We start from the raw sequence: 64,440 nt of genomic DNA on the forward strand, positions 1-64,440 counted from the left end.
CTCCCAGCACCCCTGGGTGGGCATCACCAGTGGCTCTGGGGGGCCTGAGTTTGGCTGCTCTTCAGCCTCCTTTAATGGACCACCCCTCTCTGCAGCACGAGGTCCCCTCCTCTCTAGGCCCCCAGTGTCCAAGGAACCCCTCCGCACCTCTCCTCAGTAGCCCAGGCACCCCAGGTTCCTCAGAGCCTAACTTACGATCCTCAGGCCAAACCCTGCTCTTCCTCCTGTATCCCAGGTAGAAAAGGCCCCCGCCCGAGTGGCTGCAGAAAGAAACCTGATAGTCCTTGAGGGTTCCCTCTCTCTCAGCCCACGTCCAGTTGGCCGCCAGCGCTCCTGAGTCAGTGCAAGCCCTACCACTGCTCCCCAGGCCTCCTGCCCGGCCTCACCGAGCCGTCGTGCCCTGAAAGCACATCTGTGCCCCCAAACAAGCACAGACTGAGCGCCAGTGTCATGGCCCCATGCAGCACAAGCCAGCCTCAGAGACCCTGCACAGCCTCACCTGACTCTGCTCCCACCGCCCCTTCCCCCACCCCTCACGGCAGCAAGTGCATGCCAGCCACAGCTCCTATCCCCACCCCCTGGTCTATCCTGTGAAGTAGCCCACAGCAGGGCAGACGGTCTCCATCAGAGAGATAAGAAGAGACTGCACAGACAAGGGTGGAACCTGCCCAGAATCACACAAGATACAGGCTGTCCCCGGGCATGACCAGCACCTGCTGGCTTGGGCCCTGTACCACTCCACCCACCTTCATCCCATCAGCACCCCCAGTCCTGCCCTGGCAGACGCACGGTCTCTAGGCCCTCCCTTCACTGCTCAGTGTGGGGAAGGCAGGCGGATGGATGGGAAGGTGGCCACAGCGCCCTAGACAGAGGCTGGGACAGACACAGATGTTCCCTTTTATTATTTTTTTTAATAAATTTAAGAACAGCTCTCCTCCCCCCAGAACAACTAAAATCAACTAAAAGGGGGTGTGGCCTGGGGGGCAGGGGGCGCTAGGAGTCATAGTCCTCTTCATCCTCTGCATCTGGTGCCGAGGGGCCCGGGGGTGCTGGGGGCAGAGGCAGAGTCGAGGTGAAGGGCATGAAAGGTGTTGGGGGGCTGCAGGGCAGAAAGCAGGAGAGGAAGGTCAGGTTACCCTCCAATGCCCACTGAGCCCCACCCCGCCCTCCACACATGCAGCGTAAAGCCCATACCCTCTAATCCAAACAGGGGCCAGGCCCAGCTCCCACAGCCCCCGCCAGGCCCACCCACCACCCTCATCAGGGAGGAAGGGCCCTTCTGAGAACACAGTTTCTTGTCTTTAAGCCCACCTCAGTTCCTCCCTTCCCATTCCCCAGACCTGCCACAATCAACAGAAGCAAGTGACCAAGGAGGTCGGAGGAACAAGTCTGCCGGTCCCCTCCTGGAGCAACTGAGCTGCTTACCTCTGAAAGTGGGCAGGGGGGTGGCTGGACTGGGGTGGGGCCTGTGGTGTCTCCTCTTCCCCATCAGTGTCAGTATCCTCCGACTCATCCTGGGAGCAAGGCAGGGGTCAGAGATGACAAGAAGGGCATGGACCCATCGTTGGAAAGCCTAGACCCCTGGAGTGGCAGGGACAGGAGGGTGACCTCCACAGCCCCCACTTACAAACAAAGCAACTGAGGTAAAAAGAGGTCACGGGTAAGGATGGGATCAGGCCTCCAGCCAGCTTGGAGGGGCAGGACAGAGGGCTGGGGGCCTCACTTACCTCCTGCTCCGAATCCGTCCCCGACAGCTTCTTGTCTTTGCCTTTGCTTCCCATCCCTCCATTCTTCCGGCCGCTGCCACCTGGCTTCCGGCCCCTTTGAGAAGGTAAAGTCCATCTCCCCGTTCCTTCACCACCCCCAGCCACCTCCAACCCCTGTAGTGGCCTTGGCCTTCTTCAACTGGACACTTGGCCCAGGCTGCCCACCTGCGGGCACCCTTGTCCCCGTCCATGTGGTTGTCTTCCCCATCCCCCTGCATGTCAGGCACGGATGCTACCAGGTCCTTTAAGAAGTCAAACTGCTGCTCCAGCTCAATGCACTGCTTCCTGAAAGAGGTGGGGAGGGCATGGCATTTGGCAGCACCCAGATGTCTGGGCTCTCAGCAATGGGCAGCAAGAAGCTTTGGATGTCAGAAGAATGGAGCTTGGAAAACCTCCACCTCCTCTCCACCGTCAGACCTCACCTTTTTGCTATAACGCCCAACCCTTTCTCTCCAAGATCAAACCCACCAGCCTCTAAGGCCTTGCTGATCTCCCAGTCATCTCCCACCTGCAGCCTCCTGGCCCTGGGGCCCATCTAGGGCACAGCCTCTCTTACGCGTGTGAACTTCTGGGGTAGAGCCCCATAGGGCCCTTTCATCTCCACGCCACTTACAAATGGGATGTGGTCATGGTCTTGGCGTTTCGGGACTGGGTCACCTGGCAGGCCTTCTTCAAAAGTGACTCCAGGAAGAGCTCCAGCGCCCGGGCTCAGGGCCGTCAAGGAGAACGCAGGAATGGGATCCCAGCCCACACCGGGCAGCCCCAGGCTGCCTCCCTCCCCCACACCCCTCAACCCGGCCAGCCCCCGACAGGATACAGATGATGACAGGCACAGCCGCCGCCACCTTTCCAATCTCTTCGTCCGTCTGCATTATCTTCTTGATCCGCGCCTGGGGAGGACGCAGAGAGCTCGGACCCCGTCACCTCTATCCCAGAGAAGAGTGTTGGGGAAACGAGGGGGTATCCCAGGAAAAAGGGGGCGGGGGGCACCAATGCAGGGAGGGCCGAGAAAGGGGCGGGGCGTCCGGGCCCCCGAACATTGCGATGCGCCCGCCCTCAAGCAGGGCCTGGGCTCCAGACTCCCGAGAGCCGGGCCCTCTCCTCACGGCCCCGACCACGTGCTCACCGGCGGGAACCGCGCGTTGTACTTCTTCTTCTTGCTCGGCATCTCCGGGACTCTCGCCGCGCCGGGCCCAGCGCCGCCGCCAGCAGCCTCCCGGCCCCGGGGCCTATTCGCCGCCTGCCGGCCGAGGTTCCCCCGGGTCCTGGTGCCGCTGGCTCCGCCCCCGCCGCTCCCCACGCGGTCCTAGCGCCGCCGGTGAAGACACTGCTTACAGGGCCAGAGTTCCCTCCCTCGGAGCTTCCCAGGCGGTGCGCGTCAGCCCGTGACAGCACCGACACTCCTGCCGGTTCCCGGGGCCAGAAGAGAGAACGTTAGCCCCGCCCCCCGCGGACGCGCCCCTCCCCGGCTCCCCTGGCCCCGCCCCCGAGGTCAGCACTTCCCCACCGGCCCCGCCTCTTCCCTGGCAGGCCCCGCCCCACCGCGCGGCTGCGGCGGCCCGGTGGTCCCGCCCCGTGCTGAGCTTGTCTATAAAGTTGTTGTTGAGGCGGCGGGACGCTAAGATGGCGGCGGCGGCGGCGGCCGTGGCGGGGGTGGGGCGCGGCGGCGGTGGCGCGGAGCCCCGGCAGGAGCGGAGCCGGGCCCGGAGCTGGGCCGGTGCCGAGCGCAACGAAGGCCGAAGGTGACGGCAGGGCGGCGGGAGGGAGCAGGACCGGGCGGGGACCAAGCTCTGGCCGTGGGAGCTAGTGGCGGGGGCGCGGCCCTCCCGTAGGCTCTAATAAGCCTGAGTTCGAACTCGAGCATCGCCCTCCAGGCCTCGGACCCATCATTGCCTTCTCTGGGCCTCAGTGTCCTCATTTTTAAGTGGGCTGGATAACGCCCACCCTGGAGGCCTGGCCCTGTAGGCCTGCCTCGGTGCTGCGCGAACGAGGGCTCCTTCGCCTCCCTGCATTAAATGCCAGCGTTCAGGATACCTGCCAGTCACTGGCGGGGCCAGGAAGGGTAGCCGGGCCAATTGCTCCCATACCTGAATTAACATTTGTCCCCTATCGCTCACCATAGGTGTGACCTTGGGTAAGACCCTTCTCGGCGAGCTTCATTTTTCTGTAATTCAGAGAGAGTAGTAATAACATTATTGTCTGCAGCACTGTGAGTCAGGAACAGTTGTTATCCACTGTAAACATGAGGCAGCTGAGGCACGGGGACATTTACATTTGGCCTTGCCAAAAGCCACACAGTTTAGTTCGGTGCCTGGTACCCACTAGGGCCCAGCAAGTTGGAGATCTGCTATGAACCCTAATTCGGTTCCCTCATAGCAGGATAGAGCCAGGTGAGGAGCTGGAGGAGGAGGAGTCTCCAGGCGGCCGAGAGGATGGCTTCACTGCTGAGCACCTGGCCGCGGAGGCCATGGCAGCTGACATGGACCCCTGGTTGGTGTTTGATGCACGCACCACACCTGCATCGGAGCTGGATGCCTGGTTGGCCAAGTACCCACCTTCCCAAGTTACCCGCTATGGGGACCCCAACTCGCCCAACTCTGAGCCGGTGGGCTGGATTGCAGCCTATGGGCAGGGCTACATCCCCAACTCTGGTGACGTGCAGGGCCTGCAGGCAGCCTGGGAGGCTCTGCAGACCAGTGGGCGGCCCATCACGCCAGCCACTCTGCGCCAGCTGGCCATCACCCACCATGTGCTCTCAGGCAAGTGGCTGATGCACCTGGCACCTGGCTTCAAGCTGGACCACGCCTGGGCTGGCATTGCTCGGGCTGTGGTCGAGGGCCGGCTTCAGGTGGCCAAGGTGAGCCCACGGGCCAAGGAGGGCGGGCGCCAGGTCATCTGCGTGTACACGGATGACTTCACGGACCGCTTGGGTGTGCTGGAGGCAGACGCCGCCATTCGTGGGGCAGGCATCAAGTGCCTGCTCACCTACAAGCCTGATGTCTACACCTACCTGGGCATCTACCGGGCCAACCGCTGGCACCTCTGCCCCACTCTCTATGAGAGCCGTTTCCAGCTAGGGGGCAGTGCTCGTGGCTCCCGTGTGCTGGACCGTGCCAACAATGTGGAACTGACCTAGTAGGGCCATGCGTGGACGACCACCCTCTGGGCCCCCTGCTAGGGATGGATCCTCTCGCCTTGCTCTTCCCTGTCTCAACAAGGCCAAGTCCCCCAGCTTTGAGGACTAGGTTACTCTGGAACTGCCTGCGTCTTCGATCCCCTTGAACTTCTGCCCTCTGTTCAGGGCTGACTCCTGTCCCCATCATCTGGAGGCTCTGGCTCTCTGAGGGCTGGACCCTCAGCCTCTCTGCTGCTGCTCCCTTCTGGCATCCAGGAACTCAGTCTGGGTGCTGACACCCAGGAGGAGAACCTTCCTTGGCCACCCTCATCCTTGGGTACCCTCCCCCTCCTGCAGTCCTCCCCTTTCTTTCTCCCTTAAAAGAGAGAAAACTAGTGCTTCCAGTCCCTCTCCTTAGAACCTTCACGGTCCAGGGTGCAGAGGCCCTGCAGGCCTGAGCATGTCATTTTTTTTTGGATGGGGCAGTGATTTGTACCCACTCAGCCCCTGGCAAAGAAGGAGGATGCCAGGGCCATGGACATGGAGTCTGCCTGTCCCTGTCACCTCACAGCCTGCACCACCTTCCTGCCTTCCTTTACTACCTTGTCATGTGCCTGCTCTTGGCATTTCAATAAAGCCCAGCTTGGGTCTGTGTCTTGAGTGTTTTTTAAAGTACTGTGTTGGCGATTACCTGCTTTGGTTGCTGGAGAGAGGCAGAGGCAGGGCGAGGAGAGGCGGCCTGTCTGCCCTGACTGGGCCTTCCTAACTGCCCCCAGTAAGAAGGTGCACCTTGCTGCCAAGCCTGGGAACCTCTCTGAGCGCCTCTGCAAAGTCAGCCCTGCTTTCCCTCATTCTAGAGAGCCCTAATTGGTTTCTTGGTGATTTCCTATAAATCCAGGGGCTTGGCCCAGCAAAGTCCAAGGGCCACTGCTAGCCCACGGGGTGTATTTATTATGCCTGTTAGAGAAAGGTGCCCTCTGGTCCTGGCAGTTCTAGCTCAGAGCACATGGTTTGGTGAACAGAGGATGGATGGACTGGACCTGCTTGTGCTGTGGACAGCCTGTACCAGAAGTGGCCCCGGAAGCCCTCCTGTTTATCCTCCTCTCCACTTCCCTGAGTGTCACTGGACAATTTGCAAAGCACTTCCACATGCATTACTTAATTCTCACAACCTGTTTAAAGGAGATGTTGGCGCCCTTCTGTGGTCAAGGAAATTGAAGCCAAGAGGGGAAGGGAGCGCCCTCAGGGGCTCGTAGTGAGCCAGGCCTCTGGAACCAGGGCTTCACCCAGCTCCCTGCCTCCTCTGGCAGAATGAGGGCCCTGGCCTCATCCACAGTGAGCTCTGCACAACCCACCAGGCGTGTTCACTCACATGATCTGCTGGGCCATCCCACTTGGCTGAGGCAATTGTAGCCTTAGAGCCTGGCTCTGCACCCTCCCAACCCCTGGCCTTGGCCTTGGTTGGAGGCCAGGTTGTCTGGCAGGAAGCCCCTTGGGATGCTGCTCTCGTGCGGGAGCTGACTCAGCCTCTAGCAGCCTCACCAAATTGGAATTTGGAGCAGGGGAGCGGAGATGCCACTGGGCTGACTGGGTGGAAGTGGATGAGTCATGCCATCCTGGCTTGGCCCCCTCCCCAGCTTCCTCCCCACCCTTAGCTTCTCCAGGTCTGAGTCCCCCGTCAGCCCAGCCCTGGGAAGTCCCTAGAGCTGGGTGGTCTCCGAATTGGAGTGTGGTGCCCTGCCTATCTCAGACTGTCAGTGCTTTGCACTTGACCACAGTGGGCTAAGGCTTATGAGGATATGGGCCAAGCCCTTGGGGTCCCAGGAAGATGCCCAGGTGGTGCCAACACCACCGGGTTCTCTTTCCATAACTGAGCAGCTCACACACTCATCCCTGCTCCATCCTCTTGGCCCAGCTTTAGCTCATTCCTCACGCTCCCAAACCATTGCAGCGTGCCCCCTCTGCGCGTTTCCCTTCCACTTCCTCCTCTGTCCCCCACCCAGCTCTCCTGCAGAGCTACCCTCTCCTACTCAAAGCCCCTCTGCGGCTCCCCGGCCTGTAACATAGAGTTCATGCTCCTGAGCAAGCCATGACTGCCCCCCACCACCACCAACTGCCCCAGTTTCCTGTCAAGAGCCCCTTTCTGCCCATGCTCACCCCACTGGAGCCAGCTGGTACTTCCTTCACCCCCTGGCACACAGCCCTGAGCCTCGGGCAGTTCCTGCTGCTGGAACACCTGTCGTGCGGCAAGGACAGGGAGGCTGCATATGCTCTCACTTGGGTGATGTCTGTCTCCTGCTGCCCCTAAGCCACGTGCCCAGAAAGTGGGCTCAGTGGAGGCAGGCCCAGTGTCTAGATCTCAGCCTCATCCCCGGAGCCCAGGACAATGGTCAGCTAGAGCAACCTCCCCATAAGTTATTGAACGAATGAATGAGTGTACAGCTCGAACCCAGTCCTGCCGGTCTCACCCCATCTCTCCACTCTCTGCTTCCTCCTCATGTTCCAGAATCATGAGCTGCTGTGGTTTTCTTGCACACTCTGGCCTTTCTCACTGTAGTGCCTCTGCTTATGCCGTCACTTCTGCTTGGTGTACCTGACTTTCTCCTGCTTTCCTGGCTGACTCCGCTTCTCAGGCCCACCACCCACCCGCTCATTTTCTCAAAGGTGTCTCCTCCCCCATCCACCTGCATCCCAGGCTATCGTAACACCCGCCCACCTCTGTCTCTCATCTGTGTGTCTGGAGCCCCTCAAGGACAGCGGCTGCGCTCTACCCCTCAGGGCGGCCTCAGTGTCCAGCATAGGACCTCGGCCCAGCACACATGCCAGATCAACACGATCGAATACGAAAGAGATCGAATGAAAGTTACTCGTGTCTCTGGGCCTGTCTCTTCATTCTGTCATAACCTAAACTGGGCACTGGGCTGAGTGTTTATGTTTGTTATCTCTGAAGCCACTCAGCTCTACTGTTATCACCATTTTGCAGAAGAGAAGACTGAGGCCCGGAGAGGGTCAGTAGTTGGTTCAGTTACGAAGCAGGGCACTGACGCATCCTTGAGCCCCCACTGTAAGAAAGTGCTGTGGGGGCTGCGAAGATAAACGAGACCCAGCAAGGACGGGGGATATGATCTGTACAGCACACGCTGGGTCCTCGGAACTGCCTGGGGGAGAGGCTGGGCCGAGACTTCAAACTCCCATTTACTGGTGGCAAAACTGAGGCCCAGAGACTGCAGTGACCACCTGGCCAGGCAGGAAGGACCTCCCAGGCCCACCGTGGGGATTGTTCACCTGTCAGGCCAAGGGCTCCCCAAGGCCCATCCCCTCAAGCGGACGACATTCTGCCCTGATAATCTGGCCCCTTCCCACGTGGGAGTAAGGAAGTGGCCCAGTCCAGGGTGGGCTAGGCTGGGCAACTCTGGACAAGCCCCTGTGCTCTGCTCCCTTCGATGAAACCACAGGAAGGATGACTGAGGTCAGAGAGGGGAGATGCCCCCGGGCTCCGCCTTCTCTCACATGCACTGTGAACCCCCAAGGCCCAGGGGGAGGCTCACAAGGGGCTGGCCGGGAAATGGAGAGAATCTTTGTCTAACTGCTGATCCCAGCTGGGGCGCTGAATCAGGGAGAACGAGAAACAGCTGAATGGGGACAAAGCTTCAGCCAAAGCTTTGGCAAGGTTTTGGGGATTTTCCCAGCAGGGCAATTTCGCCCCACTCCCGCCTGCTGGGAGGGGCCCTGGCAGAGGCCGAGACTCAGATCACACAGCTGATTCATCCAAGGGGGAAACTCCCCACTTCTCTGCCATGCACCCCCCCGACACTGACGGACACTGAGGGGTAACCTGAGGGCACCTGCCTCGGGACCCATCAAACCCATTTTCCCTTGGTGACTGGCTTCCCAGCAGGGCATGAAAATGCCCCAGGCTGGACAGAGGGACAGAGTTGGAAAGGGTGGCAGGGCATGGGGGGCAGTTTCCCTGGGGACTGGAACCTGAGTGACGGCTAGAGAAGGGACACTTCTGGCATCCTCCCCACATTTTTTTCACTCACTTTTTTTAGAGAGACGGGAAGGGAGGGAGAGAAACGTGAATGCGCCAGAGACGCAGGACGTCGATCAGTTGCACGCCTCTTGCACGTCACCAACTGGGCACCTGGCTGGAGACCCAGGCCTGTGCCTGACTGGGAATCGAACCAGTGACCTTCCAGTTCTCAAGCCAGCACTCAAATCCACTGAGCCACACCAGCCAGAGCCCCCGCACCCATGTTTTTAGATGAGAAAACTGAGACTTAGATAGCAAGAGCAAACACAAACGCAGACCTCTTCTGCGCCTGGTACTGCTCTAAGCGGCTTGTTCCCCTTTGGTCCTCACAGCCCTCCTATTGCTGAGAAGGAAACAAGCACAGAGTAGCTGGGCCACGGGCAAGACTAGAAATCCTCTGGTGGCCTCCAAAACCCCCAAGAGCACTAATACACACCCCTGTGGCAGGGAGCTGCGTCCATGGTCCCTGAGCCGCTCTGGCTCCTGGGAAGCCTAGAAGACAGACCTGCCACCCCCTGGGCCCTGGCTCCTCCCAGGCTAAAGGGAGAAAGCCGGCTCCTTGGGGTGGGAAGCAAATCGGCTGAGCCTCCTACAGAGGCCAGGAGAGGGCAGTGAAGCATTCCCGCCAAAACTCCCTCTCCAGCTCTCGGACTCCGTCCCAAGCCCCAGTCCTTTCCTCCCGGAGTCGGAGACGAGCCTCCCTTTCCTGCCTGCCACTCCCCTCCCCGAAACCACACACACTCGGGCACGCACACCCAGGCTCCAGGTGGATGCGTGAGCCCTGCAGAGACTTGCTGGGTGTTGGAGGGGAACTGAGGTTCCACGAAGGACGGCCAAGGGCCGCACTCAGGCAAACTCTGCCCCATCTGGCTCCCACTCACGGGCTTCATGACTCACTCCCTCGCCCCCCATGACTCAGTTTACACGAGTGCCTGGAGGCCCTCCCAGTGAGGGTGGGGTGGTTTACTGGCCCGGCCCAGCCCGTCAGCCTTTCATCGAGTATGAGTACTTCATCCCCCTCCTGACCCAGAACAGGAGCTGGCACCCTGGAGTCTGGGGGTGGGGGAAAGCCTCAGGTCTGGGAGGTTAGCAAGAGTCCAAGAACTGAGTGACAGGCCCCGACTACTCTGGGCCCAGGCCTGCAGGGAACAGGAGATGCTCCAGGAAACCTGAGGGCCAGGCTGAGTGGGCAGGGCCATCTGGGCACAGACAGAAGAGCCCTCCATGCCCTCCGTTCAGAGGAAACGGTCTACATAGCACAAAACGTAACAACGAGGAAATTCTCACCAACGCGTGTTTGGGTCTCACTGCCCCGGTCCCTTCGGGTTGCCACCCACGCCTGCCCCTGGGCTCCCACGACAACCCTGAATGCAGGCACGGCCATGATCACCGCCTTTTCACGGACGGGGAACCGAGGCACAGAGAAGTTAAAGGGATGGGCCAGGTCGCACAGCCGGGACTGGCGGAACTGGGACTCGCAACCAGGCCATCTAACTCGGACTTCCTGCTGCTGTCCTGTATGCTCTCGAGGGGTGCTGGCTGGAGCAGAGGTGAGGGGCCCACGACCCCACCTGCCCCTCCCCTGGTGGACCGCCACTGAAACTCCGGTTTTAAGGATCACGGTGTGTAAACCACTCATCTGGAAGAAGGGGAAACTGAGGCTCCCAGAGAAAAAGGGACTGACCTGAGATAGTGAAGCAAATCAGAAATGCGCCAGGACTGGGGCCAGGTCTGATGCTCCCCCACTGGTCAGGGAGAGGAGGTAATGCAGGGGAGGTGGTAGCTCACCTCCTGTCCCTCTCTGCGGTCTCAGAGTCCTCACCTCCCTCAAAGGGACAGGACTGCCATGACAGCAGGGTGGCAAGGAGCTCAAAGGACAGCATAGGGACCTGCGTGGTGGCTCAGCTGGCATCCAGGGAATGGGAAGAGTGATAACCAGGCCCTAGAGGCATCAGCCCCCTCTCACTGTCCCCTGCCTTTGCCCAGCCCCCACCAAGGGGCTCCCTGGGAACTCCCTCCTCCCCAGACTACAGCCTCATTGAACTGAGTGCAGACCAGTCCTGTTCACACGCCGCTCAGCGGTTCCCTCGTCCCCCAGCCCAAGTCAAGCTCCTCGGCCTGCCCTTCAAGGGCCCTGGCTGAGGCCTCACTCAGCCCACCCTTCCAGCTCAGGGTCCCAATCGTGTGCCCCTGGACCATAGGGACACTCAGGCCTCCCCTTCCCCCACCCCTGGCCTTTGTGCCCTCAGATTCCAACTCTCGGACTGTCTCCCCGACCTCAAATGCTGCTGTGTCAGGAAGCCTGCTCCCTACCCCCACGCAGGTGGGAGAGTCATTCTTTCCTGGGGGCTGCAAAGAGACTTGAGAGAGCTTTCTGGAGGGTGGAAATATTCTGTATCTTGATTGAAACCTGCTGACACGGGGGTACACAATAGTCAAACGCATGCCAGTACATTTAAAAGGTATAAATTTTGCCCCGACTGATGTTGCTCAGTGGGTTGGGCTTCCTCCTGCAGACTGAAAGGTCGCAGGTTCGATTCCCACTCAGGGCACATACCTGGGTTGCTAGCCAGGTCCCCTGGTTGGGAGCATGAGAGATAATTGATGGACGCTTCTCTCACACATCAGTGTTTCTCTCCCTCTCTTTCTCCCTGCTTTTCCCTCTCTCTAACAAATAAGTAAAATCTTTTTTAAAATAACAGATAAAAATAAAAGGGGCGAATTTTATTGAATGTAAACTATACCTTAACAAAGTAACTGGGTTTTTTGTTTTCTGTTTTGTTTTTTAATGGGGCAGATTGCCCTGGCTGGGCGGCTCAGTTGATTGGAGCATTGTCCCGGCCACCAAAAATGTTGCGAGTTCAATTCCCGGTCAGGGCACATACCTAGGTTTCAGGTTCAATAAGTCAGGACACACACAACCAGGAGGCAACCAACTGATGTCTCTCTCTGTCTCTCTCTCTCTCTCAACACACCCTCACATAAGGATTTAAATAATAATAAAAATAAATAAAATAGGGCAGATTTTCATGTAGTCAGTGGAAGGATTGCCGAGCTATAAGAAAACAGAAAAGCAGGGAACGAAGCAGGATGTAGAGGAGGCCGCCTTCTGGGCAAAAAGAGACTGGAGACACTGGGCAGCAGGAAGGGAGGCTTCTCCCCACACGCCCCCGCGTGGCTTCTGGACCACGAGGTGTGGAAATGGGTTCGAGTTGAAAAAGAAATGCAATGACAAATTTAAAAATATAAGGCAGAGGAAAAAAGTAAGAATCAGGTTTTAAAATAGATTCTTCTCTTCCACAATATATATGTAATTTCCTCAAAATGCAAAATCTCTAAAAATTATTCTAAGCAGGTGAAAAAGTAAAGTAATAGCCTTAGATGGTGTGGCTCAGTGGATGGAATGCCGGCCTGTGAACCGAAGGACCGGTCGCCAGTTTGATTCCCAGTCAGGGCACGTGCCCGGGTTGCAGGCCAGGTTCCCAGAAGGGAGTGCGAGAGAGGCAGCCACACACTGATAGTTCTCTTCCTCTCTTTGTCCCTCCCTTCCCCACTCTCTACAAAAATAATAAATAAAATATTTTTTTTAAAAAAGAAAGTAATACCCTGCATGGTGCTCTGGGACTGTAAAGTAGGGACTGGTGGGAGGGCTCCCGAGGAAAGGAGGGGAAAATGAAACCCACAGGATGAAAAAGGTGGCCAGCTGAGGCAATGGGGAAGGACAGCTGGGCAGGGGACAGCCAGTGCACAGGTGAGAAGCTCAGTCCAGCAGGGAGTCTGGAGCAGAGAGAGTAACTGGGTGCCGGTGAGGGAGGAGGCTGGGCAGGCGGCCCCAGGCTGGAAGGGCCTAGAATGCCGTGTTGAGAATTCTGGCCTCTTTTGAGAGACAGAACTAACAAGGCGATGAGAAGCTTGGGCTCTGGAGGCTGCTTAGGTCCAAATTCTGGCTGTGTGGCTTTTCGCAAGTTGCTTAGTTTCTCCGTGTCTCCATTCTTTAATCTGTGAAATGGGTGTGCTATTATTATCTGTCTCTGCAGGTTGTAACGAGGATCAGCACATCGCTTTGAACCACGTCTGCTCCAACAGAGCTCAGTGAATGTGAGCCGCTAGTGTCACCCTCAAGTCTCACTGAGCCCCCCAACCAACTGCAACCTTAAAGAAAATGGGGTGTGTCCCCGCCCCGCCCCTTCCCAGGCTTTAGGCCTTCCTGGGTCTCCATGCAAAAGGTGCCGGCGCTCGGAAAGGTGCAGGTTTGAGGGTGAAATGCTCAGGATATTAAAAGATTCCTCTGTGAATAATGTCAGGGTTTGATTTTATTATTTTATTTAATTTATTGATTTTAGACAGAGGAAGGGAGAGAACCATTGATGTGTCGTTGCATTTATCTATGTGTTCATCGAGTGATTCGTGTACGTGTCCTGACTGAGGATCAATCCCGTATCACGCGACACTCCAGCCAACTGAGCTACCCCGCCAGGGCAACGCTGTCAGGGTTTTAAATATCCCTCGGGATGCTGGTTGAGCCATGAGAGGAGAGAGCGGGGTTGGAGGCGGTGGAGAGCACCCTGAAGGGAAAGGATAGGGCCAGAACCAAGTAAGAATAGTGTTTGTTGAAGTGAACTGAAATGTCACCTCCAGACGTGGGGCGACCGGAAAAGATCTTGCCCACTCCTGGTGGGGGGGGACCAGCATAACCCCTTTGAGGAACTGCTGGAGAGAATGAAAGGCGAATGTGTACCCTATGGCCTGGCAGTTCCAGCTCTGGACACATATCCGGGAGAAACGAGGGCAGGTGGCCGCCTAAGGACAGCCGGACGGAGAATGCTCGCGGCATCCTTGTCCATTCCAGCCCCAAACCGGAAGAGCCGCCCAAATCACCAGCAGGGGAACGGCGGCAGCGACTTCCGCCTGTTCCCGCAGTGGACCCCTGCACGGCAGCGGGGAAAACCGAGGGACAGCCTGGCCCAGTGATGTAGATGAATCCGGCAGACGGGTCGAGTAAAAAAGCCGAACCTAACAGAGCACACATGGTACGATTCCATGTCTGAGGTTCGAGAACAGGCAAAACCAATCTGTGATGCTGGAAGTCAGAGCAGTGGTTACCTATGGGTGAGGCACGGAGGTGGGAGGGGGCATGAGGAGCTTCTGAGCGTCTGGAAACACCCTGTATCTTGATCAGGGAGATAACTACATGGGTTTACATACATGTACAAAGTCATTGAGCTGAACATGGTGGATGAGGGCACTTTACTATATGTACGATATATTTTTTAAAGATTTTATTTATTTATTTTAGAGAGAGGGTAAGGGAGGGAGAAAGAGAAGGAGAGAAACATCAATGTGTGTTTGCTTCTCACACACCCTCTGCTGGGGACCTGGCCCTCAACTCAGGCCTGTGCCCCGACTGGGAATGGAACCCGTGACCCCTTGCTTCACAGGCCAGCACTCAATCCACTGAGCTATGCCAACCAGGGCTATGTTTGACATTTTTGTAATTGATTCATTTAGAGAGAGAGGAAGGGGGAGAGAGATAGAGAGAGACATCAATTTGTTCCACTTATTTATGCATTCACTGGTTGATTACTTATATGTGCCCTGACTGGGGATTGAACCTACAACCTTGACATATTAGGATGATGCTCTAACCAACTGAGCAACCTGGCCAGGGCTACCACACAGGGCTATCTGTATGTTAAACTTCAATTTAGTCAGCAATCTAAATATAAAAACCAAAATTATGCAATCAAAAGAAGAAAAAATAGGGGTAAATGTTCAAATATCTGATAAGGGTTAGAAGTCAGAATATATATATATATATTTTAAAGATTTTATTTATTTATCTTTAGAGGGGAAGGAGAGAGGGAGAGAAACATCAATGTATGGTTGCCTCTAGTGCATCCCCTGCAGGGAACTGGCCTGCAGGAAACCTGCCTGCAACCCAAGCATGTGCCCTGACTGGGAATCGAACCGCGATCCTCTGGTTCACAGGCCCGTGCTCAATCCACTGAGCTACACCAGCCAGGGCTCAGAATATATTTTAAAAACTCAAAAGATTCAACAACAACAACAAAATCAAACAATCCAATTAAAAATGGACAAAGGACTAGAATAGACACTTGTCCAAAAAATACATATAAATGCCCAACAAGCACATGAAAGGTGTTTATTGCTCATTAAGGAACATGATTGGTTTAAGGAAACGCAAATCAAATACAATGAGATACCACTTCACACCCTCTAGGACGCCTTTCATTTTGAAAATGGAAAATAATAAGTGTCAGCAAGACTGTAGAGAGATTAGAACCTTCATGCACACTGGTAGAAACATAAAATGGGAGGAACAACCACTTTGTAAAACACTCTGCCAGTTCCTCACAAGGTTAAACAGAGTTTCCAGATGACCCAAGGTAAATGGGCACATATATCCTCACAAAAACTTGGGCACAAATGCCCGTGGAGCATTATTCATAATAGCCAAATGCCCATCGACTTATGAATAAATAAGGGAGGTGGGGATGGCTGGGGTGGGGGGAACAGGGGGAAAGGCAGAAAACTGTACTTGAACAACAATAGAATTAAAAATAAATAAATAAATAAACTCATGAATAAATGAATTGTAGTATAGCTGTACGATAGAATATTATTCAGCCATAAAAAGGACATGATACCTGTTACAATATGGAGGAAACTGGAAAGCATAGGCTAAGTAAAGGGAACCAGATGCAAAAGGTCACACCCTGCAGGGTCCCACTGATGTGCAGTGTCCAGAGCAGGCAAAGCGGCAGAGACAGAAAGCAGACCCGTGGCCACCAGGGGGTGGGAGGAGGAGGGAGTTGGGAGTGATTAATTAAAGGCTATGGGGTGTTTTCCTGGGACGATGAAAAAGGTTTGGAGACTACATAGAAGTCGTGGTTGCATCACACTGTGAATGCGAGGAAGTCCATTGAAGTGAGCGCTTTAAAATGGTTAATTGTATGTTAGGTGGCTTGCCCCGCAATTTTAAAAATAAATAAAGTTTAATTTAAAAGTGAATGGAAACTGAAAAACAAACATCACCTCCAAGGCCCTGGGGGCACTGACAGAACCTGCTGGATGCAAACCACACTTCTCCTGGCCTCCTTTCTCTCCACTGCAGCCCCACGAGATGGGGCTTCTCCAGGAAAGTGACTGAGCCGGGCTCACAAGGCTGCCAAGAGACAGTGCCCCGTCCCTCGGACCTGCCTCCAGGCACCCAAACTGCCCCATCAGTGCCCCAGGGAGCTGGTGAGGTCAGGAGCCGGGAACTGTTCTGCAGCCTCGAGGCGGGAGTCAGTGACTGAGGGGCTTGGAATGTGCTGCTTCTGAAAGACCTTCTTGTGGCTCCACCGACGGTTAGAGCAGGAAGGGACTTTCAGAGCCATGTAATCGCACACGCGCACACACACTTGAGACCTGAGCCCCTGCTCAGTCACTGCCCCCAGGCTGTTCAGGGAGCAGGCAGGGTGTTGTTTCTGGAGCAGGCAGATGGATATAGTCAAGGCTGACCTGACTCAGACCTTGCATGTGCCACTACCTGGCCCTGTGTCACCCTGTCCAGCTTGTACTTAGCCAAGGAGTCCAGATACTAGTCTGTGTGTGTGTGTGTGTGTGTGTGTGTGAGTGCGAGTGTGCAGTACAAGCGCCTTTACCATAGGATCAGACCCCCAAGGGCTCTCAGCCCTGGGGCTTTATATTTAACGTGTGTGTGTTTATTTTTTTTGTCCAGTTCTTACTATATGGTGTGCTAAACATGGAATATTATGTTATTTCTAGTCTCCAGCAATTCTGAGATGTAATTACCATTATGTCTCCATTTAACAGATGAGCAGAGGCGTTGAGAGATTGTCTCCCTCATCAAGGTCATATAGTGGGTGAGGAGCAGAATTCAAACTCAGAACCCAGAGTTATCTGATTCCAACACGCGTGTGCTTTTTCATGGGTCAAACTGCCTCAAAAAATCTTTCTCTCTTCACATACACCCCTATATTGCTCACTGTAAACTGCTGTTGGTTTCTTTTTAGAGAAAGATAGGCATTGAGGACAAGGGCAAGGGACCGGCACCAGGTTGCTAATCACCTTCTGGGTACGCGGCAACTCATATCTTACAAAGCACATTCACATTTGTGATCTCATCTGATCCCACCGCAGCCCCATGAGGTCAGCAGGAGGCTCAATTATTCCCACAGGGACTGGCACTCAGAGGGAAGGTCACAACCCAGGGTCACAGAGACAGAAAATGGTACCTCTGGGACTGGAAGCCCAGGGCCAAGCTGGCCTTCTGGTTCTAAGTCCTGCATGTACCCACAGTCCCCTCCCTGCCCTCTCTCCCCAAGGAAGGCAACCTAGGCTCCCACCTCTCTGAAATCTTCCTCCCCTGAGGACAAAACCAGAGCTGGACTCCATGGAGGTACCAGAGGAAAGTGGGAGAGCCCAACTCTCTCTCTGAAGCCGTGTGAGGTAGGAAGTTCAGTTTCCTCAGTAGAATGGGAGGAAGCTGAGAAGAAACTTTGGGGGGGGGTCCCCCAGCCCTGACATTCTGCAGATGTGAAAAGGTGTCTGGGCTTGGAGCTGCCCCAGTTCTGATCTGCCAGCCTGCTTCAGCCATTCTCTCAGTGATCTTAGGCACTTCATTTCAACACTTCCGAGCCTCAGTTTTCCCATCTGTAGAATGGGATGATGATTTTACCTTCCAGGTAAAACCTGCCTTCCTGTGTTGCTGGCCTTTGGTTATTGACATTTGACCCTGGCCTCACAGTCACACAGACCTTTGACATGATCTTCAAGCAAGGCTGATGACCACACAGCCCTGGAAGAGCACAGACAATATTTAAAGAAGAAGGTGTTTTTCAGGCCAAGGGACACCTGTGTCCCACTGCAGGCTCTCGCTGCTTAGAAGGGCTCTGAATTAGAACTTGTTATAGGTACTAAAATTATCCTGTGAATAGCACAATTATTTTGCACTGGACTTGTGGGTAATTCAAAACATTAACTTGTTCACGGTAAGCGTTTAAAATACATAAGTGTTTTTGTAACTCTGGTTTGTCATTTAGTTACTTTCTATTATACTTGAATCTTAAAACAATACCAGTGGAAGGGCTCCACGCCACGATGTGCAGCCTTGGATGGTAGTAGTACGTTCCTGGCATGAAATAAGCACCCAGTTAATAATAATAATAATAATAATAATAATAATAATAATAATAATCAATCGCATTTATAATGCACTTTACAGTTTTCAAACCCTTTCACATTCTTTATTCCAACTCCTATGCGCAGTAAGGTAGCTATATGAGTATTTCGTCCCATTTTACAAATAAAGAAACTGAGGCTGGACCATGCCGTGAGAGGGTGCGCGCAAGTCCTGGAGTGGGGGCGTCGAGGACTGCGTTGGTTGGCTGAGCGGGGCGGGGCCGGCTCCCAGCAGCTCAGGTGCGAGTAATCCGCCGGGGAATCCTCTGCTTCACCTGGGTGCAGCGAGGAAATTGCACCATGTATGGGCAGCTGCGTCAGAGGGGGGCGGACCCGCTGCTGGAGCTGGGGGACGTCAAATCTTCTCTGTTCCCAGAGAAAAGGCGGCTACGGGACCTTAGGAGACATTGAACAGTTCAGTGCTGACAAGCAAAAGGTGGCGCGTCGGGAGAGGCGGAGCCGGGAGGAGACCCGCGCCGTTGCGCCACGCCCCCACCCCCTAGTTGAAGTGATTCAGCCCGAGAACTTTTCATTCATAAAAAGAAAAGACTACGCGAGGAGCGGCTGAGTCAGAACCCAAGCCGCTGACGCTGACCCCACAGAGCAGCCAGCCCAGGGCATGTTCCGAGACTTCGGGGAACCCGGACCCAGCTCCGGGGGCAGCGGTGCGTACGGCGGCCCCGGACAGCCTCCGGCGACAGGCCAGCAGGTGAGAAGGAGCGGACGCCTGGGGTCCCCGGGGGAAACAGCGCCTGGGACGCTGCGGTCAGCACCGACACGCGCTGGGTCTGGGGCCGGGAGCAGGAGTAGAGACCTGGTATAGGTGCCGTGGCCGCGAGCCCTGCCCACTGTCCGCGGTCCGGGGACACATTCCCCCCAGCTAGGGAAACGCGCGCGGGGGGGTAGGAGGTGTAACAAAAATCTGTGAACGTCCCCTCTCTCGCTCGTCCCTTTTTCCCTCACTGTCTGCTATCTGTCCCTCCGTCTTTCTTTCTTCTTGTCCTTAACTTCTTTATTTCTTACTGTCCAGTGCTAATTTCTTTGTCCATCTGCATTAGAACGGGGCCCCGGCACCTGCGTTAATCCTAGCCCTGACAGGGTCACAGGGTTTGATTCATCTCGGACTAAATTCCCGGGATGGGACTCGGGATCTGAACTGCGACCCAGGCGTCCAACACAGGAAGGAGGCTAGATCCATCCGCAGGCTAGCCCAACAGACCGGGAATCCTCCGCACCGTCTGTGATCGTCTGTGATCGTCTGTGTATCCGTCCTTTTGTCTGTCCTTCTCTACCCCGTCGCCAAGTCCCTATCCCCTTCTCTACGCAGTGGAATCTGGTGGGCTTCCGAGACTGGTTCTTGACCCCTTCCTTTACAGGTAGGGGCCAATCAAAACGGAAGGTGCGGGAACATGCGCGGGGTCATGCAGCGGGGGACTCCCGCTCCCCCGACTCTTGGCGCCCACTGGCGGTTGGGGGGACCCCGGAGGTTGCAGGTGCCCATTTCCTGTCGAGGGGCCAGGAGCACGTGTCGTTAGGGGAGGGAAGGAGCGGCGTCCGTTCCGCCGAGTCACGGCGGCCGAGTCACGGCGGCTGACTCACTTGGGGTGCCCCTCCCTTCCTGGCCCGGAGCGGCCCGGGCCTGGACAACCTCGGGAGCAGAAGATACCGCCGGCGGTGCCTCGAGCCCGGAACTGGGGTCACTGGGCCACTGGGCCCCCAGCACTGGGCCAGGGACATCGCTGCACGGACTTGCCTGGGCTTGAATCGCCTTTTCCCGGAGGACTGGGCACACACACCCAGAGCCCAGCCCCAGGGTTAGAACCCAGTTCTCCCGGAACACTGAACCCCCATCTCAATCTCCTTTCTGGCTGAAAGAGAATAGCGGCAGGTAATACCTGGAGCTCTAGCTGTACAACCAGGCATCCTGCTGGGCGGGTTTCTCCTTATTTAGCGTATTTCACAGAATCTCAGATCCCATTGATTTGAAAACCCACCATTATTTTGTGCCACTAAATTGTTTAAAATTGCCAATTATCATCGCTTCTTGGCCTTTTGGCCAAGATCAAGTGTAGAGATCTGTTCTTTTCAGTTTAACATCTGATACATCCTCTGAGGACCACATATTAAATGGATTTTTGGAGCAGGAGATGGAATAGGGGCTTGCTCCGCCCACGCCGCTCACTGACCCAGCCTTGCCGAACCTTCAGGAAAGGCACACCCCCTCTGGGGCAAAAAAAAAAAAGGCCAATTAAACCGATTTCAGAGCTGCTAAAGGGTACTTCTTAGCATCGATGAAATGCCATAATCCTTATCTATGACAATATTAAAATCAAGGAAACTGAGGCACAATGAGATTCAATAGTGTGCCCAAAGTCACAGACAATAAGTAGTCCGAGCTAAGATTAGAACTGGAACAGCTGGAACCCAGAGCCCTGACTCTTGTCCTCCACAGCCCTTACCAGGCCCTGTCACATACATTCTCTCACCCGGTTCTCACAGCCACCCTTGGAGTTGGGAGCTCTGACCATCCTCTGTGCCAACCGGACCTGGGCAGGTGCAGGCGTGGGAAAGAGCCAAGGGGCCTGGGACCAAGTCCCACTGCCCACTTACTGGCTGTATGTCTGAGGACAACCATTTTCCTGTCTGAAAATGAAGATACTGTTGTGCAAATTATATGAGTCAATATTTGTAAAGTGGTTGGGACAGTGCCTGGAATTCATATTTTATAAGTATTAGCTCTTATGGGGAAATGAGGTACAGAGAGGTTATGTGATCTGCCTAAAGTCACACAGCTCAGGAATGGAGGTTTGTTACTCTGTCTCTCTAACTGCCAAGCTGTGCTCTTGCTCTTTCTGGTATCTCAGTGTCTGTCTTGAGGGTGGACAACAGTGTGGCTTCTGTCCACTGGAAGCCCCTCAATTAAGACAGACTACACCCCTGATCTCCATTTCTTATCCCTCAGAAGTTTCACCTCGTGCCAAGCATCAGCGCACTGAGTAGCAGCCAGGAGCCTCAGTGGATGGTTCAGCCTCACTTCCTGGGACCTAGTAGCTACCCAAGACCTCTGGCCTATCCCCAGTACAGCCACCCACAGCCCCGGCCAGGAGTCATTCGGGCCTTGGGGCCACCTCCAGGCGTGCGTCGCCGGCCCTGTGAACAGGTAAGGGGCAGAAGCCTTGCGGGGTTCTGATGCCCACAGGGGTGTACAGGTGCAGAGAGTAGTTCTTGCCCCAAAGGAGAACACAGGCTTAGAAGGAGGGAGAAGGTAGCACCACTAGTGACTATTGGCCAAGGTGGAAAGTGAGAGGAGTCTCTAGGAAGACCCAGAGGACAAAGAGGTCACTTCTGGATCAGGGAATGCTTCCTGGAGGTGGAGGCATATAAGCCTAGAAAGATGGGTAGGATTTGCATAGATAGAGTTGAAGGAAAGGACATTCCAGGTAGAGGGGATGGCACAGCAAGAATGGAGGTGGAACCCTGGCCAGGTGGCTCAACTGGTCAGAGCATCTACCCAAAATGTCTAGGTTGTGGGTTCAATCCCCAGTCAGAGCACATACAAGAAGCAACCCAAGAGTGCATAAATAAGTGGAACAACAAATCAATGTCCCTCTCTCTTCTTTCTTTCTCTAAAATCAATTAAAAAAATTTTTTTTAAAGAATGTCGCCCTGGCTGGTGTAGCTCAGTGGATCGAGCATGGGACTGTGAACCAAAAGATTGTGGTTCAATTCCCAGTCAGGCAGGGCACATGCCTGGGTTGCAGGCCAGTTCCCAGCAAGGGACACACAAGAAGCAACCATACATTGATATTTCTCTCCCTCTCTCCTTCCCTTCTAAAGATAAATAAATAAAAAAATTAAAAAGCATGTTAGTGGAGGTGAGAACATGTAAGGTACATGTGGAAAGGCACGTGGACAGAAGACACCCACCTGCAGACGGGAATGAGAGGGTGGGCTTGTGCTGTGTCTGTGTACCTGGGAAAGAACAGAAAGCAGGTTCCCTTTAGCTGCTGTCTGAGTCTGTTTCGCTGTCTCCCTTAAAACCTCACAAACACCCTCTGGTTTCCCCCATATTACAGCCAAGGAAATGAAGGCCCAGAGAGGTAAAGTCACTTGCCCAAGATCACACAAGTATTGAGTAACGAGACAGGTCTGCCCAATTCTGAAGTTAGATTCTAACCAGCCAGCCACACTGCCTCGCTCAGAGCTAAGAGAAGGCTTGAAGAAGAGAGCTGGGAACTTTTGCCTCCCCAACCAGCTTTCCTACTCACACACTGCTAATAATGTCCTTTCCAAAATAAATAAGAGATAGTCTTTAAGGGAGTGGCACCTCTTTCCTCTCCTCAGCGCATTTTTTAAACAAATATTTTATCTTTTATTTTTAGAGAGAGGGGGAGGGAGAAAGAGAGGGAGAGAAACATTGATGTGTGAGAGATACACCCATTGGCCCCTAATTCAGGCATGTGCCCTGATGGGGAATTGAACCCCAACCTTTAGCTACTCCATCCACCCATCTACACCAGCTAGGGCAACCCTGGAGCCATGTGAGTATATGAGATGGTAGTGAGTGAGGTTTGCACTTCGAACAGGTTGCTCTAACAGTTGGGTAGAGGATGGAGAGGGATGCTGGGATCCTGGGAAAGATGTGCTATTGGCTGGGAAAGGTGTGCCAGGGGAGGCTTTTCTGGCTGGCCTTTGTGACCACCTGGAAGAGGACTATTGTGTGAGCCCCAGAGGCAGGCCTTGGCCTTTCTCCCTGAGCCCTGTCCTCAGGGCGCTTTGGTCCTTGGTCCTCTCAGACTGGGGCTGTGAGCTGTGAGCTGTGAGTGGGGTCCTTCATGGGGAAGATGGTCTCCATCAGCTGGCCTTTCATTCAATGTTGAATAGAGTGAGTGGATTTTAACTTCTGCTCTAGGACCAACACAAGTTATTCATCTTCCCTGGGCTTCAGTTCCTTACATGGAAAGTCGTGTGAAGAATCCAAGAAAAGCACCCTGGCCTGTGTGCTCACCTGGCTGAGTGTTGCCAGGCAAGCAAAAAGGTCGCTGTTTTGGTCAGGGCACATGCCTGGGTTGCAGGCCAGTTCCCAGCAGGGGACGCATGAGAGGCAACGGTACATTGATATTTCTCTCCCTCTCTCCTTTCCTTCTAAAGATAAATAAATTTAAAACAATTAAAATATAAAATAAAAGACTAAAGTTTAGAAAAAGAATCTAAGAGAAACACTTTGCTGGCATACAGTGGATTTATAATAAATAACAATTTAGCAGCAGTCAGCCCCTCCTAGTGCTTCCAGCCCCTGGGGAAAAGGAGACTTGGCCATAAAGAAATTGAAAAGAATAGGGGTCTCTTGAAAAGGAGTGGCTGGCTCCCAAAGGCTCCAAGGAGGAAAGGCTATGGGTACTTCTGGCAGGGGAACGAGAGAAGACTTCCTGCAGGAGGAGGCATCTTACTTGAGTCCCAGGAAATGAAGAGGGTTAAGGTTTGTGCCTCCCGAGAGGGGGATAGGAAGAAATCTGACTAGAGTCTGCTGAAGTGAGTTCTGGGGACACGTCGGTGCGCAGTGGTCCTGCAAATGCAGGAGGAGGGTGCCCCTGCGCTGCCATGCCCTCCACCAAGGTCCTAACTCTGGGCAACCGCACTAGGGGAGTGCCCAGCAGCCTGTAGCCCAGGATACACCTCACTGGTCCCTCTATCCCCCAGGTCAGCCCGGAGGAGGAGGAGCGCCGTCGAGTGAGGCGGGAGAGGAATAAGCTGGCTGCGGCCAAGTGCAGGAACCGGAGGAAGGAACTGACCGACTTCCTGCAAGCGGTGAGCACTGGTCGGTGCCGAGGGTGCCTGTGGGGCCCCAGGGGACACTGGAGAGGCAGTCCTTAGGAAGAAGGACGAGGAAAAGGTACTTGAATCAACAGCCGACCGGAGCTAAAGCTTCCTCCGACAATCTCCTAAAACGCTCAAGGTCTCAGTTGGAGCCCTGCACATTTTTTTCTCCCAGGGCCTCATGGGAATTGTAGTCCAGACTTGGTGGAGACTCCCCCACTCACCCTACTTCCAACCGCCCAATCACCACCACCATTTGGAAGCTACACAGTATTCCAATCTCAGCTTCTTGATTCCTGACCTTCTCCCTACAGGAGACTGACAAACTGGAGGACGAGAAATCAGGGCTGCAGCGAGAGATTGAGGAGCTGCAGAAGCAGAAGGAGCGGCTGGAGCTGGTGCTCGAAGCCCACCGCCCCATCTGCAAAATCCCAGGAGCCAAGGAGAGTGACACTGGCAGCACAGGCGGTACTAGCAGCACACCAGCCCCTGTTCCTTGTATCTCCCTTTCCCCGGGGCCTGTGCTTGAACCCGAAGCATTGCACACTCCTACGCTCGTGACCACACCCTCTCTGACTCCTTTCACTCCCAGTCTGGTCTTCACCTACCCCAGCACCCCTGAGCCCTGTTCCTCAGCCCATCGCAGGAGCAGCAGCAGCAGTGGGGACCCGTCCTCTGACCCCCTTGGCTCCCCTACCCTCCTGGCATTATGAGGCATACTGGTCCCTCTCCCTGCAGGTGCCACCTAGCCAATATTTCCTCACCCATTGGTCCAGCTGGCCTGGGCCATATTCCATGCTCAACCCCTGCCGGTTCTTCTCCATCCTACCAGATGAGACTGAGCCTATTTTGCTTCCTGGTGGAGCCAGCTTGGGGCCACCAAAGCTGCCCACTCTAGAGGCATTTCTCTAGAGCAGGCCTCTCTAGCACAATTTCCTTTAAATCAGAGACAAAATATTTCCCATTTGTGCAAGAAAACTCTAGGCAGCCCCAAATGACTTTGTAGATCCCTACAGGTTTTCTGGAGCCCTAACCCCCTCCAGACCTCCCCTAAGTCTTCATCACCTTCTTCCTGTGATCCACCCAACCCTACCCCTTGACAAGCGATATACCAGCCTAGAACACTAACTCACCCAGCCCCACTGCCAGCAGCACCAGGTGACTGAACTAGGGCATCCTGTCGACCCCTCCAGAAATGGCACAGCTGGAGAAGGTGCCAGAGACTTCTGTGATGAGCTGAGCTGCAGCCCAGGCTCTGAGAAGACTTTAGCTCCAGGGTAACTAAGCCTCCACCGCAAAGGCAGCTGCTATTTATTTTCCTAAAGAGAGTATTTTTATACAATTCTGCCAAAATGAAATAAAAGGCTTGAAGCTCCAGCCTCATTACATTGGCTCCAGAGGCTAAAGGGAAAACATTTGGATCCAGAAGTCCTGGATTCAAGACTCAGCTCCATGGACTCACTACATGACCTTGGACAAATTACTTGATATTCCTGGGCCTCCCTGACTTATCTGACAAACGAAGCTACATCTGCTCTGCCTCATCGCCAGGATTGAGAGGAAGAATGTTGTGGGATGCCAGCCAAAAGGATTATCCTCCTCCTCCTGATGGGACCCCACCTTGCTCCTGCATGTACCACAGGAGGGCGCTGTTATCACTGTTAGGCCCCTTACAGCCTAAGAGGAGGCGGCTGAGTGGCTTCTAGGCCCCCAACACCTGCTTCCTGCCCCATTGTCTTGGACAGGAAGGAGCAGGGAAGGGAGCTGGAGCCACTTCAGGGGCCGGATCACGGCCTATACCGGTGCCTGCTGGAAGGGCCCGGTGGGGGTGGGGGTTGTAGCCAGCGGCTTTCCACGGTCCCATGTCCCTCCCCAGGCTCGAGGTAATGGGGGAGGATCAGACACATTAGTTGTGTAGCCCCTCCAGAGGGGAATGATACCCTGTCTCAAGGTCCCCGCCCTTGTCCTAACCCCGGCGAGTGCCAAACAGACGCTGCCCATGGGGTCTGCTTCCGTCCCAGTTTATTAGCCACCACCCAGCCCCCTGCCAGTCCCTCTGCTCCAGCTTCCAGTCCCCTCTTGCCCCGCCAGCGAAAGCAAGGGGCCCTCCTCATTGCCAGGATGTCTAAGTCCATGCCAGCGGCCCCTCCTGTGCAGCCGGGCGGCTTCCAGGTCCCGAGGTACACTGCAACCGCGGCGCTTTGGGGGCCATCCGGGCGGGCGTCGGCGCCAAGGAAGCTGCGCCCTCAGTCATCTGGGGAGCAAGCCAGGGGCAACTGATCAGGACTACCCACGCTGCCGGTGCTGGAGCTTCCATCGCCCAGGTCGCGGGGCCCGCAGGGGGGCAAGGTGAGCTCCGGGGTCGGCCCGGTGCCTGAGCCCCCCACGCCACCGGGACTGCTGCGGGGGCCCCACTCCTCACCCAGCGCTAGGCAGAGCTCTTTAAGCGCTAGGTTCTCCCGTAGCAGCTCTTCCTGGCGGCCCTCCAGCTCGGCCAGCTTCTGCCAACAACCGCCCAGGTCCTCACGCACAGCCCGGGATGCCTGGGTCCCGAAAAGCTGCCACTGGCGCGCAGCGCGCCGCCCGCGCTGGCGCTCCGAGTCCAGGAAGCAGCAGAGATCGCGCAGCTCCCGATTCTCGGCTTGCAGGCGCCGGTTGAGCTGCTTGAGCTCGCGGATTTCGCCCAGGTGACCCTGCAGCTGTCGATTCACCTCCTGCATGAGGCGGCCGCGCTGCACCAGAGCCGCCAGGCGCGCCGCCTCCTCCCGCCGCAGGCGCCGCACCAGCTCCTCCTTGCCCAGCGCCGCCATCTCCTCATCCGTCAGCTCCTCCAGGCCGCTTGCCTCGGCCTCCATGACTGCTCAGATCTCTGGAGCATCGCCTGCCCGCTGCCGCGGTCCAGGTGCCCCACGTCGAGCCCGGCGCAGCTCAGAACGCGGCTCCACCCGCGTCAGGCTGTGGCCGGCTAGCGTAGGATGCAGGGGCTACTCAGGGCTGGGCACGCGGCGGGGCGCGCGCTGGGGCGGGGCCACATGACGTTGAGGAAGGACAGCCAATCCGAGGAAGCCTCCACGGAAAGGGGCAGGGCCTTAGCATAGAAGGAGCAGATTCCCCGCCCACTCCCTACGGAGCGTTCCTGATTCTTGGGGTTAGTGGGTCCCTGCACCAGCGCCTGTCACCCCGAAACCAGGAGCCTCGTACCTCCCAATCCTCAACTTCAAGCCTAGGTCTCTCGGCTCCTTCTCAGAACCAAGACTCAGGTGTATGCCCGGGAACTCTCCTGCTCACCGCCCTTCACCCCAGACAGAACTCAGACCTATCACCTCAACATCCTTCCTAGTTTAGCTTCATCTCGAGAAAGACTCTGGGCTCACTGAGCATTGCTCCCAATGCCAAAAGTCCTGGCTCACCATCAGCCTGCCCTCTCTTTCACGGGGCGTCTTCTGCCCGGGGCGGGGGGGGGTGCATACAAGGGATTCGTTTGTTCAATAAGGCTTTAATTGTGTGTAAGATCCATTCAGAAATAAACTTGATCAAGATTCTTATCCTGTCCTCAAAGAAGAAGTCTTAATGTAGTCAGGGAAGACAAGGTGAGTTAAACAAGAAGCAAATGGAAGAGGAACAGACAGAGTCTGAGGGAACCCCCCCAAAAAACGTTTTTCTTAGATGTCTGAAGGTCCCTGAAAATGCATAGGGCTTTGTCAAGCAATGAGACAACTAGTTCAGAGAGAGGAAATAGCATGATGAAAAATGCTGGGGCGTGAATGAACAGTGAGAGTAGCTTGATTTCTTTTTGAAAGGCAAGTGCGTGGAAAAAGTGGTAAGAGAGGGAGGAAACAAAGGTAGTTGGAAGCCAGATTCTTAAGAGCTTTCAATACTAGACACATTTTCACAGGCCAGGAAAGATTTTAATCACGGGTGTAACATTTTAAAATATGTGTTTTAAAAACGATTGTTCGGGCTGCTCTGTGTGGGGTGGACAATGAGGGGGAGTGTAGGCAGGGAGATTAGTTAGAACACTGTGTCACTGGGCAGTAGAGCTATGCAGAAGGATTGTGCCAGGGCAGTGTTAGTGGGGGTGGGGAGGACAAGAAATACTAGAAATATTCAGAAGGCAAATCAGCAGAACTGAATGTGGAGAGAGAGGAGTCTGAGAGAAAGCCTAGGTTTCTGATAGGAGACCTTGGTGGGTGTTGGGGCTGTCACTGAGATAGGAACGCAGGAAAGAAATAGAGTGGGGAGACCGACAGGTCTATCTAGCTTTGGGGATCTTGTGGGGAGGCAACATGAAAAGAAACACGCACAGATAGGCGACCCTTCTGATGTGGACTTCCAGGCAGAGCTCTGAGCTGCAGAATAAGAGAGGTCATTAGTTAGTGGTGAGGCGGGGAGGGTGGAGGGTGCTAAAAGTATAGGAGCAAGTGCTCCAGCCCAGGAGAGATGCTCATTCGCAGGATGGACTGAGGGGCTTCCAACAAAGGCCTTTGGAAGTCGGTTGCACACCTTTACTGCGCAGAAAAGATTTAGGATTGAGCCCTGTGAAACCCCTAAATTTAGGATACAGGTCAAAGTAGAGAGGCCCTGAAGAGAGAAAGTGGAGTGGAGGGAACAGGAGGAAGTGACCAGAAAGGATTACAGGATGGGGGAGACTGGCCGGGTAGGGGTACCAAGTAGGTGTGGGGACAGAGAAGCCTGGGATTCCCCTTCCTGCCGAAAGGGGGAGCTACTCCACCGCCTCTGCCTCTTCCCTCGCAGCTCCAGCGCTACCCTCACTGTCCCGGAAGTGGTCCTTCTGTGGCTCCGGGTGCCGGGCACGGAATCTCAGCGCTCCCGGAAGTGGCCCGGGCGGCTCTGCAGCCCGGTCCGGCCGTTCTTGCTCCGGCCGGGGCGCTGGGGCTGCTCCTGGCCGGGCGCAGCCATGACCAACGAGCTGGACATCTTCGTAGGGAACACGACCCTCATTGATGAGGACGTGTATCGCCTCTGGCTGGATGGTTACTCGGGTCTGTGGGGGGACCGTCTGGGGGAGGTCATCAGGCCGAGCTGTTGTTTTGGATGGGGGAAGGAGCCGAGCCTGGACTTGGGCATCTATAAGATGCCCTATAAGGGAAGCGGGCAGAAGGAATAAGGGATGAATGGAGATAGGGGCTGAAACACCTGGAGGGGCTTTGAGGTCAGTGGGGCAAAGCCTGATGCTAGCGCCTACTCCCCAGTGAGCGACGCTGTGGCCCTGAGGGTGCGCTCTGGAATCCTGGAGCAGACGGGTGCCACGGCAGCGGTGCTTCAGAGTGACACCATGGACCACTATCGAACTTTCCACATGCTCGAGCGCCTGTTACACGCACCACCCAAGCTGCTGCACCAGCTCATCTTCCAGATCCCACCCTCCCGACAGGCGCTGCTCATCGAGAGGTGGGATGCCAACCACTCTGACCATATACCCATTTTGCAGGCTGAAACTGAGGTCCAGGGAGGGACAGGACTTCCCCAGGCCATGAGAAAGCTCAGGCCCCCTTTTTCCTCTTTCATGGAAAGTCAGTAGTGTCCTCTGCCTCCACGCAGGTACTATGCCTTTGATGAGGCCTTTGTTCGAGAGGTCCTGGGCAAGAAGCTGTCCAAGGGCACCAAGAAAGACCTGGATGACATCAGCACCAAAACAGGCATTACCCTTAAGAGCTGCCGAAGACAGGTGGGCATTGCAGCCCCCTCCTCACCCACACAGCATTTCATCTATAGTCCACCCTTTCACTCCACCGCTTTGGACACTGCCCACCTCTGTTATGGCAGCTGCTTGGTACCCAGCCTCTCCCTGGCGTGCCCCTTCCAGGCTGTCCTCTACTCTGCAACCAGCATGACCTTACAGAACCCCAGGTCTGACCATAGCTTCCTCCTGTCCATAAACTTTCAGTGGCTCCCACTCCCTCCTGGATAAGCCACACTCTTCCGCCTCGCCCTTCAAACACTCCTTTGATTTGGTCCTGCCAGCTTCTCCAGGCTTACAGTTCCCCAGCATCTGGCTTTGTTTTGCTCATGCTGCCCCATCCTGGAGGGCCCTGTTCTTGGCCATATCTATTCCTTGAAATCCAAGTCAGGGTCATATGTCACCTTCACAAGACTTTCTGGTGGCGCCGGTGAGGAGTAACCCTTCTGGAACTTTCACGTCTTTTCTCTGTGTCTCCTTTGAGCTCCCTGCATACAGCTTAGCATTTGCTCATTTTTTTACTTTCTGGGTCTTAGCCAAGACAGTCAGTTCCAGCACAAGCTTGTGAAGAACCGGAGAGCGTGATGCTAAAGTAGAATGAGTAAACATTTATCTGAGGCAAGGTGGCAAAAGTTGGTAGATGTTTGTTGAATTGATAACTTCCTGAAGGAATAACGGATGCTGTAGCAGCATGGGGAGATACGTGACGGATGGTGTTCAGTAAACAGTTTACTGGGTGAGCAAGCTCTGACCAGGCCTCCCTCCCCTGACTGCCTGCAGTTTGACAACTTTAAACGAGTCTTCAAGGTGGTGGAGGAAATGCGGGGCTCCTTGGTGGATAACATCCAGCAACACTTCCTCCTTTCCGATCGGTTGGCCAGGTGAGGCACCAGGCGAGGAGCCATCCATCTCCCCCATTCTGCACACTCCCCCGGCCCCCAAGGCTGGTCCATCTTCCCCACCCCCACCCACCTGACCTCCTGCCTCCTGGCTATGTTGGGGAAATGGTTATCTCACTCCTGGTCTGCAGTTTGGATCAGACGGACCTGGGTTCAAATCCTAGCCCCGCTGTTTACCAACTGTGCTGTTGTGAGGTGCCACATATAAAACACGCGGCACAGCCCCTGGGGTTTAGAAAGTGCTCAGCAAGTGGTGACGGCTACCACTGTGGTCTTCTGCTATATCCCTTCAGGGATCTGGGTTGAAACCTCTTCATGGATGAGGAGGCCCAAAGAAAGGTGACTTGAAACATGTCACACAGTGAGTTAGGGCAGGGAGAGGCCGGAACTCAGATGCCCAGCAGACGCCGCAGATGGGAGCTGCTCACCAAGAAGGGACTTCCAGCCCTGACAGGTCCACTGTCCCCTCCCTGCAGGGACTATGCAGCCATCGTCTTTTTTGCCAACAACCGCTTTGAGACAGGGAAGAAAAAACTGCAGTACCTGAGTTTTGGCGACTTTGCCTTCTGTGCGGAGCTCATGATCCAGAACTGGACCCTCGGAGCCGTCGGTGAGGCGCCCGGCCCCCACTGACCCGGGTGCCCAGACAGCTCCCTGCCCTCTCAGGGCCTGCTACCCCAGCAGCACTGTCTCCTGCAGGCCCCCAGTTCCCGGCATTCTTTGCCCTTCAGGGCCCCTCCCCAGCCGCCTCTGCTCGGAGTCGGGTATCCCCACACTCCCCTCGTCTGGGAAGAGCCCACTACTTCTCCATGGCCGGGGAAGGCATTCCACCTCTCTGACACCAATTTCTCCTTTGCCTCGTGGGGGTGCCATGTGGAGGGCGAGGAAAGAGTGGGTATCATAGGAGGACACTTTGTCACCCTCCCCCCCAACTGCCTCCCTGGGCCTCACTCAGACTCCCAGGTGGATGACATGGACGTGGACTTAGACAAGGAGTTTCTTCAGGACTTGAAGGAGCTCAAGGTGCTGGTGGCTGACAAGGACCTTCTGGACCTGCATAAGAGGTGACTCTGAGGAGGGGGGTCCATGGGGTGGGGCCCGAAGTGGAGGCCCAGGCAGCTCTAGGTTGGACCCCGTCTCCCTGCAGCCTGGTGTGCACTGCCCTCCGAGGAAAGCTCGGTGTCTTCTCCGAGATGGAAGCCAACTTCAAGGTCTGTACTCCAAGCCAGCTTATGTCCCTTGGGCATCTTTAGCCTATGGTTCACTGTCCCACCAGGCAACTCTGCGCATGCCCCAAACTGACCAGCAGTGGCGCAGCTGCTCCCTCTGCCCACCTGTAATGGGGGAGCCAGCCCCTAAACATTGGGGGAGTTATGTGACGGTGGGAGGTGGATAGATTTGGGGAGGGGCCCTCCCCCAGCCTCTGGGGCAGAAGGCAGAACTCCCAGGCTCCCTGCCCCACAGAACCTGTCCCGGGGGCTGGTGAACGTGGCCGCCAAGCTCATCCACAATAAGGACGTCAGAGATCTGTTCGTGGACCTCGTGGAGAAGGTGAGCTCTCCTGCCCACTGCCCACTCCTCTGCAACCTGGCCTGTCTCTGAGCTGTACCAATACTAGATGTTGCCTCGGCCCCGCAGTTCGTGGAGCCCTGCCGATCTGACCACTGGCCACTGAATGACGTGCGGCTCTTTTTGAATCAGTATTCAGCATCAGTCCACTCTCTGGACGGCTTCCGGTGAGAGACCCCGCCCAGCCAGCCTCCTACGGCCTCGCCCTCCTGCAGACTCAGGGCTCCTGTTTCGCCACCCTGGGGGTGGGAGGCTCTGTGGACCAGAGGCCTGGCTCCACCTCATAGAAGCTGTGACATGACCTTGGGCAGGTTCCTTATCTCCCCGTGCCTCATTTTCCTCATATTTAAATTGGGGATGATAATGGTAAGGATCACAAGAACACTGTGAGGACTAAGGAGGGAAGGTACACAGATCACTTGGAGCAGCGACCTGGTGTGGTGGCTTGTGGTAAACAAGCTGTCACTGTTGTCGTTGCAGGCACCAGGCCCTCTGGGACCGCTACATGGGCACCCTCCAGGGCTGCCTCCTGCGCCTCTATCATGACTAAGGCCCCCTCCCACCACCCTACCCGCACTGCCAATAAAGTTGCCATGACGTTGGAGGAGCCTGTGCGTGGGTCCACATAGGGGAACGTGAGTGGGAGGTGAGCTTGTGTGTGTACCTAAGTGTGGGGATCTGTGTGTGCGTTGGCCCTGCAGGGGCCAGGATGTGTCCGGGAGTGGTGTCTGCTCAATCCATCCATTTCCCCACCCAGCTGAGTCCACTTGGAATCCAGGCTCTTCTGTTGGTTTATTCAACCCATAGCAAGAGGATTGGGAGGACAGGGGAAGACTTCTGGGTGTGGCCAGCAAGGAGGCAGCTGGCACAGCAGGAGAGAGCTGAGAGGGGGGCTTAGGGAGGGCAGGAGATTGTGTGCCGCTTCTTGACTGGTGTGTCCACTAGGGCAGTAAGCGGGTACCTGGTGATGCCACAGGCATTGCTCCCTCGGTGCAGCCGGAAATAACCCTAGGAAGTCGGACGACATCAGGGCCGGAAGGTGGGGAGAGGCCCATCCTGTCCTTCCCCTCCCCGTAGACCCCACTCACCTCCTCGCCCCATTGGGCCCCCCAGGAGTTCTTCAGAATCCAGTACGGAGTGGAGTGACGAGGCCGAGGTTTAGACTGGGACAAGACGGCCTCTGTCTGCCTTCTCTCCCCCGACTTGGTCTTTCCAAAACCCACCAGCAGGACAATGTGGTCCACGTGCTGAGGGTCACAGGTGCCAGGTGCAGGCCTGATCACACCGTTCTTGTAATTCTGCAGGGGCAGAGGGGCTGAGTCTGGGGCCGTACCCCCTGTATGTTCCTCCCCCCATTCCCGACCTTATCCCACCTGCAGTAGCTGCATGTTGATGCTCACAGTGATCGGGCCCTCCGTGGCCAGGTACCGGGCCATTCCTGGGGTAGAGGTGCCATCAGGCCACGCTTGCCCACCTTCCCTGCTCCCGGCTCATGGTCGTCTCCACTTCTCTCCCACCTACCCTCATTCCTCCATCCCTGTCAATAGCCCAGTCTGTCTGCCTCTGTCCTGGTCTGTCCGTCCCTGTCACCCCCCTGCCACTGTCCACCTGGGTCTCTACCCTGCCCTCACCCTGCTCATTCTCCGGCAGCATGATGAAATCCTGGATCCAGGCCACCTTTTTGTACTTCTCGGCCTGGCACTTGTGGGCTCTGGCCTCCCCCCGGAATGGGTAGTCCCTTTCGCTGGCCAGGCCACCTGGAAGTAAACAAGGCCAGGAGGAAACTCCGCTCCAAAACATCCCCCCACACGCGCAGTCCCCAGAGAGGCCGGCACTCACTGTTGTTCATGACAGTTATAAATGCGTCCCAGATGTAGCCACCACTACAGCCATTCCCGCAGCGGTCACAGTCGAGGAGCTCTGGTGGGAAAGGGGACGGTGTGGGTGCCCAAGCCCAGGCCCCATCCCCCCACCAGCGCACATGCCCCTTTCCCCAGCCGTACCCTGCACGGAGACTTCCACAGACATTTTGTGTTTAATGGCCCACAGGGCCTCGATGTTGCCCGCTGCCGCCATGGCCCAGCAACACTTACAACTTTTCTGGTGGGGAGAGGGTGGGGGCTGGGTAAGGGGGCTGAGCCTTGCCCCTCTCTTCTCCCTCCCACCACTAAGGCTGGATGGGGCACGTTACCTGGTTCCTGACAGATGAGATGATGTTACGTGCCTTCCGCCAGTCACAGGTAGAGGGCACTGACTCTCCCCTCTCGCCAGATCCTACCTTTCTGTCCACATTGGGGGCCCTTCCAGCTGCCCTCTGATTCCCATACAGCTGGCCAAACTCCTCCTCTGAGGGACAAATGGGACCACCAAGATTACCGAGTTGACCCCTTCCCCAGTATTCTGCTTCTCCGGCTCCAGCTATCCACATCCTTGGCCACTTGTGTCCCCATAATATCCTGGGAGACAAAGGCAGGGATGCTGAGGAGTAGAGAGAGACCAAGTTCCTTGCTGGGGCACATCCCCTGGCACTTGCTACCTCAGCCTTGAACTGAGCAGGGACATAGGCCTCCGGAGTACCTGTCCCTACTCTCCAAGGTTTGGGTCCAGCACTTAGGCCTGTGGTCTTCAGGGTCCCTCTCTGGGAAATGAATGCCAACAGTCTATCTGGTCCATCTGCCGGTTCCCTTGGAGAAGGCTCTACTTCCCCAACCACCACCCAGGGGCCAGAAGGTGTCCTAGTACCTGTGAGGTCACTGAATGGAGTCACCCCAAACTCTGCCGTGCCCAGGTCGTCCTCCTGCAGCTGCTGAGCCCGGGCCAGGTTGCGGGCAAAGATATCCAGGCGGCGAGCATGCTCTGGACCAAAATAAGGTCTTTCCAGGGGCAGGAAGTGATCACCAGCTGGGTGTCCTCCCTCCCGCACTCACCCAGAGGAGGATAGGTTCCTTTCCTGTGGCCCCTGCAGGCTCCGCTACAGGTGCCTGGGCAGAGGAACGGCTCCCCAGCCCACCTCGGGTTGGGTTTTCCCAGGAGGCAGGAAGGATATCTCTGCCCACCTTTGGGGGAAGCCAAGTAAAGGGTCTGAGGACCAAGTGACTCAGAAAGGAAAGTAGGTGGTCAGAGACCACAGACAGGTTTCCTGTTGTCAGGTCGCCTCCTTCACACCTCTGACCACAGGCCTGGGGCTGGGACCTGGCAGGATGGCAGGGGTGGGGGCGGGTGGGGTATAGGCCCATGACATGGGCTGAAAGACACCCACAGATTATCCCTCTGTGGATGAGACCCAGAAAGAGGGCAGGAACAGGGTTGGCAACTCAGGGTGGAGAAGGGGTCCCCAGCTTGGGGATAAAAGGTGTATCCTTAGGTGTCCGCTGCATGAACTCATGGCTAGATGGTCTCCTGTCCACTGCCAGGAGTCAGGACTGAGGCTATGGAGGCAAAGGATCCTCTAGGACTGGGCAGACCCCCAACAGCTGCCACCTCCCCCCACACTCATAGCCAAGAATGACCCTGTCCCCCTTTGCATTCTGGAACAGCACACCTCAAGCCCTGCCGATGTCCCAGGAGAGCTTAGGCCAAGCCCATTTCTCATCCTGAGCCCTGATTTCCTCATCAATTAAATAGGAGAAGTGAGTTTGGACTGCAGGTGTACAGGCCCCGTGATACCTGCTGGGTTCGAGTAACTCCGGTTGTACTGGATCTGGAACAAAGTGAAGACCTCTTTCAGTTCCAGTGGCCGGGGACCTGGGTCCTAGAAGGAAGCAAGGGTGGTGGGAGAGGGGGTTGAGCAAGGAATCATTGCTGGGACCACACCGTGGCTTCCAGCCAGGACTGGGCGAGGGGATCAGCCAGTTAGCCTGTTCTGTCTCCCTGTGCAAGCTTGGGCATATCAATCACCTCTCCAGCCTCAGTTGCTCCCTCTGAGAAACGTGGACACAGTGGTTGTTTCTGGAGGGGTGAGCCCCAGGCATGGGGCTTGCAGGGGGGAGGGTGTGGGGAATGGACTGTGGGCACTTACCTGGCCTCCGATGCCTTGGACCAGACCTGCCACCAACAGGGCCAGGGGGCAGGAGAGACAGACAGCTAATGCCATGTTGCTGTTGCTGCAGACCAGAGTGCCGGGGTGGGCAGGAAACTGCACACCAAATTGGAGGGGGTGGAGCTGGAGAAACCACGAAGGAGAAACCAGGCCGGGAGGGGAGGGCAGACCCCTCAAGCAAAGGCACTAGAACTTTTGTTCCTATGTAGCCCTCCGCCTGCCTACACCCCCTCCCACCCACTTTTCTTTACTCAGCAGAGGCTTTCTGCCTGCCCTGTTCTGGGCAATTCTTGGGATCCAGAGATGGATCTGTCCTGAAGGAAACAGGAGGAGACAGGTTCTAAGAGGCAGTGACAGAAAGCCATTAGTGTTGCAGTGGGTAAGCCCAGGGGGCTTTGGGAGCCACAGGCCCCTGACCACTGACAGGGTGTGGAGGGAGGGTGGTCAGTGCACCCTAGGGGAAGCACTCTTGCTCATCCTACAAAGCTTCTTTAGCACAAGAGTCACCCCCAAGAAGCCCTCCCTGCTCTCTCCCCCAGCCTCTGATGTGACCTGCAACCCCTTGAGCCCCTGCTATGTCTGCGCCTGCGCCTGCCTGGCATCCTCCTTCCAAACACACCAGAAGTGTCTGTGGTGCCTGTGTCCCCAGCTCCCAGGATGTAGCCGGGCTCGGAAGCAGGCTTGATGGGTGTTGTTGACTGAACAGTCGGTCATCGTGGGCTTTAAACAGGGAAATGCAAGTGGCAGGTGCACGGGGAGGGGACAGGCAGCAGTGACTCCTGCCTCCGTTTGTTCCTCATCCCCTTCCATCACAATCTGCGTGGGGATGAGGGGACTGGCAGAAAGATGGGGGACTGGCATCTCAGACAGAGGGTTGGGCAGGGGTGCACATGTCACTGCTGCCTCACTTGTAAGGGGTCCTTAGGCTGGGGCTCTCTCTTGTGAGCCTCCAGGCTGGGAACCAGGCCCCCAAGACCAGAGATGGGGGAGAAGAAACTCGTTTTCTAGGGGTTCCATGCAGATGGGGGGGAGTGGTACGGAGAAGGGCTCCGATCCTGGGACTCGTTTACTCGTGTGCTCACAATCTCATTTCTTCATCCATCAGGAATCTGTCCCATTGTGCTGCTCCACCCTGACTACCACCCCAGACAATAAGCCAAGGGACTCCTCTATTTGGAAAAAAATGCTGTGTTGCTTTTATTAAAGTTCAGTAAACAGACCATCCACAGAGTAGCACCAGGCTCCATGGTTCTAGACCCCAGTCACAGGCCCCAAGCCAGCCTTGGATTGCATTGACCTATGACTAAGGCCCCGTGTGCATCAGCCCTCAGAGCTTGAGGTCGCAGTATGAGCGCCAAGGGGGGGTGTCATAAAATCTGCTTCTGTGGTGCTGGGGTTGTGGAAATTTGGCGGAGGAGAGGCTGGGTGTGTGGGGCTGGGCTGCCTCCCTCTGAGATCCACTCCTTCCCCTCTTAAATGTGAGCCCCACGAGGCCAGGAGATTTGTCTTCATCTTTTTTTTTTTTTTTTAAGATCTTATTTATTTATTTTTAGAGAGGGAAAGAGGGAGAAAGAGAGGGAGAGAAATATCAGTGTGTGGTTGCCTCTCGAGCTCCCCCCACTGGGGACCTGGTTGGCAACCCAGGCATGTGCCCTGACTCAGAATTGAATTGGTGACCGTTTGGTTCACAGTCTGGCACTCAATCCATTGAGCCACACCAGCTGGGGCCATTTTCATATTATTTTAAATAACAGCTTTATTGAGATATATGCAGTAATGAACATACCATAAAATTCACCCTGGTAAAGTGGACAATTCAGTTTTTTAGTGTATCTGGTAATGGTGCAATCATCAAATCACCACCATCTAATTTGAGAGCGTTTTCATCATCCCAAAGAAACCCCATCTTCATTAGCAGTCACTCCCCATTACCTTTTCCCCTGTTAAACGCTAACCTAGTTTGTCTCCCTGATTTGCTTATTCTGGCTGTCACATGTGGCCTTTGTGTCTGGCTTCTTTCACCTAGTGTAGCATTTAGAGGATTTATCCATGTGGTAGTGCACATTAGTTCTTTATTCCGCTTTATGGCTGAATAATATTCCACCACATTTTTTTTATCCATTCAGGTTTATCCATTCATAAGTCGATGGATATGAAACGGCTTCTGCATTCTGGTTCTTATGAATAATGTTGCTCTCTACATTATTTTTTGTGTGTACAAGTTTTCAGCTTCCCTGGGTATACACCTGGGAGTGAAGTTGCTGGGTCATGTAACTTGTTGAGGACCTGCCAGAATTTTTCCGAAGCGATGCAGCATCTTACATTCTCACCTGCATTGTGTGAAGGTTCCATTTCTTCCATGTGCCTGCTAGCACTTGTTGATGTCTATCCTTTTGGGTTTAAATAGCTATTATTTTTAGCCTCTTCACACAAGCAGCTGGGAAGGATTTGGGGATGGGGGAGACGCTCTTCAGTTCACTCTGAACCTAGAGCTCACCTTGGGACCCACCGAAATGTCCCTTGCTAGGCACGTCCCCTCCTAGGCACGCCCCCTTCCCGGCAGGGCTGCGTTCGGGGCTATAGTGAGGATAAACAGGTAAGAAAGGCAAGGGAGGGCACGGTGAACTGCCGCCTGCCCCCAGGCGGGGGATCCCTGGACACGCGGCCGTTTCCCGTCCGGCTCCGCCCAGAGACGTGCACAGGGAGAGGCTCCGCCCCTTCCTGGGAGCCAGCTCCGCCCAAGCTCCTCCCCGAAAGGCGCACCCTACACTTGGGGGAGGAGGCGGAGACCCGGGGGTTTAGGGAACAAGGGTGGGAGGAGGGCTGGGAAGGCTCTGGCACAATATCCTGGGGATCTGCACGCTCGAGTTTGGCCCTGTCCGCCTTTTCAGGGGCTTCCATTCATTCTGGGCCAAAAGGGAAGTGCAGCCCCCGCCCCCAAACTGTTGTAGCCTCCAGGACCGAGGGCTCGCGGAGGCTGTCCTGAAATGAAGGGACCACCAAGCTGAAGACAGCCCTGGGGATGGAGGGGAGAGGGAACAGAGATGAACAGTTCTGGGCCTGGGAGCGTCCCGTCCTCGGGCGAGGGTCTGGGGACCCTGAAGGAAGCTGTAGTATTTCCAGAGTGACTTTCCAGGTGCACGGAAGAACATTTTGTAGAGTCTAAACGGAGGACCTGGTAGCACCAGTATTAGGTTAGTTCCAGGAGCCCAGGACGACATCCTGGGAGGCTCAGCAAGAGTTTGAGGGCCTCCACGTTAAGATGTGGGCGCACAGGATGGAATTCTAGGGGCGCAGGTTCGGTAGGGGTCTGGGTGCGCAATGTGACATTCTGGGGTGCACAAAGTGAGGGCCTGGGGGCTCCCGGGTGAGTCTGGGGGCCTGGTACCACTGCCAGTGCTACCAGGATCTAGCGCTAAGGGACCGTGGCTCAGAGCCGAGAGGCGGCTCCGGGCGGCGCCGCGGGGGACCGGGTGGGGGCCTGCGGCCGGGCAGGGGCGGAGAAGCGGGGGGTCGGGGTCCCTCCCCCTGGCGCGGGCTCAGGAATCCACCGAGGGGCGGGCGGAGGCGCCGGGGTGGGCCGCGCCGCTGCAGGCGGGCGGGCGGGGGGCGCTTCCTGGGGCTGCGCGTCCAGGGAGCTGCGCCGTCTGCCCGTCCGTCTGCCCGCAGGCACTGCCGGAGCCAGCCGAGCCGCCGGAGCCGCGGGCCGCGGGGGCGTCGCGGGCCCAAGTGAGTGGCTGTCCGTGGGGGAAAACAGCGAGCCAGAGCCTCGGCCCAGTCGGCGTCAGCGAGGAGCAGATAGGCCTGCGCTCCTCTGCCCGCGCCACTGTGGGACCGGGCGGGGGCGGGGCGGCCCTGGGCTAGTGGGCCCCGAACCCCGGCCTGCTTGAGGAGTCGGCCTGCGTGAAGAGTCAGCCCTCGGCCCTGGGAGACTCCGGGGTCCTAAGTGCGGTACCGAGCGGGAGGCGGCTGGGGCCAGGGCTCTGAGTCCTGGTACAGGGAATGGGGGTGCCGTGGCAGGGGCGCCCTGACCCCTGCCCACCACCTCCCAGTCCCAGGATGCTCCCCTTCGCCTCCTGCCTCCCCGGGTCTCTACTGCTCTGGGCGCTGCTGCTGTTGCTCTTGGGGGCAGCGTCTCCCCAGGATTCGGAGGAGCCTGACAGCTACACGGTGGGGACCATGGGCCCACTGGCCTGGGCTGGGCTGGGCTGGACACAGAGACCAAGATCCTGGGGTGCCTGCTGGGGTGCCCCCTGGTTGGTGGAGCAGCTGGGGCCATTGTTTGGAGCAGTCCCGGGAGGGTGGCTAGGCTCAGGGCCCTGGTCTTGGCCTGGTCAGTTGGAGGGGACAGGGGGTGAACACTGGCCACTGCTGGTCCCCTTGTAGGAATGCACAGATGGCTATGAGTGGGACCCTGACAGCCAGCACTGCCGGGGTGAGTGTGCCTGGGGGACTGACCCACCCCCCAGGAACCGGGATAGGGACTGCAACCCCAGCTGCTGCAAGAGCTGCTGCAGGAGGCCAATGGCCTGTCTGCTGCCCAGCTCTATTTTGCCAAAGCCAGCTCTGGCTCTCTGGGGGCCAGCTCAGCCAGGGGTAGAGAAGCCATCCAGGTCCCTCCCTCTCAGAGAAGCCCAGGACACCCCGCCCCCACCTCTGAGTAGGCAGGAGAGCTACGCGGCACTGCCCCAGGGACACCACTGTCTTCAACCACCTTCCTACCCAGCTGTGTCCAGTCATACCCCAGGAGGGCAGTGTCTCTGGGGATGTATAAGGAGGCCTGCACATCACTCTTGGGCTGAGCCAAGGTCAGATCTCAGGGAGGGAGAGATTCTCTTAGGGGCAAGAGAATGGGGGTGCCTGTGGGAACAGTCACCCCACCATCAGCCCTGGCAGACTCCTGGGAGGGGTCCTGGGCAGGCGGCCTTAGCTTGTTCAGTAGAGAGAAGGCCCTGCCTGGGTCGCATAGCTTAGGGAAGGCGAAGCTGGGCTCCCACCTCCCACCCCCTTCACAGCCCCCCCTGGGAGACTGGCTGTGCCCAGCAGGCCCCTCTCTGCAGATGTCAACGAGTGCCTGACCATCCCTGAGGCCTGCAAGGGGGAAATGAAATGCATCAACCACTATGGGGGCTACTTATGCCTGCCCCGCTCGGCTGCCGTCATCAATGACCTGCACGGCGAGGGACCGCCACCACCAGTGCCCCCCGCTCAACACCCCAACCCCTGCCCACTGGGCTATGAGCCTGATGAGCAAGAGAGCTGTGTGGGTAAGGGTCGCCCTGGTGCAGAGGCTCGCCGTGCTCCTACCACGTGTCTCCCACTGCACTTTAAAGACTCAGACCTCATGTTCTTCCTTTGCTCAGAAGCCCCCTCAGGGCCACGGGATACCATTTGGTCCCTCAGCCAGATCCTCACTTTGTGTGGGGCCTGCCACAGATGGTCCCAGCTCCTGTCCCACTGTCCTAGCCAGCCAGCTTCTGGGACCCTCCCCTCCATTGCTGCAGACACTGCAAGAGCTCTGCCTCTTAGCCGCTGCCCCTTGCTCCGATCCTGATCTGGCCCCATCCCTGGGCAGCGGGGACCTCTGAGGAAGGCCCCGGAATTAGTGCTCCTGGGAGTGTGGGTAGGGCCTCGTTTCCTGTACTTCCCTGGCTTGGGCTCTCACGGTCGGGGGTGCCTTTCCTGTTGGCTTCCAGGCTGGTGGACTGTTATTTGTGCCGTTGGGAGGGTCTAGTCCACGTGTTCCTGTTCTGGGGTGCGTCACCCACACGCCCACATGCGCAGTTCCTGACCTGGGTCCGCCGACATCGAGGTGTCTGTCAGGTGGGGCGGTGCGTGGGCTCCCAGGCAGGGGCTGAGTGGTGTCGCCTGCAGATGTGGATGAGTGTGCCGAGGCCCTGCACGACTGCCGCCCCAGCCAGCAGTGCCACAACCTGCCGGGTTCCTACCAGTGCACCTGCCCCGACGGCTACCGCAAGATTGGGCCCGAGTGTGTGGGTGAGTCCAGGAGCTGCCTCGCTAGTTTCTGCTCTGTGCCCCTGGCCTGGCTGTCACGCTAGCACTGATCCCCATTTCAACCCACCCCCAGGCCCCTGCAGACATAGCACTGCACGGGTATATGTGTGAGTCCCGGCTGACCTGGCCCAGCCCAGCCCCCACACACAGACAAGGCTGTGGGTGGCGAGGCCTTGGGATGCAGCTGGCTTGGGCCCACCTGACCTCTGACCTCAGCCCTCCTTCCCCTGCTTCCATCCCAGATATAGATGAGTGCCGCTACCGCTACTGCCAGCACCGCTGTGTAAACTTGCCCGGCTCCTTCCGCTGCCAGTGCGAGCCAGGCTTCCAGCTGGGGCCCAACAACCGCTCCTGTGTGGGTGAGGCTGGGCTGCGCCAGGCTCCTGGGTCCTGGGCAGGGTGGTGTGGGGTGGGGAGCTCCCTTCCTGAGCAGCCCAGGTAAACAGGTGAAATGGGGACCCTGGGCTGCTCCTGGGCTCTCACTCCTCTCATTCTTCCTGGCACCTCCAGATGTGAATGAATGTGACATGGGAGCTCCGTGTGAGCAGCGCTGCTTCAACTCCTACGGGACCTTTCTGTGTCGCTGCCATCAGGGCTACGAGCTGCACCGGGACGGCTTCTCCTGTAGTGGTGAGGGCTCCACCCCTGCCAAGTGTTCCTCCATTGGTCCCCCTGCGTCATGCTGTGCCTCCTGCCACACGGTCCTCTTTGTGATGCCTCCGGGTCCCATTCATTCTGCACCCACGTCCGTCCTACATACTGCACCCCCCCCAGCTGGTTGCAGGGCACCCGCAGGCCTGCCCACCATAACTCCCATCCCAGTAGGAACGGCACAGAGGACAGCAGTTAGGTCCCCAGTGTCACTCAGTGGGGAGACTGAGCTAGGATGTGGGCGGCCCCCTCCCTGGGAGTTAGGCCAGCTTGCATTCAAATCCTGGATTGTGACAAATGGTGACAAGTCACTCTTCTCTCTAAACCTATTTATTCATCTGTAAAATGGGTTGTTTTGAGAATTAAGTGGGAAAATAATGACAGGCTTTGTCAAGTCCGAAGCAGCAACACTTTAAAAGGTGAATACCATTTATCCAGAACCTTCCTTGTGCAGGGCACTTCCCTAACATACTTGGCTGTATTTAATCTTGCCAACGATCCTATGAGGTAAGTATGATTTTTTCCAATTCTCTGCAAAATGAGGACATTGATCTCTCCTTCAAGGTTTGTTGGGAAGCTTACAAGCAATTAGTAAGTATAAAGTTCTCCAACAAAGAGAGGTGAAGCGATTTGCCCAAGGGCACATCACCAGGGCAAGATGGGTCCAGGGCCCCATCCCAACTTCTCATCCCGTCGCCTGGCCATGCACCCTGTTCATGCTATGCTTTGCTGCCGAGTGAGGCCCCGCTGGTGCCTGGCTCAGGCTGGGCAGCCTGGGAAGACCAGGGTAGAAAACCGGGCTCCTGCCCATGCAGCTCCCAGTTCACAGGAGGTGACTGCGTGCTTGGGCTGACCGTGGGCTGCAGTGATGGGGTGAGTTACTGGAAGCCAGAACAGCCTGCACCCTAAGGGCTCAGAGAGTCTAACCAGTGACCCCCCCCCCCAACTTTTTTGGCACCAGGGGCTCGTTTCACGGAAGACAATTTTTTTCCAGGGACCTTGGCAGGAGGGGGTTGGTAGTTTTGGGATGGGAGGTTGGGGACCCCTGGTCTAACCTACTCATTTTATTGACAGGAAAACTGAGGTTTCCAAAGCTCAGACAGCAGGACTTAAAACCAAGCCTCTGGTGCCTCCATGTGGCTCTCCATCTTTCAGTCCTGGGGCCGTAAGCCCCGTAAGCCAGGGGTCTGGCAGACCTTTGCATTCTCTGTGCCCCTACTGGGCCTCGCACGGCTGTCTCATCCGGCTCTCTTTCCACACTGAGCCTAACAGGAAGCTTGGCTCTGTCTGTGAACATCTGTGGGACTGAACTAAGAGGACTGCCCTTGACCCAGAGTCTTCATCCCTACTCTCCCCCAGATATTGACGAGTGCAGCTACTCCAGTTACCTCTGTCAGTACCGCTGTGTCAACGAGCCAGGCCGCTTCTCCTGCCACTGCCCACAGGGCTACCAGCTGCTGGCCTCCCGCCTCTGCCAAGGTACAGCTTGTCCAGGTGGAGTGGGCAGGGAGGGGTCAGGGGTCGGTGCCCTGATGTCCAGGTCCCAGCCCCTCTTCCCTGGCACAGATATCGATGAGTGTGAATCTGGCACACACCAGTGCTCTGAGGCCCAAACCTGTGTCAACTTCTATGGGGGCTACCGCTGTGTGGACACCAACCGCTGTGTGGAGCCCTATGTCCAGGTGTCGGACAAGTGAGTTAACCTGTCACGCCCTTGGGCTCCTAGGTGGCTGGTGTTTGTTCAGCCTGGCAAGTGCCCCAAGGGCTGATGGGAGTTGCAGTCCTTCATGACAACCATGCCTACTGTTACAGGAGTGGGAAGATCGTTTTGAGATGCACCCTAAGTTTGAGGGTGGGCCAAATTTGGGGAACGGGCTAAGACCTCACTCATGTCCCCTTCTTGGGACCCCTAGTCGCTGTCTCTGCCCAGCCTCCAACCCCCTGTGCCGGGAGCAGCCCTCGTCCATCGTGCACCGCTACATGAGCATCACCTCGGAGCGGAGCGTGCCTGCCGACGTGTTCCAGATCCAAGCCACCTCCGTCTACCCCGGCGCCTACAATGCCTTTCAGATCCGTGCCGGCAACTCGCAGGGGGACTTCTACATTAGGGTGAGGCTTTCCCTACCCCTCAGATGACACACGTAATTGAAAACTGAATTCCAGGAAACCTTAAGTGGGAGACTCGGTTATGCCACCATGCCCCGCCTCTTCTCAAAGCCCCACCCCGAGGTGGGATTTCTGTAGAAAGGTAGGGGTGCTCTCACTTCCCTTGGTGCAAACTGAAGGTTGTTAAATGTAATTCTAGCGAGGCACTCAGGCACCCGGGGTTGAGTCCCCTTGCTGGTTTCTGTGTCTGGCCCCAGTTCCTTCACCCTTAGAACAAGTGACTGGCGGAGGGGGCTTCCAAGGTTACAGGCAAGGGCAAGCAAGGGGAGAGAAAGGGGCAGCATTGGCGCAGGCGTCTGGGGCCGGACTCAGCTCTGCTGGTGGAACTGTTAGGAGGGAGGGCTCCAGGTGCGAGTCAGTGACAGGGGTGCCAGAGTTTGTCTGGTGTCAAGAGCCTGTTTTCTCTTCCTGAAATTGAAAGCCCTGAAGGGGAGTCTGCCTGCTCCAGGTCACCAAAGGCCCCACCACTCCCCAGAGTCTCACACCTGGCCCTCAATCATCAGGTGGCCCTAGTTAGACAAAAGACCTAGCTGGAAAGCGTGGGAAGAGCCCCCGTGGGAGACCCTGAGGGCGGAGCCTGGGTGCAGGGGATACCAAGGGTGTCACAGAGCCAGACGACAGCCCGGGGTCAGCCTGGCCAGGGCTCTACTTCGCAGCCAACTGGTTGTGAGCACAACACGGGTGGGGAGGTGTTGCTGGTGGAGCATCCTGGCATGCAAGTTGATGCCATCTGTGTCCCCCCACCCACTGTGCTCCGCAGCAAATCAACAATGTCAGCGCCATGCTGGTCCTCGCCCGGCCCGTGACAGGCCCCCGGGAGTATGTGCTGGACCTCGAGATGGTAACCATGAACTCCCTCATGAGCTACCGGGCCAGCTCGGTACTGAGACTCACCGTCTTCGTGGGGGCCTACACCTTCTGACAAGTGGGGAGAGCTCTCAGGGAGGGGGAGGTCCCTGTAGCCAAGGAGCCTGGGGTTCAGGGATGATGGCGTTCTGCTAAAAGGGAGGATGCTATTGTGAAGGATAGAGAGAGAAAGGCAATAAAGGGAGAACGAAGGAGTCCTGGTGGCTGAGGTGGGTGGGCGGCACTGCAGTGAACCCCAGACTGGGGGAGGGGCCAGGCTTGTGGGAGGCGGCTCAAGTCTGCCTAAAGCAGGGGTCAGCTCAGACTGAAGGGACAGAAATTGGGAGCTGTTCCCAAGGCTGGGATTGGTTTACCATGGGCAGCAGAACCACACTGGGAAGGGAGGAGGTAAGGAGGCTGCAGACTTCAGGCCCCAGCAGAAATCTGGGCTGGGCTGGGCTGGGAACCCTGCTCTAGGCAGGGCTGGGAGGCCCTGGGTTCCAATCCTACTTGGCCTCAAACTATCAATTTGGACAAATCTTAGTAGCTCCCCCTGGGCCTCAGTTTTCCAATCCAAAAAATGAGGCCGTTGGACCTTTAGTGCTTTTTAAGCTCCCCCCTGCCCCCCTGCAAGCTACAGAACCTTTTATCAAAGGAAATGTTATTGGACCAGGGACCCTCTGATGACATAAAGCACATTCAAAGTTGCAACGCCTCCCCGACTCCACCTCCCTGCCAGTCTCATTGCTCCACCAGGAAACCCCGGTGTCCTGAGTGGCTCAGTTTAAAATCCGCCTGGATATTTTCTAAGGCCAGGGGCCTGGCATCTCCTCCATAACACATCAAGCTGCAAAAACTTAGATTTTTATTGTAGCCCCAAAAAAGCTTCTGATTAAAAGGCTGGCTAGCCTGGGAAGATGGGGGCTGCGGTCCGGCTCGTGGTACAGCTCACTCAGGTCAGGGGGCTGTAGCTGCAGTAGAGCTGGGACAAGGTCCTGCTCAGAGCAGGTCCCAGATTCCTGCATGAAGAGAGGCTAACGAGGGTCAGGTCCTGCACCACGGCAACTTCGGCCCCAGCCATTCCCTCCAGGGTCTCTCCCTTGCCTCACCTCTGCAGTCTCCCACACTTGATGGTGCTCAGCAGCATCTCCTGTTCCTTGGGAGTGGCACAGGCATCATAGGCGGCCAGTAGGCTGGGGAGGGGGTGGGGCATTTGAGTTTCTCAGCCTTGCCAATGGCTGGCTGCTGGCCCACCTGAGCAGCCTGGGCCAACAAAGTCATGGGAGATAGGCAGGAAGGGGTCAGCACTGGTTAAAGAAGTCAGAACCACTGTCGTACTTCCGGAGCCCAGCATTCAACGCCCTGATCCATCCCACTTGCCCTCCCTTCCTGCTCTTGCAACTGTCCTTCAAGTTCTTGGCCCAGTCTTCATGGCCCAATCCCTTCCTCAAGAATGCCTTCTCTGCTGCACCAGGCAAAATGCTTCCCTCCCGGGGGGTCCCCCAACACCTGAGATACTGTCTGGTTCTGGCTGGCACTGTCTTCCTCCCCACCGACCTGCAGGGACTTCCCCAGGCTCAGCTAAGTCTGTCCACTTCTGAGTCTGCCCAGCCCTCACAGGACCAGACACTCCACACTGGCTGAGCTGAATTCCATGTAGGGAGGGTTCTGGCGGGAGCCTACCTGGCGGGAGCCTACCTGGCGGGGGTGCTGTACCGATCCACCACGGCTGCTGCCTTCTCCCCACTCACTCCCCGCACCTGCATCAGCTGGCGGGCGAACACCTCCCTCACGGACTGGGCCTGGGGTCAGGGGCAGACCAGGTTAGGGGAGGGCTGGGGCTGGGCAACATCAAGGAGGACCTGGGCAGAGGCAGTACCTTGTTCTTCATGGCTCCCGTGTTGAAGTCACTGAAGATGAGGAGTGAGCAGAGAGGATTTGGGGAGGGCCCAGCCCCTGATTCGGGCTGCGTTGGGGTTCCCCAGGGGCGACTGCGTAGGGTGTGGCCCTGAGGGGAAAGGGGATTGAGGCCAGGCCAGAGCTCTAGGGAAACACCCCCCCCAGCCAGTCCCTGTCAAATCCTAGGCCCCAGTGGGCCAACGTGAGAAATGGGGATCTCACTCACCTCGCCTGCCTTGAGGGAGCCCAGGGCCCAGTGCCACACACGTGTGTCTGCTCACCTGGTAGAGTCTCTCCAGGCCCCGTGTTAGAAGGGCCAGGTAGGCAGCTGACTCCTTAATGTCTGCTGTGCGCTTCACAAAGAACCCATCAATGACCTGCGCAAGAGGACCCACCAGAGGGAGGTGGCTCTAGGCCCAGCCACAGGCTACAGGGCCCCTGCCAGCCTGGCCCTGCCCTCCCAGCTCACCTGAGTGTTGGTGATAGCCTGCAGCAGCGTGCTCTCGGGAAGGCTGAGGTTGTGTGCTGAGCCATGCTCCTCCACCAGGTACACTAGGCGCCCCAGGCCACAGCGCTTTAGTCGGAACTGGGGAAGCAGGGGGCGGGGTCAGGGCTGTCTATCAAGTCACACTCAATACCTTTGAGGGACCCTGGTCCCACCTATTCACCTCTCATCCTCCCATCCTCCCTAGTCTCTCTGCCTGTCTCAGAGTGGCCTCCACACCTTTGTTCATGCTGTCACTCTTGCATGGAAAGCCCACCCACCATCTTTAATGATGCCCATTCTTCAAGCCTCCACCAGCCTGTACGTGGTCGAACTATGGCATCAGCCGAGGAGCCAGTACTGAGAAAGAGCCATTCCATTGCTGAACCCTTGGGCCTTGATGGTGCTGGACTGCAAGGGCTGGACACTCCAGGGGTCTTTCACACACTTCTCAATCCAGACAGACACCCTGTGCACCTGCTGTGTCCCTGGAGGGGCCCGAGGGTAGTCTGATCTCGGGGCTGCCCTGGAGCAGCTCAATGGGTATGGCTGGAGTTCCAGGAGCTCTGCCTTGAGGCTACCCCGAAGTGGCCCTCCCGCTGACAAGGAGGCTTCAGAGCAGGCAGGAAATAGGGGATTCGGTGAGACAGGTAAAGACACCTTCTGCTCCCGGAATCGGCCATCAATGATGCTGCTACACAGGTCATCCAGCCGCTTACGCTCCACGATGTGGTCCAGGACTAGTTCCCCAGGTCTTGCTGCCAAGAGGCCAAGGTTCCTGTTGGCTCATGTTCCCCCACCCCCCAGGCACTGCCTCTGACACCCACCTTACTGTCCACACCCCTTACCTGGGTCTCTGGGCCTGGTCTCCTGTGCCACCCACACAAAGTCCCCAATGTGCAATTTGCGAACGGTGTGGGTCACGTGCAGCCTCTGCAGCTGACGGAGCAGCTCTGTCCTGTGCCCTGCCCTGCAATTACAAGCTTGGGTCAGGGCAGGCCAGTGACGCTCCCCCCATCCCCACCTCCCTCCTACCCCAGCATCCTCTCCTTCACTCCCCTCCACCTCACTCACCCCTTGGCCTCACCAACGTCCACACACAACAGCACCCTGTACTCTCCAGGCCTTAGCTCCAGTGGTGGCTGCTGGACACTGACTTCGCTGGCACCACTAGGAAGGGAGTGTTAGTGTGTGAGGATAGAACCTCAGTCCCAGGGCAGTTTCCCTCCAAACCCAGTGGAAGGGGGGCAGCTGCAGCTCAGCTGTAGGAGATGGAGACGGGTGGGGTGTGGGCCTCATTTCTGGAACTCCCCCTTTGCTCACAGCTCAGTTGAGGTTGATCCTAGCACTTCTGGCTCCTCCCCTGGGGGCTCCTCTGGCTCTGGCTCGATGCCCATGTTCAGTGAGTTCAGGCCCTCTGACTCGGCCAACTTCTGAGCCAGCTCCAGGCCCTCCGGAGTCAGTGAGTACCTGGTAGGTGGAGAAGATGAACACAGAACACAGATCACTCCTTTTCATTCACATCTGGCAGGCTCTCCTGCCTGCCTCAAGCTAGGCTGGCTTCACCACCCCCTTGGTTACCCTGCACAAATAAGTCCAGTGGCTTCCATACCCAATGCCCTGGGCTGTGTTCTTGCCCCTTGGATCAGCTTTCTCTGGACTTGCCCAGGGCCATTTCTCAAGTGTGCAGTAAATACGTCTCAGACAAACTTCCCTCCCTCCCAATTTTACTCATACTGTTCCTTTTGCTCTGGAATATCTTTCCTGCATCTCTACCCTCTGAATTCTAAGAAACATCAAATGCCGTGTCCTTCGCAAAGCCCTTCTGCTCCTCCAATAATCTATGGCACCCCGCTCTTCCCCCTCCCTGCTTGGTCTCTCAGACCCTCCTGGTACTCCCAAGTGTGGGCTCCTGCGGGTAAGACCTCTTTCCCAACTTCAACATTATGAAGCCTGCGAACTGCTGTGCGACAACAGGCCCCACTCAGAACACTGGGCATGGTCCCCCTCCCTGCCTCTTGCATCCTCTGTAGTTGGCCCCACCTGGCTGGCTGGTGTGTCCTGAGGACCAGGTTCCTGTGGAGGAGAGAGCGGAGGGCTGGCCAGGGTCGACCACTCCCAGGGGCAACCTGTGCACAGGGAGGAGACCCTTAGTGTATGCAACTAACTCCCTGTGCCCCACACCACCACTTGCTCCCAAGAAGGGCAGCCCCTGGTAGGCTCAGAGTCAGATCCAGAGCCACGTGGCCCCATCCTTCCCCACCTCAGTGCTCACCCCAGGAGCCTCCTGCGCACACCTCTGCAGCAGCTCCTCCTTGGTTAGGAAGCTGTGGCCACTAGGATTCTGTAACCAAGGCAGGTTCTAGTGAGTGCCTGGGCCAGTTTGCTCCGGGAGCCTCATGCCCCACTGTCTCAGTTCCCCTGACTCCAGGTGTAGCCACTACTCACCAGGTGTTCCTTGTAGAGCAGCAGCAGTACAGCTCGTGCGCCCGAGTGTCGAGCTGGCCAGTAGCTGCAAGAACCTCCCACTTTGGGCTGGGCTGGAACCTGCAAGGTACAGAAGGACTTTAAACATAAAAGCCAGAGAGCTGTGCATTGAAGACTGAACCCCTGACAGGGCTGAGGTTCAGGCACTATCTCAGCCGACTACATGGCCCCCCAGTAAGTCACTCAGCTGCCTCTCAGTTTCCATGTCCGTAAAACAGGCCAGATGATGGGATGATCTGCAAAGCTAGCATGAGTCGGTGGAGAGCTGTGGTGAGGTGGCATAACTGGCTTGGCCCAGACTCAGTTCTACCATCTGCTGCAGACCAAGGGTGGCAAGACAAGAAAACTCAGTAACAGCAACTCTCACAGTTTACTAGGCTTGGCCCCCTAAACAGCTCGATCATGGAGTGATTCCAAATGACTCTATTGTCAATCAACATACCCATCTACAGGTGTGAAAAATAAGTATCAGGGAAAATAACTCATTTGCCCAAAACCAGACATCAGTGGTGGAGCCATCTGGGCCCAAGCCTGCTAAATCCCCCAGGCCAGAAAATCTTACTTCTGGTGCTCCTACTTCTCCTTTCCCCTTCACTGGCATGGAAGAGTCCTGGACTTCAGCAGATGGCCCTTCCAGGGCTCGACTGTTTGCTCCAGGTGAACCCGGGGCATTAGCATCTGCGGGAGCAGAAGAGAGTCAACTCAGGACCTCACAGAATCCAGCAGGCGAGAGGCTGGGGTGCTGCCAGCCCGTGTGTAGCTGAGGGAGACGAGGCTCTGCGAGAGCCAGACACTAACCCAAGCTCAAAGAGCAACTTGGACAGGAGTGGGGCATTAAGGTATCCCAGATGGTCACGGAGGCTGCTCTTGAGGGAGGCTCAAGGTAACCCCCTCCCCTAGCGCTCACCGCCGGATGATCGGTACTGCTGCAACCGCTGGTCCAGCATCCGGCAGAGCCCGTCGCCGAAATGCCTCAGGATCTTAGCTTCTTTGCCACTGCGCAGGGGCAGTGGGTAACGCCGGAGTGAGCGCAGAGCCTGGCGCGAGTAGAGGGTGCGGTACCAGGTCAAGGCGGGCCTGGTCCTCTGGCTTTGCCAGCACCAGCCCCCCCATCAAGCCCCGACGGAACTCAACCCACCTTTTGAAATACAAATTGTGTGCGGCGCCCCCTGCTGGCTGCCTCGTCCCGCCACTCGGTCAGCCAACGTACAAAGAGCGGGTTGGGGCAAATCGGCAGCGGGCGTTTTCGGCCCAGGCGGACCGGCGCCGCCATGAGCCCCAGGACTGGTCCTTTGGCGCCTCACACCGGTGGGACTGGGATACCGCCAGTTTTGGACAAAGGATTCGAACCCTTAGCTCAGAGGGCTGAGAGCGGGAGCTCTCCAATCACGTGGTCCAATAAGGGGCACTAAATAGCGGAAAGCCTCAGGCTGCCCTCTCCGTCCCTGCTCTATTCTAAAGAGAGTACTGCCTCTGCCATCTTTCTCCCCTCCCCACACCACCCCCGCCCGCCCCTCCCTTTCAGCCTTTTGGACGTGCCCCACCCAGGCCCCCTGGAGACTTGACCCGCCCCTTCCTCCCAGGACAAGTTCTAGAGCGGTCTTCTTTGCGCAAGCGAGAGAGAAAAGAGGACAGCGTCCCCTGCGGCTGGGAGGGCTGGCTGGGGTGGTGCTCAAGCAAGTAACTGAGGCTGTCAGTTTCAGCCTCACCCTAGCACAGGAGGCTGGAGAGAGATTGGGCTCCTGGAGAGCCGGAGAGGTGGTGGGGAGCACAAACAGGTGCAGACAGACGTATTTGCAGGAGAGATATCTAGGAAGGTGTGCAGTAGATAAGGACACGAACGTAACGCAGAAGGAGCTGAAGGTCTCACGGAAGAAGAGATGTTCCCGAGTTGAGTGAGGGTGGAGGAAACGAAACAGGGCAGTTGGGGAGGGGTGCAAAGTCGGGGACGTGCAGGAAAGGCCAAAGGACAGGGGGAGGGTGACAGGACAGTTGGAAGAGGGAAAAGTAGCAGGTGCTGGGTATCCTGGCAGGTGTGGGGGAGGAAACTGAGAGCGGCAGGTGGTTAGATTTGGAGAAGTAGTAGGCTGGGGGTTAGAAGCCCGGACAACACTTCGATGTTCTACTGACTCATTTGAAGAGAGGGACTCTCAGGGAGACTTAAAGATGAAATCCATGCAAAGAGATCCCAGGCTAAGGGACATGTATTGAAGAGTTGGGTCTCGGCCAGGGAATTGGAACCCCCCCCTCCCCCAGTTAAAACGGAAGTCGCGAGGTGCTAGTCGGGATCTGCCGCTCCTTCAGACTCCGCCCACTCCCCCGCCTACGCAAAATTCCCGCCTCCCTCCCTTTGCTGCCTTATAAGGAGCCTCCAGCAAGCGTTAGGTTTGGTCCCGCCCACTCTAGTCTCTTGTCCTAATAAGGGCATCTAGGGCATCCCGCGGCTAGGAGCGGGCGGGAGCGCGTCTCCAGGGTAACTGCGATATTCCCCCATCCGCTACTCGTTGCTTTTGGAAATTCTAAAGCTCCAAAAAAGGTGGAGCCAGCCTCTTTTGGCCGGATCGCTAGCTGGATGCTGGGGGTCGAGATGTCACCTTTACCTAAAGCTCCCCGCAGCTCGTTTGCTGGGCGGTGCGGCGTAATCTCTCCGACTACAACCCCCGACATGCTCTGCGAGGTACCCCACTCCCGGCAGTTCCCCATATCATGAAAACCAGGCTTCCAGCTCTTCGTTTATACCCTTTATTCTACTTATAGGATCAATGGCCCTAATTCCCTCGTTTGCGACCCTGTGTCCTCTATCTGGTGAGGAAATGTCATTGTTCCAGGCCAACAAAATCTTCCGGGGTCCCTCAGCCCAGTTTCTTTTTGTACAGCTTATGTTCCCACGGAGCTTGTCTCATTTTTGTGGGTGTTACACTAACCATGTTCCTGGTTATCAACTCGAGAACGAGATTCGAGTTTGATTTAATGTGTATTTCCTCTTTTCGCTGTCTAGTAAAAGGCACACAATCTCTGCACAAACCCCTGCCCTTCTCTTTATTGCCTCTGAACTTGCCAAACATTTAAAACAAGGTCAAAGCTCTATTTTCAAAGATTACTTGGATCCATTCTTTTATTCTTTAGTTGCACATGGCCTCTTAGGAGACAAGCATGGCTCTGCATATGGAGGGTGCTCAAAGAATGTTTATTAGATGAAAGGCGCCTTACATTTGTGATTCTCCTTACTCGAGGACTGGATTCTAGGCCAATGAATAGTTGCTTCAATTCAGAAAAGAAAATACTGATTTACTTTAAATTTTCACACCAAGGGACCTAGAAGTCTCCAGATGGATCTTAGAAAAAAATCATTTCGCAACGAGTTGAAGAGCCGCAAGTCTGGGCTCATTTTCGACTCTTATTACCAAGAGCCAGGGACCCGGGCCTTTCCGAGCTGAAAGCGTTTCCTGGGAAACTCGACCAATGGGCTCGTGCTCCGTGCCATAGCCCGCCTATCCCAAACTACATTTCCCAGTGTGCAATGTGGCCAGTTGACGAAAAAAGAGAGAGCTAGAGGGCGGTGCAGTACCCTCAGACTTCATTACCCGTCGGCCCGCAGGAGGGGCGCCGGAAGCTCGCCCCGCCCCTCATTGTGCGGATTATACTAAACGGAAGGGGCCGGGAGAGGCCGCGTTCAGTCGGATCCCGGCAGCAGCTGCAGCGGCTCTCATCTCCTTAGGCTTTTCTCATTATCTCCTTTTCGCTTCCGGAAACATGGTGAGCGCCAGGCCACTATGCCCGAGGGGAAGCCGCTGGGAGTCGGTCGCCTGCGCTCGCGGGAGGGAAAGCGGGAGCGACGTGGGCACCCCCTCCCCCAGCGCCTGGAGCGAGATGAGGGTCTCGTGCTGAGGGGCGGTCGGCACTGGAACGCGCGTGCGCGCCCGCGGGCGCCTGGGTGGGGGCTGGTGTGAACGTAGCTCGCGCGGCCCCTGTGTTTTCCTCCCCTCCCCCACCCCGCTGGTGCGCCCGCGCGGACACCGGCCGTGGGGGAGGGGTCCGGGTGCACGCGCCCGCCTCTCGCAGAGTAACCGATGTCGCGCGCCACAGTGAGAATGAAGTGAGTTGTTTCGCGGGAACGCGCAGTCGACAGGAGCTGGCGGTACCCTAACTCGGCCCGGGGGCGGCGAAGGAAAAGCGCGCGAGCGGTCTTGGCACACGCGCCCCACCCAAGGGCTGTTCCTGTCTCCGCGCCATCCTCCCTCGGCAGGCGGGTCTGCCTCGAGAGCAGGTGGTAGGGATGCCTGCGCCCAGGAGGAGCGGAGGCGGCGCAGCTAGAGGGATGGGGAGGCGGCAGGGTTCGTGCGCGGGAGCCTGGGATTAGGGGCTTACATGGGGCGATATGGCGTGGACACCACAGAGGCCACGGCCTTGCTCTGGAGTGAGCCCATAAAGCGAGCTGGGTTCTCCGCCTTGTACATTCGGCAAAGGCTGGAATGGCGCTGTGGGTTGGCGCGTGCGCACACATTCAGGGCTGGCCACTCGGCTCAAAACCCTACATGAGCAGGGGCCTTCGTTTTTTCCCGGATGGGGCCTGAGGGTGGAGCCGCGTTTAGGGAAGTGACCCAGGCGGCCACCGCCCGGAAACCACCCCGCCCCCGGTGTGCGGCCCGAAGGCTGCGAGTACCGAAGGTCGTGTAATTTGCCCAGGCTCCGGCCCGCAGCCTAGGGGGCTGATAGGGCACCTGTTAAAGGGCACTCCTTGGGGTAGAGTCCTTGGAGGTGCCTCTGGGTAGGGGATTCTCTAGGAAGGGAGGCCGAACCTAGCTGATGTCCTTTCTCCGCCTACTCCGGAAGCGGCTGAGTCACGTGTCCGGCTTCCCCTGCAGTTCCGGGAGGGGGGGTGCGGCAGATTTCACTGTGGACAGTAGCTGCATTTCCGGGTGTCCCTCAACTAGACCCATAATAGAAATTTAAAAGGTGCTCCCGGACCGTGGGCAGTTGGCTTCGGTCTGTTTACTTCTATTAGCGGCTTTTGAGGCCTATATTTATTCCAGACGACAGGGAGTTGTGTAGCGTCATAATTAGAGGTTGTAATTTTTGTCTTGGTTGAGGAAGATTCAAGCAGGGAAGAGGATAATTTGTGTACTAACTGCATTGAGCAGTTTTGATGAACCTGCTAGAATTGTTAAGCACCTTTGGTATTTCATTTAGCATTGTGCGGGGTCTTGATCATTTCTAGGAGAGGTGACTGATGTGGGTGTCTGTGTCCTCTTCACCTATCAGAAGTTCTTAGCACTTTTATCCAAAAGCTGAGATTGAGTACTGTGCGTATAGAAACAAGTCAGTACCCCGTACATGCCCACATCACAGCCAAAACTCTGCTCCTCACAGGTCTTTAAATTTTAGCCTGTACAGTGTCAGGGTGAGGAGGGATAATGTTGAATCAGGTGATCAGAGGTCTTTAACAGTGGCGTGGGTGGGGAAAATGGGTCACCCATTTTGGGAAGATGAGTGACCTCTGGGGGCTGAGGTCTGTACTGTTCCGGCATCCAGACGGGTCTTCTAAGAAAGCAAAGGAGGGGCTGCAGGTGGAGCCCAGAAACCTTTTTCTTATGACATCTGTGTGGCTCACCCCCCAGGCCTCTGGCGTGGCTGTCTCGGATGGAGTCATCAAGGTGTTCAATGACATGAAGGTGCGTAAGTCCTCGACACCAGAGGAGGTGAAGAAGCGCAAGAAGGCGGTCCTTTTCTGCCTGAGTGAAGACAAGAAGAACATCATCCTGGAGGAGGGCAAGGAGATCCTGGTAGGTGACGTGGGCCAGACTGTAGATGACCCCTACGCCACCTTTGTCAAGATGCTGCCGGACAAAGATTGCCGCTATGCCCTCTATGATGCAACCTACGAGACCAAGGAGAGCAAGAAGGAGGACCTGGTGTTTATTTTCTGGTGAGCTCCTTATGCAGTCACCTGTCCTAGCTCTGTCCCGCTCCCCTTTCTCAGGATGGGAACTCTGTGGCTCCTGTTTAAACCAGGTGTGTGTTGGGGGGGGGGGGCTTGATAAAAGCCCAAATGCTAGGGGCCAGCTCAAATGCTTCTCCAAGTCATCTGTAGGTGGGGACTAGATTTGGAGGGGACTTTGCTGTAAGTTTTTTGTTTCCCTCCAGGGCCCCTGAGTCCGCACCCCTTAAGAGCAAAATGATCTATGCCAGCTCCAAGGATGCCATCAAGAAGAAGCTGACAGGTAAGAACCAGTAACTGTGGTACCACATGTGCTTCTGCCCAGGCCTTGGCCACAGGCTGGGGTGACTGGCGTGGCAGAGGAGGTTCCTTTCCCTCCCCTTCCCTGTCTGTTTCGAAGGTAACTTTGTCCCTTCCATCTGTTCTGATTGGCTTCTTCCCAGCCATAAACCCGCGTCCCCAACCACCACCCCAGTGCTTCCTGTTCACAGACACTCCCCCTTCTTCCCCACAGGGATCAAGCATGAATTACAAGCAAACTGCTACGAGGAGGTCAAGGACCGCTGCACTCTGGCAGAGAAGCTGGGGGGCAGTGCTGTCATCTCCCTGGAGGGCAAGCCTTTGTGAGCCCCCTCCAGCCCCCTGCCTGGAGCATCTGGCAGCCCAAGACCTGCCTGCGGGGGTTGCCGGCTGCCCCCTTCCTGCCAGACCAGAGGGGCTGGGGGGATCCCAGCAGGGGGAGGGCAGTCCCTTCACCCAGTTGCCAAACAGCCCCCCTACCCCCTGGACCTTCCTCCTCCCTTCACCCCTGACGGTTCTGGCCTTCCCAAACTGCTTTTGATCTTCTGATTCCTCTTGGGTTGAAGCAGACCAAGTTCCCCCCTGCCCCCAGGCACCCCACTTTTGGAGCAGCCTGTATTTTTTTTAACGACGCCCCAACTCCCCACCTGTTCCTTCCTTTTCCCATGCTGCCAACTTCTAACCGCAATAGTGACTCTGTGCTTGTCTGTTTAGTTCTGTGTATAAATGGAATGTTGTGGAGATGACCCCTCCCCATGCCACCTGGTTCTCCTCCCCTTTTCCACCTGGTCGTGGCCACTCATGGAAGCAGGACCAGTAAGGGACCTTCAATTAAAAAAAATAATAATAAAAAGTCTCACTTAAGACGATGTTTGTTTCAGGATTGGGGCCCAGGGGACCTTGTGGGGTGTTAGGCTAGGAGAATGAGGAGAGCATCTTTTCTACGTGCTATCTCCAATGAGCCCCTATACCCTTTCTGGTCCTAGTGATGAGCCAGGTCTTCCTCCTGACAGTTGCCAGTTGTCTGGCTATTTAGGAGGTAGTCAGGGCACATCTGCAGGGGTTGCTCCATCAGAATGGGGTTTGTGCCTGAACTGCTTTCTTCTGTAGCCTGGACCCTGGTGGGCAACGGGGCAGTGAGGCCCTCTGTCTGATTCTCTGACTAGTTTCTCCCAGATGAGGGATGTGAGGTTACAAGTTACAGATTACCTCTTTTGAGTGACTTTCTCTACCTTTAAGGTTCTTTTTTGGTCTTCACTTTCTTCCCTGAGTGGCTGACTCATTTATGAGGGCTGGGTCTAGTGGTTGCTGTGAGTCAGAAGCCAAGTTGTGCCTTTGGCCTGCTGCAGATGTGACTGGAGTTAGGGTGGGGCTAGCTAGGTGGAGCCCAGGACTTCATACTCAGGTGTCCTGGCTTCCACCTTCTGTTTAACTAAGGAGGTGTTGGCTAGAGCCTTGAGTTCTTTCCTGGCATTGCAGTGGGCTGTCTCCAGCCTGTACTTCAGACTTCAACCTGTCCAGCAGGGTAAGGTATCCCAGAAATCTCACCCTCATCCTCAATCCCAGTCAACTGAAGTAAAAGAGCTCAGGTTGGAGCTGGTGGCTTAAGTTTTCTTGGAGCCTGTGAATATCTCTGGCAGGCAGGAAGGGGTCCCTGTTTTACTGTTTAGGAAATGGGTATAGAGGATTTGCGATTGGTCTTAGGTGGTCCCTGTCTTGAAGGTTATTCCTGGGTTCCAAAGTACTGGGTCTCGAAACACTGCCATGGGGAGTCAGGTGGTACTCTGCTGGGTAATGGGTGAGGATGCTGTGGGACTCAGCTTGTTCCCCCAGGATCTGGTCTCTACAGTACCCCGGGAGAGTGTGTGCCTGGTAGGCCCTGAACTGGGGAGTGAGGACAAAACCAGGCCCTTTGTGGGTAGACAGGCTGGGGACAACTGAACTTGGGGGCAGAAGATGGGTGAAGGCTGTTCTTCGGCCCTCCGTGGGGGAAGGTTAGGGCCTTCACGGTTTGGGGCTCTACTTGGGACTGAGTGCAGTGCTGGTGCTCCCCTGTGCTCTTGCAGGGCCGTGGGGCGGGGCGGAGCTCGGATTTGCCCTGAGATGCCCAGGGAGCACTGGTGGCTGCTGTAGATGGGGAAAGTCATCTTGCTGGGGTGGGGCCTGGGAGATGTCATGGAATGTCCCAAAGCAGCCTGCCTGCTCTTGAGGGCTAAAAGGGTGTTCTGGAGAAGCAAGGTGTTAGACTGAAGAGGAGAAAGGTCTTGGGTGTCCCCTGCTTGTGCTACCATGCTCCCTCCCTGAGAATGGCGTGTCGCTCTTCCTGTACCTCAGTTGACTGTCCCCACCCTCCTCTCATCCCTGTCCTCGGCAGTACGGCTGCCATTTATTGGGGGCTTAACTGCTGTTGAGGGCAGGGGACTGGCCCAGGAAGTCTGGTCCTGAGCTGCATCTTGGACTGCTCACAGCTGCCTGCCCCTCTAACCAGCAGCCCCCTCAGGTACTTGGAAAGAACTTGGGCAGGTGGGAGGAGGGGAGGTAGCAAGAGGGGTCACTGAGACTGGATGGCTCATCTTGACACGTGTGAGTTCGCACTCTCCTGATGGGATTCTTGCGGAAAGGGGAGGCTCAGCAGGACTTGAAGTCCACGGGTTCTAGAGAGCGGAGGGGGAGGAATGGGAACCCTGGCTGGATAGGCAGCCCAGTGGCAGGGACTCCGAGGCTGCAGGGCTTGCCCTGCTAGCCTGAGAAGCGTTCAGAGCACTGGCAGTGCAGTCGCTGGTGGCTCTGACAATCCGCACCTCCTAGTTCCTGGTGCAGGCCTTGCCCAAAGCCTTGCTGGCATTTTCGTAGTCGGCCAGGGGTTGCAGCCCCAGTGTAACAGATCTGGGGCCAGCAGGGTCGCTGCCCCCTCTCCCCCAATCTACCTTCCCTCCTTGGTTGACCCAGTCCCAGTGCCCTCTAGCCTGAGGTTTGCTGGAGGACCACCTCAAAGCTTGGCTGCCTGTGAGTCTCGCGTAACTCAGCATGTCTTGACAGCTTCAGGGCCTCCTGGCTTCTGAATCAGGAAGGCGGGAACTTGCTGAGGAGTAGCTGTGGGGCGGGGCGCTGCTGCTCATCTATCCAGCATCACTTGATAACCAGTCCAGGGCAAACCCTGATGTTCAGGGGAGCAGACCAGAGAAGGCCTCATAGAGGAGATGGTATCTGATTTGGATCTTGGTGGTTGAGTAGGATTAGCGGCTAAAGTCTTTGCATGTCTGAAAGCCTGGTATATGCTCAAGGAACCAGAAGTTCAGTCGGTGCACTCGGGCGGCAGTGGCCAGATTATAAAAGGCCTAAAATGCATGAAGGAATTTGTGCTTCGTGTCTGGGGCAGTTTCTGGAAGGTGCAGGGTCACTGAAGGGCCTTGAGCAGGGACAAACATTTTAGAAAGACTGGCACGCTCCAGTGACTTTCTTGGAGGAGAGTTCAGGAAGAGTGGGTTTGGGGCAGGATGTTGGCAGCACAGTGCGGCCTGCCAGGGGCGCGTGGTGTGGCCTGCAAATGCCCCCCAAGGCCAGTTCCCACCCACCTCCCCCATCACCGGCCGTACACTTGAGGCTGCATCCCTGTCTCTACTCCACCTCTTTGCTTACTTTTATTTCATTTTTTATTTTATTTATTTTTAAAGATTTTATTTATCTTTAGAGGGGAAGAGAAGGAGAGAGAGGGAGAAATACCAAAGTATGGTTGCCTCTCATGTGTCCCCTGCTGGGAACTGGCCTGCAACCCAGGCATATGCCCCGACTGGGAATCGAACCGTGGTTGGTTGGTTCACAGGCCCGCGCTCAATCCACTGAGCTACACCAGCCAGGGCCACCTCTTTATTTTTTAATGCAAAAATTTTTAATCTTTCTTGAGAGAGAGAAAAACATCTGTGTGTTGTTGATGCCTTTGTTCATTGATTCTTGTATGTGCCCCATCCGGAAATCAAACCTGCAACGTTGGTGTATCAGGATGATGCTCTAAGCAACTGAGCTACCTAGCCAGGACCCCACTCCACCTCTTTATTAAACTAGTCCGGAGGATCAGTCCAGGGAATCATGAATACGAAGATTCCAAAATTATCCTGGAGCTTTACCATCTCCCAGGATTCTTTTTTTCCCTGATTGGCCTTTCAACACATAAGGCAGCACTCACCCTTAGTCTTTCAAAGAGCTCTGCCAATCTGAGGAAGCTCCCAGGAGGCAGTGGGGAGGAGTTAGGGCAGGGGCCTTAGTGGGGTGCTTAAAGCCCCCCTCCCCTTACTCTCCACCCTTGGGTAAATCTTCCTCTTGCTTCCTGAATCCCAGGAGGCACTCTGTAACTCACCCCTGCAGCAGACACAGCCTTCCACAGAGTGACCCCTCATGGGCACACACAGTATTACAGGCATAGGGAAGTGCCAGGAGTAGGGAGAGGGGGGAGTCCTGTTTGTAGCTGGTTGACTTCCTGTCTTCACAGACAGCTCAGTGCAGCCTCGATAGGGATATAATTGTCCTCCAGGCCTGTTGGGGAAGAACCCTCCATCAGCCCGTTGCGTGTTGAGCCCCACCCCAGTGTCTGTGGCCGTGGACGGACATGGCTTATTTTCTGCTCTCCTCTCCTTGGGGAGTTGGACCAGTGGGGAGAGGGTGCAGGAAATAAAGGGCCCCTTAGGCCCTGCCTATACTCGGGGGAGTGCTTGACTCAGTCTGCCCCCAGGCAGGCACCCGGAGGCAGGTGTGACACCCCAGCAGGAAGATTCTCATGCTCAAAGGCTTCCACCCACCACCCCCCCCCCCAAGGGAGCACAAGAAGACTCACACCAAGTCACCAGGAGTATGGCCCCACAGACCACCAGGGGCACTGCCATTTCCCTTGAGGCCTGGCCCTGCAGTGGCTTCCCCCCGCGGCCCCCTAAGCCTCAGCCTTTGCTGTGGACTTGAGGCCCTAGGTTAAGTCCAGAAAGGGGTCTCGGGTGCCATCCTGGATGTGGTGGCGTGCTGGTGATGAGGGCTTTATCTGAAGACGTAATAATATTCCTCAGGAAACCCCAAGGAGCTCCTTGCGGTTCTTTCCTGGGACACAGCTGAAGGCACACTGGAGAGAGTGATGTTGGGTGGGCATTTGCCCCTCCCGCGCCAGGCTCATGTCACTCGAGCCGACAAGACAAGAGGCTTGAGCCCACCAGGAGCCCTGTCCCCCACAACCAGGGATGACCCCTCCATTCTGGACCAGCTCACATCCTGGCTGTATCCCAAAGGGATGACGTTTTGGTCTTGACCAACATGGCTTGGTTGGAGCATCGTCCTGTAATCAAAAGATTATGGGTTCAATTCCCGTAGGACACATGCCTAGGTTGTGGGTTTCCTCCCAGTCCCAATGTTTCTCCCTGGCATCGATGTTTCTCTCTTCCTCTCTGAAAGCAATGGGGGGGGGGGGGGAGTGTCCTCGGGTAAGGGTGAAAAAAGGAAGTTTTAGTCTTGCTGCAGGGTGGGGTGCCAGGCGCTGAAGAAAGACTTCATGCATTGCAACTGTCTTTTTTTTTTTTTTAAGATTTTATTTATTTTTAGAGGAGAAGAGACGGAGAAAGGGAGATCGATGTGCGAGGGATACACCTATCAGTTGCCTCTTGTACTTGTTCCAATCTGGGGACCTGATCCACAACCCAGGCCTGTGCCCTGACTGGGAATTGAACTGGTAACCTTTTGGTTCACAGGCCAGCGCTCAGTCCACTGAGCCACACCAGCCAGGGCAATTGCAAATGTCTTTTTTAAGAGAGCCAGGTACTCCCTGCAGAGAAAAGCAGGCAGCTCAAGTGCCCTCCTTAGTTCTCATCATCCGTTGCCCCCTCAGCAGCCCTGGGGTCAGAGTCAGGGTCCCTTGACATCCATAGGGGACAGTCGGGGTTCCCAGGAGAGGGCTGGAGCTTTGTCACAGACAAGGAAAGGAGGTGGCACTCACGCTTCTAGACCCTGATTCATTTTGGCAAACTGAGTGACAGAGATGTCTCTCACCCAACTACAGCTTTTCCCTTTAAGCTGTGAAGTCTGGCTTTGGAGGATCTGGGGGGGTTGTGCTGCTCAGAGGAGGAACAGAGCCAGGAGACCACTCACTGCCAAGAAGGCCACCACCCACACCAGAATGCTGGCCCAGCCTCTGCCCTCACCCAAATGCCCAGGCCTGCCCCTCATAATGAGGCTGGCGGATGGACCGAGGCATCCATGTAGCCAGAGGAATGCCCTGCTGAGAACTGGGTCTTGGGCTCGTCCCCTCCCCAAACCCTGCATCAGACTTCCTGGGCACCCACTTTTGGTCCTCCCCAATCCCTCATCCCCAGGAAGGCCCAATGGGGGCTCAGTGGTCCATGGTTTCCCTCGGGATGGTTAGGACTTGGGTGAAGGTGATTCAAGACTAGACAAGATACCCGCTTTCTCAGAGGGTCACGGGGCAGGAGCTAAGTTGAGACCTAGGGCCCAAAGGCTACCATGGCATCTCCCCAGCACCTCCCGGGGGTGCAGAGGCCAGGGAAGCAGGTTCTTCAGGCTCCCAAAACTTCCTGTGGCAGCCATCTGAACTTGTCCTCTTGCTCCTTGTGAAGCCTCACCTTGGTCTGAACGGTGAATCACCTTGTCCCGTTCGCGCACTGGATCAGCGATCACTGCCTGTAAGGTGCTGTCTCCCTGTAGGTCCACTGATAGAGAGGAGGGCTTCAGGGGAGGGGAGGCCCCTTTGCCCATCCTCACTGCAGGCTTTTGTCCTCCTGCTAAACCCACCAGCAGCATTGCTTTTATAACGCCCCAGGGTCACAGGCCGTGTGCTCCGAGGGATCCTGGTAAGTCACTGTTCAGGGCTTTACAATAGACACTTCCCCACCTTCCCCTCTGATGCCCCTTCCCCAGCTGGTGCCCTTAAGTACCCTTTCACTGGGTGTAGAATTGGATGAGAAGTCCACACCTCTTTTGAGGGGTTCCTGAGACCATTCCATTCACTTTCAGTGCCAAGAAGGTGTCAGCTTGTAGGCAAAGCAGTTGGGTTTCTCCAAGGGAAAAGAATCACAAAGCACCAAGCTACTAGTTCTGTCTTCCACCAGCTATTCAACAAGCATTTGTTGAACACCAACTACAGTATGCCACTTCACTGTGCCAAGTGATACTAAGGAGAAGGGCAGATGCTCAGAAGCCACTTTACCTTCAAGCGCTGCTCGCCAATATGTAAATGGAACTGCCCACCTCTCTTACCATCTGTGTTGTTGAGTGCAGCAACCCTTTTCATCGCTGTGTAGTATTCCACCTTATGAATACATCATGGTTTATATATCCACTCCACAGTTGGACATTTGGATTATTTCAAGTTTGGGGCTATTATGAAGACAACTACCATGAACCTTCTTCTATGTCTTTTGAGGGACCTACATCCTCATTTCTGTTGGGTATGAGAATTGCTTGGCCATAAGGTAGGCATGTGTTTAAAATGCTGTCATAGATAATGGCAGAGCTTTCCA

The 64,440-nt window shown here is 56.2% G+C and overlaps 9 protein-coding genes and 1 non-coding gene across 14 annotated transcripts; 6 read left to right on the forward strand and 4 right to left on the reverse strand.

The window, feature by feature from the left end:
* Positions 1-885: 885 nt before the first annotated feature.
* Positions 886-3,200, reverse strand: DRAP1 (DR1 associated protein 1). The gene is made up of 7 exons (XM_037135448.2): positions 2,893-3,200; positions 2,584-2,656; positions 2,380-2,473; positions 1,932-2,051; positions 1,728-1,821; positions 1,426-1,514; positions 886-1,099 (listed from the first exon to the last, which is right to left on the reverse strand). Exons 1-7 carry the CDS (start codon positions 2,932-2,934, stop codon positions 994-996), a joined length of 618 nt encoding a protein of 205 aa, XP_036991343.1. The 5' UTR covers positions 2,935-3,200; the 3' UTR covers positions 886-993.
* Positions 3,201-3,318: 118 nt separating this feature from the next.
* On the forward strand, positions 3,319-5,533 carry CUNH11orf68 (chromosome unknown C11orf68 homolog). Of its 2 annotated transcripts, none has more exons than XM_037135425.2 (2): positions 3,319-3,508; positions 4,143-5,533. In XM_037135425.2, the coding sequence occupies exons 1-2, from the start codon at positions 3,390-3,392 to the stop codon at positions 4,900-4,902; spliced, it is 879 nt and encodes a 292-aa protein (XP_036991320.2). In that variant the 5' UTR covers positions 3,319-3,389; the 3' UTR covers positions 4,903-5,533. The 2 variants fall into 2 exon arrangements, with proteins under 2 accessions (XP_036991320.2, XP_036991322.2); XM_037135427.2 differs by having other exon boundaries at positions 3,321-3,508; positions 4,146-5,533.
* A 13,144-nt stretch (positions 5,534-18,677) lies between these two features.
* Positions 18,678-25,315, forward strand: FOSL1 (FOS like 1, AP-1 transcription factor subunit). 2 transcript variants are annotated; one of them, XM_037135411.2, is made up of 4 exons: positions 18,678-18,830; positions 21,084-21,281; positions 23,822-23,929; positions 24,253-25,315. In XM_037135411.2, the coding sequence occupies exons 1-4, from the start codon at positions 18,741-18,743 to the stop codon at positions 24,649-24,651; spliced, it is 795 nt and encodes a 264-aa protein (XP_036991306.2). In that variant the 5' UTR covers positions 18,678-18,740; the 3' UTR covers positions 24,652-25,315. The 2 variants fall into 2 exon arrangements, with proteins under 2 accessions (XP_036991306.2, XP_036991307.2); XM_037135412.2 differs by having other exon boundaries at positions 21,087-21,281.
* Positions 20,158-20,344, forward strand: LOC119041947 (U2 spliceosomal RNA). Its single transcript, XR_005081129.2, has one exon. It is a non-coding gene; the product is annotated as a U2 spliceosomal RNA (small nuclear RNA).
* Positions 25,316-25,943: 628 nt separating the features above from the next.
* Positions 25,944-26,957, reverse strand: CCDC85B (coiled-coil domain containing 85B). The gene has a single exon (XM_037135413.2). The coding sequence runs from the start codon at positions 26,791-26,793 to the stop codon at positions 26,185-26,187; it is 609 nt and encodes a 202-aa protein (XP_036991308.2). The 5' UTR covers positions 26,794-26,957; the 3' UTR covers positions 25,944-26,184.
* Positions 26,958-28,749: 1,792 nt separating this feature from the next.
* FIBP (FGF1 intracellular binding protein) lies at positions 28,750-32,709 on the forward strand. Its single transcript, XM_037135395.2, has 10 exons — positions 28,750-28,941; positions 29,152-29,350; positions 29,501-29,627; positions 30,420-30,520; positions 31,015-31,148; positions 31,494-31,602; positions 31,686-31,749; positions 32,003-32,089; positions 32,177-32,274; positions 32,588-32,709. The coding sequence occupies exons 1-10, from the start codon at positions 28,857-28,859 to the stop codon at positions 32,655-32,657; spliced, it is 1,074 nt and encodes a 357-aa protein (XP_036991290.2). The 5' UTR covers positions 28,750-28,856; the 3' UTR covers positions 32,658-32,709.
* Positions 32,710-32,880: 171 nt separating this feature from the next.
* CTSW (cathepsin W) lies at positions 32,881-36,234 on the reverse strand. Its single transcript, XM_037135396.2, has 10 exons — positions 36,126-36,234; positions 35,774-35,858; positions 34,850-34,963; positions 34,299-34,453; positions 34,111-34,207; positions 33,947-34,027; positions 33,739-33,864; positions 33,481-33,545; positions 33,196-33,405; positions 32,881-33,115 (listed from the first exon to the last, which is right to left on the reverse strand). Exons 1-10 carry the CDS (start codon positions 36,198-36,200, stop codon positions 33,002-33,004), a joined length of 1,122 nt encoding a protein of 373 aa, XP_036991291.2. The 5' UTR covers positions 36,201-36,234; the 3' UTR covers positions 32,881-33,001.
* A 2,752-nt stretch (positions 36,235-38,986) lies between these two features.
* On the forward strand, positions 38,987-46,539 carry EFEMP2 (EGF containing fibulin extracellular matrix protein 2). Of its 3 annotated transcripts, XM_037135325.2 has the most exons (12): positions 38,987-39,340; positions 39,816-39,875; positions 40,199-40,316; positions 40,533-40,581; positions 41,207-41,413; positions 42,021-42,143; positions 42,404-42,520; positions 42,672-42,791; positions 44,172-44,291; positions 44,379-44,505; positions 44,726-44,921; positions 45,739-46,539. In XM_037135325.2, the coding sequence occupies exons 3-12, from the start codon at positions 40,206-40,208 to the stop codon at positions 45,898-45,900; spliced, it is 1,332 nt and encodes a 443-aa protein (XP_036991220.1). In that variant the 5' UTR covers positions 38,987-39,340; positions 39,816-39,875; positions 40,199-40,205; the 3' UTR covers positions 45,901-46,539. The 3 variants fall into 3 exon arrangements, with proteins under 3 accessions (XP_036991220.1, XP_036991222.1, XP_036991221.1); XM_037135327.2 differs by lacking the exon at positions 38,987-39,340 and having other exon boundaries at positions 39,720-39,875; XM_037135326.2 differs by lacking the exons at positions 38,987-39,340; positions 39,816-39,875 and adding an exon at positions 39,900-40,092.
* A 133-nt stretch (positions 46,540-46,672) lies between these two features.
* Positions 46,673-52,185, reverse strand: MUS81 (MUS81 structure-specific endonuclease subunit). The gene is made up of 16 exons (XM_037135324.2): positions 51,833-52,185; positions 51,602-51,731; positions 51,257-51,372; positions 50,656-50,754; positions 50,483-50,551; positions 50,251-50,336; positions 49,531-49,677; positions 49,282-49,377; positions 49,056-49,177; positions 48,868-48,965; positions 48,193-48,309; positions 48,005-48,100; positions 47,704-47,832; positions 47,523-47,626; positions 46,934-47,017; positions 46,673-46,843 (listed from the first exon to the last, which is right to left on the reverse strand). The coding sequence occupies exons 1-16, from the start codon at positions 51,965-51,967 to the stop codon at positions 46,777-46,779; spliced, it is 1,695 nt and encodes a 564-aa protein (XP_036991219.2). The 5' UTR covers positions 51,968-52,185; the 3' UTR covers positions 46,673-46,776.
* A 2,153-nt stretch (positions 52,186-54,338) lies between these two features.
* Positions 54,339-57,791, forward strand: CFL1 (cofilin 1). The gene is made up of 4 exons (XM_037135309.2): positions 54,339-54,450; positions 56,313-56,620; positions 56,839-56,915; positions 57,147-57,791. The coding sequence occupies exons 1-4, from the start codon at positions 54,448-54,450 to the stop codon at positions 57,257-57,259; spliced, it is 501 nt and encodes a 166-aa protein (XP_036991204.1). The 5' UTR covers positions 54,339-54,447; the 3' UTR covers positions 57,260-57,791.
* Positions 57,792-64,440: the final 6,649 nt, after the last annotated feature.

The sequence above is a fragment of the Artibeus jamaicensis genome, unplaced genomic scaffold (assembly GCF_021234435.1).
Source record: "Artibeus jamaicensis isolate MK-2021 breed Jamaican fruit bat unplaced genomic scaffold, CSHL_Jam_final scaffold_614, whole genome shotgun sequence".
NCBI lineage: Eukaryota > Metazoa > Chordata > Mammalia > Chiroptera > Phyllostomidae > Artibeus > Artibeus jamaicensis.

Excerpts from the sequence above, each read along its gene's own strand:
- DRAP1 (XM_037135448.2), bottom strand. The coding sequence starts at position 2,934 with ATGCCGAGCAAGAAGAAGAAGTACAACGCGCGGTTCCCGCCG. Across the intron at positions 2,052-2,379 it reads ACCATGACCACATCCCATTT|GAAGCAGTGCATTGAGCTGG; the intron begins GTAAGTGGCGTG and ends CACCTCTTTCAG. Across the intron at positions 1,822-1,931 it reads GGGGACAAGGGTGCCCGCAG|GGGCCGGAAGCCAGGTGGCA; the intron begins GTGGGCAGCCTG and ends ACCTTCTCAAAG.
- CUNH11orf68 (XM_037135425.2), top strand. The coding sequence starts at position 3,390 with ATGGCGGCGGCGGCGGCGGCCGTGGCGGGGGTGGGGCGCGGCGGCGGT. Across the intron at positions 3,509-4,142 it reads GAGCGCAACGAAGGCCGAAG|CAGGATAGAGCCAGGTGAGG; the intron begins GTGACGGCAGGG and ends GTTCCCTCATAG.
- FOSL1 (XM_037135411.2), top strand. The coding sequence starts at position 18,741 with ATGTTCCGAGACTTCGGGGAACCCGGACCCAGCTCCGGGGGCAGCGGT. Across the intron at positions 21,282-23,821 it reads GTCGCCGGCCCTGTGAACAG|GTCAGCCCGGAGGAGGAGGA; the intron begins GTAAGGGGCAGA and ends TCTATCCCCCAG. Across the intron at positions 23,930-24,252 it reads TGACCGACTTCCTGCAAGCG|GAGACTGACAAACTGGAGGA; the intron begins GTGAGCACTGGT and ends TTCTCCCTACAG.
- CCDC85B (XM_037135413.2), bottom strand. The coding sequence starts at position 26,793 with ATGGAGGCCGAGGCAAGCGGCCTGGAGGAGCTGACGGATGAGGAGATG.
- FIBP (XM_037135395.2), top strand. The coding sequence starts at position 28,857 with ATGACCAACGAGCTGGACATCTTCGTAGGGAACACGACCCTCATTGAT. Across the intron at positions 28,942-29,151 it reads CTGGCTGGATGGTTACTCGG|TGAGCGACGCTGTGGCCCTG; the intron begins GTCTGTGGGGGG and ends CCTACTCCCCAG. Across the intron at positions 31,149-31,493 it reads CTGGACCCTCGGAGCCGTCG|ACTCCCAGGTGGATGACATG; the intron begins GTGAGGCGCCCG and ends GGCCTCACTCAG.
- CTSW (XM_037135396.2), bottom strand. The coding sequence starts at position 36,200 with ATGGCATTAGCTGTCTGTCTCTCCTGCCCCCTGGCCCTGTTGGTGGCA. Across the intron at positions 35,859-36,125 it reads TCCAAGGCATCGGAGGCCAG|GACCCAGGTCCCCGGCCACT; the intron begins GTAAGTGCCCAC and ends GCTTCCTTCTAG. Across the intron at positions 33,116-33,195 it reads GGGCCCAATGGGGCGAGGAG|GGTTATTTCCGGCTGCACCG; the intron begins GTGAGTGGGGTC and ends CCGACTTCCTAG.
- EFEMP2 (XM_037135325.2), top strand. The coding sequence starts at position 40,206 with ATGCTCCCCTTCGCCTCCTGCCTCCCCGGGTCTCTACTGCTCTGGGCG. Across the intron at positions 40,317-40,532 it reads AGGAGCCTGACAGCTACACG|GAATGCACAGATGGCTATGA; the intron begins GTGGGGACCATG and ends GTCCCCTTGTAG. Across the intron at positions 42,144-42,403 it reads GATTGGGCCCGAGTGTGTGG|ATATAGATGAGTGCCGCTAC; the intron begins GTGAGTCCAGGA and ends CTTCCATCCCAG.
- MUS81 (XM_037135324.2), bottom strand. The coding sequence starts at position 51,967 with ATGGCGGCGCCGGTCCGCCTGGGCCGAAAACGCCCGCTGCCGATTTGC. Across the intron at positions 49,178-49,281 it reads GACGTTGGTGAGGCCAAGGG|GGCAGGGCACAGGACAGAGC; the intron begins GTGAGTGAGGTG and ends TTGTAATTGCAG. Across the intron at positions 46,844-46,933 it reads AAGTGTGGGAGACTGCAGAG|GAATCTGGGACCTGCTCTGA; the intron begins GTGAGGCAAGGG and ends CTCTTCATGCAG.
- CFL1 (XM_037135309.2), top strand. Across the intron at positions 56,621-56,838 it reads GACCTGGTGTTTATTTTCTG|GGCCCCTGAGTCCGCACCCC; the intron begins GTGAGCTCCTTA and ends GTTTCCCTCCAG. Across the intron at positions 56,916-57,146 it reads CATCAAGAAGAAGCTGACAG|GGATCAAGCATGAATTACAA; the intron begins GTAAGAACCAGT and ends TCTTCCCCACAG.